The sequence below is a fragment of the Equus caballus genome, chromosome 11 (genome assembly GCF_041296265.1).
Source record: "Equus caballus isolate H_3958 breed thoroughbred chromosome 11, TB-T2T, whole genome shotgun sequence".
Taxonomy (NCBI): Eukaryota; Metazoa; Chordata; class Mammalia; order Perissodactyla; family Equidae; genus Equus; species Equus caballus.
Window position 1 is genome coordinate 47,050,909 of NC_091694.1, and position 72,089 is coordinate 47,122,997.

The window sequence follows — 72,089 nt, forward strand, 5'->3', positions numbered from 1 at the left end:
AAACAGAGTAAAGTTTATTTCTCTCTGATGTAACAGTTCTAGTGAGTGTCTTTGGTGCTGGTGGCCTCCTGGTTGTAGAGAACTAAGGACACAGGCTCATTCCACTGTGTGACTCCATCACCCCATTTAACCTCCTGGCCATTTGCATCCTCCTTGCCCAGGGGGAAAGTGAATTTGGAAGAAGCCCAGAATTGCAACACATGGATGGATTGGCTAGAACTCAGTCTCATGACCAAACCTCAGTACAAGGGAGCCTGGGAAATGTAGTCTAGTTGCGTGTCCAGGAAGAAGAGATCAAAGTGGATTTGAGTGAGATGCTATTAGTCTCTGCCACAATTAGGATGCTTCAGAGTCAAGGTGGATGAAAGGAGGGAACCAATAGCAAAACAGTTAAGAGAACCTTACAATATTTCAGGCAGAAAGTGATGGTAGTCAAAGATAAAGCACTGAGACAATAAGTACAAAACTTATGTATGAATTATTCAAAATTAAGAATTAATAAGATCACATGTGGAGGTGAGGGATAACATGAGTGATAGTACTTGGTAGCATCCCACATGTGAGGAACCCATGAAATAAACATGGGTATGCTCAAACTGTTGAGTTCAAACTTACTAGTGCAAAAAATGAACAATATTCCCAATAATTTCTGTAAGCGAGGTAAAAATAAACAAGATATGGTTCTCTTCTTCAAAAAAGATAACAGTCTACTTAGGTGGGATAAGCAGAGTATGAGGCCAGACATGTTGCCAAGATGACTGAATGTGGAAATATGAGAAACCAGATCAAGCCTACAGATAGAGACCTGAGAGTCCACTAAGAAGCAGTTGAAGTCATGATACAGTTGGATGAGTCACCAAAGGAAAGAATAAAGAAAGGGAAGACAAGGTTGAAGAGTGGATTTGGGTGAGATGTTAGAGAAAAACATTATGATTACGTATATTTAATAGTTTTGAATAGAGACAAAACTTATCCAGAAGGTGGTGAATGTCTACTTTAAACACTGATCTCGTATTGCTACAAACTAACCCCAATGGTCTTTGTGATTTACAGTCTTCTAATACCAGCATAGATGCTTGTTATCTCCTGGCTCTGGGCTTATTCTGAGTTTGGTCAGTGGGACCATTTCTAATTATCCAAGGTTCTCCTTGTACTGACCATCCTTTGCACTAGAGTGTATTTTCAAAGACCCCAAAATACTGTCCTTTCCTTTTCACGTGTAATAAAATTAGTGTGTGATTCAGGCTTCTCCATTAAGTTCTGAGGTCCTTGAGAGCAGAGACTATGTCCTATATGAATAAACTATATTGTTCACATATTTATGATTTTTCTATGATGCCTAACAAAGTTTTTACCACGCAGAAAATGAACTTTATTCATTAAATGATTAAACTACAGGAGTTTGGGTGATGGTTCTGGGGTTGGGGAGGTGGGGCATCTGTGATTCAAGATTGTCACTTGTAAAACATGAGTGTCCAGGGTTAATTGTCAATTAGTCCCACTGAACAACAGTGATTTTCCCCCCAACGTATTAATTATCTCTAGATTTAGTAAATCCAGGTATAGACACAGCTGCCTCACTAGTCAAAGTGGTGGTTTAGGATGATCATTACACATAACATTTCACTAATAATTCTACTTTATTCTCCCCTTTTCTGCTGAAGGGTCCATGAGAGAAGACAACCAGTCCTCTGACATGGATTTCATCCTCCTAGGAGTTACTGGTCAACAGGAACAGGAAGATTTCTTCTTCATCCTTTTCCTGTTCATTTATCCCATCACACTGATTGGTAACCTGCTCATCATCTTGGCCATTCACTCTGACATTCGCCTTCACAACCCCATGTATTTTCTCCTTGCCAACCTCTCTTTGGTAGACATCTTCTTCTCCTCTGTAACACTCCCTAAGATGCTTACCAGCCATCTCTTGGACACCAAAGCCATCTCCTTTGAAGGATGCCTAACACAGATGTATTTTATGATTGGCATGGCTAACATAGATAGCTATATCTTGGCAGCAATGGCATATGATCGTGCTGTGGCCATCAGCCGCCCGCTTCATTACACAACAATTATGAGCCCACTGTTCTGTGTCCTACTAGTTGTTGGGTCCTGGGTGGTTGGAAATGCCAATGCACTCCCACACACTCTACTCACAGCTCAGCTGTCCTTCTGTGGAAACCAGAGAGTGGCCAACTTCTATTGTGACATGGCCTCTTTGTTCAAGCTATCCTGTTCCGACATCAGCTTCAATGTGAAGATGATGTACCTAGGGTTTGGGGTTTTCTCCTTGCCATTACTATGCATCATCATCTCCTATGTTCGAGTCTTTTCCACTGTCTTACGGGTTCCATCCACCAAAGGTGTGTTCAAAGCCTTCTCTACCTGTGGTTCCCACCTCACAGTTGTTTCTTTGTATTATGGGACAGTCATGGGTATGTATTTCCGCCCTCTGACTAGTTACAGCCTAAAGGATGCTGTGATAACTGTGATGTACATCGCAGTGACCCCAATGTTAAATCCTTTCGTCTATAGTCTGAGAAACCGGGACATGAAGGCTGCCCTGGGGAAGCTCTTCAGCAAGAGAATCTCCTCATAACCTCATACTTTGGAGATTTTGCTCACAAATTAGGATGCATTTGAAAATCCAACCCAATATCCTTCCCCTCCAAGAAACCACCTTTGATCTCCCAGGGCAAAGCCACTCAGGTCTGCAGGCTTCCATTCACTCTTATCAGGTCCAAAAGCTTAACCGGTGTCAGCAATATATGGCTCACCATTTCAGGCATCTGGTATAATTGAGCTAAGAGGCAATATCATCTTTTGCTCTGAGCCTCTTTCAAAGTGTTAATGTAAGAGTGGATTTCTCTTGGTTTTTTATTCATTTTCTTACCTTTAGCCAATATTCCTCCTGTTATACTCTAACTTTTCCACCTTTGGAAGGGACATTAGGTTAATCCACTGTGCTGGTCCAGATTGCAGGCAGCAGTACTGGTCTAGCAAGTCCCCACACCTCAGTCCACTTCTATTCAAATAAGGTAAGGTTACATAGGTACAGAATTACTGAGGTATCCTGACCACTATGCAACCAACTATGCCAGATGGAGTCAAAGTACAATCCACCCTATCAGGCCTTAGGAATTCTGACTTAAGATTCAAAAACGTAGTTATAGTTTCTTGCATAGGAATTATCCTTGCATCCAGGCCTTGTACTTGGGGCACTGGTCCTGTGACCATGGCCTCAAGTAGGTGGAAAAAAAAATCAAGGTAATGTGAGAAAGAAAGAAAAGTATAGTCATTATACCAGTGTACTCCTTCCTTGGCAAGAATTGCATAGTCATACCAGCAACATTCCCCACATCCTATTCCCCAGATCCACTGGAAAAGCAGAAAACCATCCAGTGGGGATACTCCTTTGGCCTCATTCATGTTCATATTGGGTGTGAGCACACACTCATGAGGGCCTGTAAGCCAACCCTACATGGCTTTATCTCCCGCCATTTTGTTTTATTTTTAAAGATTGGCACCTGAGCTAACAACTGTTGCCAATCTTCTTTTTTTGTTTTGTTTCTACTTTTTCTCCCGAAATCCCCCAAGAAGATAGTTGTATATTTTAGTTGTGGGTCCTTCTAGTTGAGGTATGTGGGATGCTGCCTCAACATGGCCTAGTGAGCAGTGACATGTTCACACCCAGGATCCGAACTGGTGAAACCCTGGGCCGAGAAGCGGAGAACGCAAATTTAACCACTCGGCCACGGGGCCAGCCCCTATCTCCCACCATTTTAGATAACCAATATTTTAGTTGCCCATTCCAATTCTCTCTCAAACTACTACTCTGAGGAAGCTATCCCTCTGCCCATTGTGGGACGTTATAGGTTGAAAAGTGTGTTCCTTGGTCTGAAGAAACAATTGTCAGCCATCCAAAATGGTACCATAGCTTCTCTTCCAGTTCTTTTATAGCACTCAGCATTTGCATCTACCATCAGGTAAGCAATGCCTAGTCTAGAGTCAGTGTCTATTCCTGTTAAGACCCATTTGTAGCTCCCCAGCACTACCAGCATCAGTCTCACTTGTCAGTCAGGATTAGGGCCTTCCCCACAGAGAATCTGCCACATAGCCATCTTCCATCTCTGTCTCTTATGCTGGCAGAGAGAATAGTTCATACTGGGATTTTGTGCTTCACTGGGTGCAAGAGGAGTACTTCCAGATTCAGCCCATTTCTGCATTGCTGCAGTACCCCATGTCCACTCATTTCATGGATCCAGGTGGCCCTCTAAAGTGAGGACATGGACATGGGGATATCTGCTTATAATTCCAACCACTTTTGAAACCTGGAAAGGAGTTCTTCTGACGGGCATCAATGTGTCCTACTTTAAAGCACCCCTCAAATTCCCGTAGTGATTTCCATAGGGCCATGCCCCATATGGGCATCCCTTTAGTAAGCTAGGTTTCTGTCATCCTACTACCTGATCATATGGTTAGGCCATTGGTCACTGCCCATGAGTCAGTAAAATCCAAATATAGGGGCTTTTATGACTGTTCAATCAGTGTCAGGATCTGAACCCAGAGCTACCCCAAATATTTAACCTCTAGCCACGGTGGCTATAGAACTCTTAAAATGGACTAGACTAACTCAAATGTATTGTAAGTGCAAATTACAATCTGGGTTTTAAATATTATAAAATATTTCAATATTGTTTTAAAATACTTATTGCATGTTGAAATAATAGTAATTTGGAATATTGGGTTAAATAGGTATACTATTAAAATGATTTTCACTTGTTTCTTTTTCCTTTTCTCCCCATCTTTATTGTTTTATCGTTTGTCTTTTCAAAAAACTGACTCTTACTTTCATTGGCCTTTTCTTTTGTTGTTGTTGTGTTTTTTTTGCTTCTATTTTTGTCTATTTCTGCTCTGCTCTTTGTTATTTCCTTCCTTTTGCTAACTTTGAGCTTAATTTGTTTTCCTTTTTTAGTTTCATGAGGTGTCAAGTTATGTTACTACTTGATATCTTTATTTTTTTCTTAATGTAGGTGTTTATTGCTATAAACTTCTCACATTGAATGGCTTTGGCAGCATCCCATAGATTCTGATATGTTGTGCTTCCATTTTTGTTTGTTTCAAATACTTTTTTGATTTCCCTTTGGATTCCTTATTTGATTCTTCAGTTGTTCAGAAGTGTGTTATTTACCTTCCACATATTTGTGAATTTTCCAGCTTTTCTTTTGTTATTCATTTCTAGTTTCATATCATTGTGTTCAGAAAACACACTTTGTATGATTTCAATCATTTTAAATTTACTAAGACTTGTCTTGTGACCAATCATACGATCTGTCCTGGAGAATTTTCCATGTGCAATTGAGAATAACGTGTATTCTGCTGCTGCTGGATGGAAAGGTCTGTATATTTCTATTATGTCTACTTGGTCTAAAGTATGGTTCAAGTCCAAAGTATCTTTGGAGATTGTCTGTCTGGATGATCTGTCCATTGTTGAAAGAGGTGCATTAGAATTCCTTAATATTATTGTATTGTTGTCTATTTCTCCATTAAAACCCCACAATTCCAATCTCTGCCTTCTTCATCACGTGGAATTTCCCTGTGTGTCTGTGTCTCCATACAACTGTGTTCTTACAGGGACACTGGTCATATTGGATTAGAAGCCTACTCTACTGCAGTATGACCTCATCCTAACTTAACTAATTACATCTACAATGACCCTATTTCCTCATGAGGTCACTTTTTGAAGTATTGGGGGTTAGGATGTCAGTATATCTTTTTTGGAGGACACAATTCAGCCCATTACAGCAGGCACACAAAGAAATAAAGCATCATGATTAAAAACTAGTAGAGGGATCCTTTTTCTCCACAACCTCTCCAACATTTGTTACTTTTTGTTTTGGTTATTTTTGCCATTCTAATGGGTGTAAGGTGATATCTTAGTGTAGTTTTGATTTCCCTGATGATCAGTGATGACAAATATCTTTTCATGTGCCTATTGGCCATCCATATATCTTCTTGGGAGAAATGTCTGTTCATGTCTCCTGCCCATTTTTTGATCAGGTTGTTTGATTTTTTGTTGTTCAGTGTGTGAATTGATGATTGAGTGAAGAAGATATGGTATATATATATATACAATGGAATACTACTCAGCCATAAAAAAAATAAAATCATCCCATTCACAACAACATGGATGGACCTTGAGGGAATTATGTTAAGTGAAATAAGCCAGATAGAGAACGACAATCTCTGTATGACTCCACTTATATGAGGAATTTAAACATGTGGACGAAGAGAACAGATTAGTGGCTACCAGGGGAAAGGGGGGATGGTGAGTGGGCACAAAGGGTGAAGGAGTGCACCTACAACACGACTGACAAACACTAATGTACAACTGAAATTTCACAAGATTGTAAACTATCATAAACTCAATAAAAATTAACTTTAAAAAAAAACTAGTAGAAAAGAGAGACAATAAAACAGACCCATAAAGACTTTAGAACTTTAGAACAAAAACTATGAAAAGACACTTGGAATAAGATTCTAAAAAAGTCTATTGAATTTCCATAAATAAAATGTACAATAACTTTAAAAAGTCAACTAGTTTTGGCAGCAGAATGGGCAGAGCAGAGGAGAAAATTACATGATAAGAATGTAGACTAGAAGAACTTATCCAGAATGTAGCACAGAGATTTTTTAAAAGATGGAAAATGAAGATTGTTGGAAATATTGATAAAGGTAGATTAAGATCATATTTAATTGGAGCTCTAGAAGTTGTTCAGAGATCATGGGGAAACAATAACAAAGAGTATTGCCCATGAGTTTATTAAACAGGATATATTTGAAAGCCTAGCAAAATTGAACTTTCAATTGTTGGAAGACATCAAAAACAAAGATGAAAGAAAATTGGCAAATTGGGAAACTGTGTGGAATTATTTGCAAAATATATGGCCAAAGGATCACATCCACAAGACATAAAGAGTTTTTATAACTCAATAAAAAATTAATAATCAAGTGGAAAAAGAAGCAAAGGACTTCAAAAAACAATTTCAGGAGGCCATGACATTAGCAAGATGTCAAGGATAAGAGGTCTCAAAGCTCATCTCCCCCAAAAAACAATAAAAACGATAAGTAAATAACTACAAACTGATGGAAGTAGCTCCAGGAAAGCTCAGGACTACAACAAAGAAGCAGCAGAAATCCTGTGGAGCTTGAAAACCGAGAATGGCCACATGGAAAATGTAGGGAACATTTTACCTTCATCGCCCCATGCCTCATCCAGAGCAGCTCAGTGCCAAAAGGGATCTCCTTGAGGATTTTACCCATGGGAAAAGGAGAGCGGGAGAACCCCAGCAAGCCTCATCACCCCTGTGAACATTTGCAGACTTTGCTACCAAGGGCCCCCACAGTCTTCACCAATGCTGCACTCATCTGATGCAGCAGCCAGGATTCCCTACCAATGCATCTCCTCCCCCTGGCTGGAGCTGTTGCTGCAGTGAGACCTGCCTCCCGGGGCCCCAGTCACTACTGTGCCTGCTGTCTGAGAAAGCCACAGCACCTTCTCATCTACAGGAAGGGAGCTGCTGCTGCTCTAAACCCTGCCCCCTGAGCCAAAGTCACAGCTTTGACCCACAATCACCAAGCCAAGCTGCACTGCTCTGTGACTGCATCCTGAGTCCTAAGTAGAAGCTTTGACCAGCCATCACCAGGGAGCACTGCCACTGCCCTATGTGCATTAACCCCTGGGTCCTGAGTCAGGGCTTTGACATTCCATCACAGAGGCCATGCTGCTGCTGTTGTTCTGTGCCCCGGCTCCTCGATCCTCAGTCTTTCCATGGACCCACCATCACTAGGCTGCACTGCTACAGCTCTCTGTCCCACCACCTTGGTCCTGAGTTAGGCTTTGAGCCACCATCACCAGGGCCACACTGATGCTGTTCCGATCCATGCCCCCTGGGGCACGAGTTGGGACTTTGACCTGCCATCTCCAGGGCTTGCTTTTGCTGCATCCTGCCAGCTGGGCCCAAATTGCTGCTGCATTTCCCCTTCTCCTCAGAGGCTGAGTCACTTCAGTGAGCCCAGAAAACCAGACCCCAGATCCACAGGAGATCTGCACATGCTTGCACCTCAGACAACAGCGCCATCACCACAGCAGGTGCACCTGATCCCAGAACCCCAGCTCTGCTGTCACTCTGACTGCAGCACACCAGACCTGGTGCCAAGAGGGATCCCCTTGGCTAGAGCTTTCCCCCAAGGGAAAAATAGGAGAGAAGGAGAATGCCAGCAGCCTTCACATCAAGGACCCTAATAACTCTAGCTGTCACTGCCACCTGCAGGGCCTCCACAGTTTTGGCCACCAAAACCCCCTGAAATCTATGCCAATGTCAATCTCAGCCAAGGGAGATACTTCAAACTAAAAGGTGCCTGCTGAGCAAAGGAAACAATCAATAAACTAAAAAGCAACCTATGGAATAGGAGAAAATATTTGCAAAGCATATATCTAATAAGGGGTTAAATTCCAAAATATATAAAGAACTTGTACAACACAATACAAAACAGCAAATAATCCACTTTAAAAAATGGGCAAAGGATCTGAACAGACATTTTTCTAAAGAAGACATTCAAATGACCAACAGGTACATGAAAAGGTGCTCAACGTCACTAATCATCAGGGAAATGCAAATGAAAACCATGAGCTATCACCTCACACCTGTTAGGATGGCTATTGTCAAAAAGGCAAGAAATAGGAAGTGTTGGTGAAGAGGCAGAGAAAAGAAAACTTTTGTGCAGTCTTAGTAGGAAAGTAAATTGGTGCAGCCACTATGGAGAACAGTGTGGAGGTTCCATAAGAAGTAAAAAATAGAACTACCATATGATCCAGCAATTCCACTTTTGAGACTATATCTGAAGGAAATGAAATCACTATCTTGAAGAGACATCTGCACTCCCATGTTCACTCCAGACTTATTCACCATAGCCAAGATAGGGAAACAACTTTAGTGTCTTTCAGTGAATCATTGGATAAAGAAAATGTATATATATATATATATACACAAAGGAATATTATTCATCCATATAGAAGGAATACCTACTGCTTGTGACAACATGAATGGAATTTGATGGCATTATGCTCAGTGAAATAAGCCAGACAAAGACAAATTCTGTATGGTAACACTTGTATGTGGAATCCAAAAACAAAAGGCCTATTTCATAGCGACAGAATAGAATGGCAGTTGCCAGGAACTGGGGGGAGGGATTAATAGAGAAATGTAGGTCAAAGGGTATAAACTTTCAGTTATAAGGTGATTAGAATCTGAGAATCTAATGTGCATCCTGATGACTAAAGTTAGTAATATGGTATTGTACACTTGAAATTTGCTAAGAATATATCCTAAGGGTTCTCACTGCACACCAAAAAAAGTTAACTTTGTGAGGTGGTGGATGTGCTAATTATCTTGATCTTGACAATCATTCCACAATGTATATCAAGTCATCGCATTGCACACTTAAATATATGCAAGTATATTTGCCAATTATTCCACAATAAACTTGGAGAAAAAAACACAATTCCCAATGAGGAAATACTCACAGATTGTGTTAGTAGGCTCAGGCCTCCATAATAAAATGCTACAGACTGAGTGATTTAAGCAACAGAAATTTATTTTCTTACAGTTATGGATGCTGGAAGGCTGAAATCAGGATGCCAGCATGGTCAGGGTCTGGTGAGAGCTCTCTTTCTGGCTTGTAGAAGGTGACCTTCCCTCTGTGTCCTCGCATGGCAGGGAGAGAGAAATGTTACCAAGCAAGGGCTTGCTGCCCAATGCACATAGAAGCTAATACCATGGCACCAGATTTTGAGAGAAGAAAGAGCTTGACTGCAGGGTTGACCAGCAGGGAAACAGTAAGCAGGGCTTAAACCTGTCTCCCTGAGCTGAAGCGGGACAGAATTTTAAGGAGTTGGGAGTGGGAGTGGTCACAAAAAATGCTAGCTTGGCAGAATCTGATTGGATGCTGGGAGTGTAAATATCTCAAGTCCAGTGTGCTACAAATCAAGGGACTTCTTCTCATTGGGTTTTCCATGCTGCTTTCACATCACATTGAGTTCCTCAGTTAGGGAAACTTTGGTTCTGACACAGTTCAAGGTCATCTGAGGACAAGTTTCCATCTTCTGCGCATGCTCTGTGATTCCATCTTCTGCGCATGCTCTCTGCACTGGGCTCCTACAGGAACATGCATGGCTCCAGGAGAGACACAGAGGAGCAAACCAATGGCAGTTCTGTGCATGTGACATTGCCCTGTCATGCTCTCTGGCTCTTCTCTGGAAAAAAAAATAGCTTACAAAATGTTTTAGAGGGGCAGATGGGTCAATGGGTACCAAGACTGTTTTAGTCCCCACTTTTCTTTGTCCATTCCTCATTCTTGAGGGATTAGGGGTGACACTGCTCTATTTACTTCCTGCTGGTTAGGCGTACAGATCTGGATTTGAGGAGTGAAATTGTTTCACACTGAATTGCAAATATTCAGGGGTCCCGGGAACTGGGCCTTTATGTTGAATGGTCATTGTATGCTTTAGGGGTATGTGTTTAAGGATATGAGACACCTACCAAATGCAGAGCTTGACAGGAAGGAATACAAATCCTAGCAAGCACAAAACAATGATACCTAGTTTAAACAATTCCTCAAATACAGACCTTATTCCTCATGAGATCTGAAAGAAGATATTCCTAAGAGATTGAATCCACATTCTTGTAAGGACATTTGTTGGAGCCAAGTTGCCTTTTGTCTAATTTTTTCCATATGAAATTCAACCTCTGAAGAGGTTCAGTAAAGTATATTCTTTGGGGGGAGGGGGATCCTTGTGAGGCCATTGCATGTCACAGGCAGATGTCCCCACACCTCTGTAAAATCCCTACTCACCTGGGAATGTCCCAAAGGATCAAAGGGAACAGTGTCTCTTTTCTTTGGAGTCAGAAGACCCTCATAAAGTTAATTTGATAAGGGAGTTTGTTACAGTCAAGAAACTCAGTCCCCAAAGAGTCAATTCAGTTTAAATTAACACCACCACACAAAACCTTAACACACAGTACAAGTCTACATATGACATGAACCAGATTCATAAAGTTATAATTCAAACTGAGGTTCCAGGAGTAGCTGGATTATCAGGACTACCTCATGAGTGAACCTTTTATCCTGTTTCTAATTATCCTGGGTTCAGGCTCAACATTTGGGACTCAGTCCACCAGCATTCCCCAGAGTGCAGGTGAAGCTTGTATTTCCAGAGGATCAAACCAGAGAGACAATAGCTTTCTTAAGGTTACTCACCCAGAGACATCTTGGTCCAGAAGCAATTTCTTTTCACAGAAGTGAAGAAAGCACTGGGGAGCCTGGAGCACTGCAGTGGGAAACAGGAATCCAACCAGCCAGGCCTCTAGACAAAGTAGTCTAGGTAGCTGCTTAGGGTCAGCGATAAGGGCCACCACTCCACTGGGCACTGTGGAGCCTCCGGTAGGTAGTTACACAACTGTGGTCTCTTTTTGTTTAGCAGAAATTGTTACTGAGCAATGGCCCGCTGCCTGACATGCATACAAGCCAATATTATGGCCTTAGCTTTTGAGAAAAGAAAGAGCTTTATTGCATGGCCAACCAGCAAGGAGACAGGAGGCAAAGCTCAAATCTGTCTCCCCAGGCTGAAGCAGGACAGATTTTTAAGGGGTTGGGAGTGGGAGCAGTTATGCAAAACACTAGCTTGGAGGAAGTTGATTGGATGGTGGGAATGTAAGGGTCTCCCAAGTCCAGTGTGCTAAAAATCAAGGGACTCCTTGCTTCTTATGCACTTCCCTGCACTGCTTTCTCACCAGAGTTCCATAGTTAGGGAACGTTTGGTTCCTAGGCAGCTCAAGGTCATCTGAGGACAAGGTTTCCATCTTCTGAACATACTCCAGCTACAAGACATGCAGTTTTTGCTCATTGTCTGTGCAAAACAATTTTGATATTTTGTTATGGATGCAATAGAGCTAGTACAAATTGGTCTATGATGGTTACAGACTTTTTTGATGATCATTTCACAACATACATAAATATCAAATCATTACATTGTACACTTGAAACTAATATAGTGTTATATGTTGATTATACATCCCAAAAAAAGAATATAGTAAAAGTGATGGGCATAGCTTCTGAGATTAGGTATTAAAAGACTATGATCTCTATCTCTCTCTCTCTCTCCCTCTATCTCTCTCTCTATTCCTACTTTTTTGTGTCCAGAGCTTTTATTTCCCAAGTATGCAATACATTATTATTAACTATAGTGACCCTGCTGCATTAGATCCCCAGAACTCATTCCTCTTATGACTGAAAGTTTGTACCCTTTGACCAACATTCCCCATTTCCCTCACCCCTCAGCCCCTGGAAACCATCATTCTACTCTCTGGTTCTGTAAGTTTGACTTTTTAGATTTCATCTATAAGTGAGATCATATATATATATATATATATATGTGTGTGTGTGTGTGTGTGTGTGTATAATACAAATAACTCAGCCTGGAGCTGAGAGAGTCTGGAGCTGAGTTATAGGATCTCTGGATCTGCTGTCAGACTGAGGTCAGAGGGCCTGCCTCAGGGTTCAGACAAGTGTGTCTCCTGTTTGGCCGCTCTGAGGGCAGGACTGGTGTCTAAGAGGGGCTGGAGCCTGGCTATGGACTGCTTCAGGGTCCAAAGCAGGACCAAAGTCAGCACACCCATCACCTAAGGCATAGATGGGTGTGAAAATAGTCATTCAAATCATTTTGTGTATGGCTTAATTCTGTCATGGAAACTCAGCTGGGAAATGCTAGTATAAAGAATCTCATTAAAGTAACAGGTCACACACCCACATAGAACCATCACTGTGGCCAGGCCAGTTAGATATGCTGACAACTCCACTCTGGAGCCATGGAGGCAGAACCGCCATGATGCCAAATGGAAATTGGCAGCTGTTAGAAAGGGGGAAAGAGAGTCAGAAAGACTATAAATGTTCACCACAAGCAATTGTCAAATAAAATAAAATGTAGACTCCTGGTTTCCACTCTGACATGTAAAGAGCTTGGAAGTCATTCCTCTTGTCCTCACAATAAGAAAAAAGATGAACAATATAAAACACAGCTCTTCTTAGATCCAGCTCTTAAGTAATTGAGGCCATGTGAATATGAAATTAACCTTTGCTGTTGTAAAACACTGAGACTTTAGGGGCTGTTTATTAGCGCAACATGGCCTGGCCTGTCTTTCCTGATACAGATGGAAAAGTCTTTTCTACTCAAAGTAAGACACAAAGTCAAAAAGCATTATAAGAAGGGGCAAACAGATCTGACCACCTAAAAATGGCACATGTCTATTTGGCAAAACATGCATCAAATTAAAAGGCAAATGGCAAGTTAGAGAAAGTATTTGCAACCTACATGAAAGAAAGCTGATATCCACAACAATTGAGTTCCTAACAAACAAACAGTCTAATGGAAAAGAGAGCGAAAATTGTCAAAATGCAATTCCAAAAGGAAAAATACAATTGACCAATAAATATGTGAAAGGATATCTAATTGCAGTGTTAAGTAAAATAAAAATTGAAATAAAAATATTGCCCTTTCTCAATCTTCAGATCGTAAAAATTAAAGACCTTTATTTATAATAACACTTGATAGCAGGGATGTAGGTTAATAGCCACTACCACAACCTACTGGATATACAAGTTTGCGCCAAAGCTGCGGAAAGTAAGAGGACAATATATATGCGTGTGTGAACATCTATATCAAAATTTATATTTTTATTTCCTTTAATTTGATAAAGTTATTCTTAGGAATAGACCCTAGGCAAATAATTACAGAAATCTGGAAAGATTCTTTTGTAAAGATATTCATCTGAGCATTGTTTGTTATTGCAAAACAATTGAAAAGAAGCCAAATTATTTAAATAGAAGGTTGATTAAATAAATTATTGTTTATGTGTACAATGATATACTGTACAAACATTAAAACAAAGTATGATTTTAGCCTTTGATATAAAAGATTATATTGCATAATGCATAGAAAAATAAAAAATAAAACAGAACAGTAATAGTTCTAGTGATGTAAAATATGCATATCATATATGTGTCAAATCTCTGGAAAAATAAGTATAAAATCCTTAAGAGAGGGTAACTCTCAATAATGGTATTTTTGGTGCTGTGAAGGGACATTTGTATTTTTATTTTCTGCTTGACAAAATAACGTTGTTTGAATATTTCTGCTATCAGATATAACACTTCTAAATAATTTTAAAATAAAGGTATTTAAATTTGAGGACAGAAATCCCAAAGGGAATACAGCTTGCCTACTTGTTAAAGAAGCCCTTCAGTCTGGGAGGATAAACAGGACACAGGAACGATTTCCAAGGAAAAAATCCTTAAGGGTTTGGTATGAATGCTTAGGAGGAGGAAAGGCCAAGGTCTGGGGATCTCCTGGGGTAGCAGATAAGATTAATTGGGACAGTGTTAAACACTCATGGGGTAAATGGAGTGGTTGAAATGGTGGTGGTGATGCTCTCAAAATGTTTTTTGCTCAGCCCCAGGAAAAAGTTCATCCAGACTATTGTAATCAAAGGTCATTAAAAGTGAACAACTGTGGAGAGATGATCTTGTCCCAGTTCCTTATGGTATAGTTCAAAATAAGCCCAAACATAGAAAGGAAATTTCTAAGGTCACAGAGCAGTAGTTGCAATCTACGTTCCTGATTTTCATTCACAAGAATTTTGCCCTTTAAGGGAAGCTTATTCTCTTTAACCTGGAAGTGTCTGGAAACCCAAGAGTATCAGGAAAGAGACATACTTCTTTGTTCTTTAGACTGTATTGGCAAGCACTGCCCCCAAAGGCAGGGAGGCTGATGACTTTGATGGACCAGTGGCATTATGGATGATCATTAGCAGATGCATCTTCTGTCCCTCTCCCCCATCTGTCAGTTCTACTCTCTGTCCTTCTAGGATCCTGTCCTAGCCAGAGGAAGGAAAAGAGGAGTATACAGACTACTTTACCTTATTATGCCTTCAGCAAAGCTTAAACTTTTTTTCCTTCTAATAAGGCTGGGGCCCAACTGTAACATCAAAGGTGTTAGTTATTATATGGCCACAGACTAATAGGAAGTGATTCTATAGTACGAATTTTATTCTCATCTCCCATTCATATTTATTCTTGATGGAGAATGAAAAGAAGAAATATTCATTCTTCTTTTCCTCCTCACTCCTCATCCTTCTTTTTCACCTCTCACTCACTCCTCACTCACTCCTCTTTTTCTCATCGACCGCATCAGCATTCCTGAGCCATCTAGCTTGATACTCCTAATTCTCTCATCCTTTCTCCTCTCCCATTCTCTTGTGTCCTTTCCATAATTTCTGCCTTTCCTTCTCACCTCTCTTGCTCACCTCCGATCCCATCCATCCCTAAGTCCTCGTATTATTTCTTCATTCCTCCACTCCCAATCCTGACCCATCTCCCTCTCTCATATCTTTTCCTTCCGTCTTCATCTCAGCCCTTCCCTCAAGTTCCTTGGCTTCAAGAAGACATCACAGAGAAGCCAGGCTCCAGGTGTAGCCATGGGACAGTTTCAGGAATGATAGGAGAGGGACAGTAGAATTGCCTGGACAAGGTTAGTAGCCTTCCAAGGGAGGCTGGAAAAAAGATACAAATTGGCAATGGATGTGCTGAAGCCTGGATAAACATCAAGACGTGGAAATTCTCTGGGACAGAGTTGTTCTGATGTACTAATAAAATGAATTTATAAAGAGGCATCACTCCCAAAGACTTCATTTATGGATATTTTCTGAACTAGGAGGTTTGGGAGAGAAAAGTAAGACTTTGGAGGAGAAGGTTATATTGGACATTCTACATTGAAAATGCTAAGGACCCGGTTGGAGTATAAATATTTATTCTTTCAAAGGCTTGATCATAAATATGAGCAAGGTAACTTATTCAACAGGAAAGAAAGACATGCAGGGGATGGAGGTGGAACTTTCCTTTTGTGACCTGAGGATATGTCATGTATGCACTAAAGTAGTTTTTATTTAGTGGGCTCTTTCCCTCTCTAGACCCTACCTGTCCCCTAAACATCCTATGGGATCCTTGTGTGGTAGTGAAGAAAAGGAACTGATTTTCTTGGAGGTGAAAGGCAAACAGTAAAATAGAATAATCCTTGGGATTGAGTCAGTGGTTTGAAACAGCTTTCTGCGTTCTGATCTAGAGAGAATGTCAAGTCCACACCAGAAGAAAATTTCACAGTGATATTCTCAGTAACGTAGGCTGTGATTACCCAACTAGCACTTCCCTGTAGGACATTGCTTCCCAGAACTCCTGGGCTTCCAAGGCTTCAAATCTACCTGGAAAGTGAGCATGATCAAAACAATGTGGCAACTTCACATGCAGACCCTGACTTTGTATCTCCCTGTCTTACTTGTTTGTCTTTGTAGCTCTTATCACTATGTGATATTCCATACAGGATGCTATTTATTTCATTTTTTTTTGTCCCTCCATTAGAGTGTGAGTTGACATGTGCAGAGACTTTTGTCTCTTTTTTCACCTGTGCCCTAGAAGCATGTCTGGATCATGAGGCAATTTAATAAATATTTATTGTATGAATAATTGAATGAATTATGGAGGGTTTCCTTATGGGACAAGCACATCACACAACTCTTCAGGCAACAGGAGAATAGTTACTGCCTTCACGGGAAATTTTCCTCAAATCAGAAAAGGAGGCACCCTATCACTTCTCAGGTCAGTGACTGCTTACCCACAAGTACCCTCCACAGGGCACCCTGGACATCAGGGTTTCTAAGACTGTAGATAAGTGGGTTCAGCATGGGGTTGATAACTGTGTTGAAAACACCAACCCCTTTATCCTTGTCTGAAGCCTCCTCTGAACCCAGACGCATGTAGTTAAAGATACCAGTCCCAAAGAAGAGGCAAACTACAGTGAGGTGGGAGCCACATGTGGAGAAGGCCTTCTTCTTGCCCTCCACTGAATGGATCTGTAGAACTGCCGCTGCCACGTGGATGTAGGAGGTGATGATGAGAACCACAGGTGCACCTGCCATTATGAAACCCACAGCAAAGAGCAGCAGCTCATTGAGTTGGGTGCTGGAGCAGGAGAGCTGGAAGAGCTGTGGGAGGTCACAATAGAAGTGATTGACCTCATTGGGACCACAGAAGTTGAGGGTAGTTAGGGCAATAGTGTGGGTCAGTGCATTGGTGAAGGCAAAAGCCCAGGACACAGCCACCAATATCAACTGGACCGCCTGGCTCATGTGGGTGCTATAGGTGAGCGGTTGGCAGATGGCCAGGAATCGGTCGTAGGCCATGGCTGTCAATAGGAAGCAATCCATCCCAGCAAGGAGGTGAAAGAAGAAGAGCTGTGTGAGGCAGGCTTCATAGGAAATTCTACGTTTCTGGGACAGGAGACGACTTAACATTGCAGGAACAGTGACAGTGATACATCCAACATCCAGAGCTGACAGGTTCCCCAGGAAGAAGTACATAGGGGTATGAAGTTTGGGCTCCACCAAGATGGCTGCCAGGATACTGAGGTTTCCCCCAACTGTGACCAGGTAGGCAATGAGGAAGAGTACAAAGACCACGGACTGCAACTTTTCTGTTTCCACTAGGCCCAATAGAATGAACTCAGTAACAGCTGTCCTGTTTCTCCTAGCTTCCAGATCCATGAGTCCCTGTAAGGAAATGTCACAAGAGTGGAGGTATCAGTCCATTCAATTTATTTAGTCAATATAATTGTTGTAACCTACCTATGTTCAAAGCCCCAGGGAAGTTCCCAGCTGTCCAGGTGATGATTTCCCCACTCCCCAAGCCACACGTCACTCACTGACCTCCTCAATCACCTCAGTGTCACTACTCTGCTTTCAGATGAGGTGTCCACTGCTACCACCACCTCATTACTCTCATCCTCTCTTAGTTTAAAGGGTCAGAATGCTTGGGAAATAAGATAAAGGCAGACTTTCTCTTGAATGTGGTGAGATTCAGATGGAATTTCTCCATTTTACTCTGAGGGATAAGCTCAAACCAATAAGCAGATTTAAAAATAGAAAAATTAATGATATTTCCAGTGAAACTAAAAAGGTTTTGAAAACATAACCTAGATTTCAAGGCCTCTAGAAATATTGAAGATTAAGCAAAGTTATAGCAAGAATCAGAGAAAAGATAATCATGATTGTGGGTATCAGACAGTCCAGCCAAGTAAATTTCTCCAAGGTGAGGGACATACTCTGAAGTATAAATTCAAAATCCCTTGGTCAATAAGTAGCTAGTGTTCCTGTTAATTAAGCCCTTACCCTAGACTTTGAGTAACAGATTAATTGAAAATTGTTTATTTTCTTTATAGTATCTACTACCTGCCTCTGAAATCAACATTGTAAGTATACCTTTAGGCTGGTTGCTGCAAGATGCAGTTAGTTTCCTCCATTGCGCAGTCACTTTCTACTTGTCCTTGACTCATGAGCAGTAGATTGACCAATAGCTCTAAGAAGAAGTCCTCAAAAGAAGCAGGTACATATGTGGAGGACAAGATTGAGATAAGTCTTTCAGATCTTGTAATAGGTTCCTGAGCAAAAAGTATCAATGTCTCTCTGTTGCCCATGGAATAAGCTGAGCTAGAGCTTCACTAAGAGTACTGTTATTCCCTTGTGTAGAACACACTAGAATCAGAGCAATTGGAGTTCGGTAACTCTAAGAAAAGGGGATGAGCATTGAGGACTTGAGCTCACATGGATGAAAAGTTGGATGTGGTAACTGTAAGATATCCTTAAAATGCTAAGATCACATGATTGGTGAATGGGGGCTAGTAGGGTCATGCTTAGGCCTGATCATCACTGATGAAATTGATAATAGATAAATTCTTTGCAAATTGACAAATCAATGGGTCAATAATGCTCTTTACATATATTATATTAAAGAACAATTAACTACTCTCCATTTTCCCTTTTGACACAAGCATTAGATTGTGATCCTGGGACTTTCTACCTCTTTGCTCATGCTGTTTTCTCTAACTGCAATGGCTTTGCTCCAATGCCACATGTCCAAGTATTTCAAGACTTGACTCAAATCCTGGCTGATGAAGGAATCCTTCCTAGAAACTTGCCCATCTCAAAAAGATCTCTGTCTCTCTCTCCTAAATTCCCACCATGCATAATTTCATGGAACTTATTACTGTTCACCTTCTAGCTAAGTCATTTCTCTATACAGCATATCTCCCCTACTTCTCTGTAAGTGACTTGAGGACAGGATACATGTTTGATTCAGTTTTCCACAGCAACACTTACCATAATACGTCACACATAGAAGGTACTCAATATTTCTTAAATAAACAAATGAATGGGAAAATGTTCACAGGAGTTGAGAAAAAGGGAGCTTCAGGATGAGCTAGAGTTGTCATGGAAGACTCTCTGGACATACTGGAGTTGGGCCAGACCTTTATGGAGTAGTATGACTTAGGGGAGGAGGCAGGCCAAGTGCGGAGTGCAAGTTTGCGGCAGGGGCTACTTCTTTCCTTGGTTTTGATGGGACTAGCAGGTAATGTATCAACCCACACACTGACCTATTTATTTTCATGTAAACCAGTCAAAAGAACAAGGCCCTTAGGAGGAGTACACCTTCCAGACAAGTGAGTTAGAGCCAGGGACAGAACAACAACACAACGACTACTGTCAACCCTCACATGGCCAGAGTTGCAGGTTGCTGAAAATCACTAGGATTCTGGGATGACCTCCAATCATCCAGAGACATCCAGTGTCTGATGGACATCACATCCATCATGAGGAGTCCTCCTGCAATACAGTCCTACTGAGTGTAGAGTTCTCCTGCTGAGCTATGACAGCCCCCTACTCTGGAACTCCATCCCATCCCTGCATGCTTCCAGTGATGAAAAGGGTCAACAAGACCTCTGACTGGAGTGAAAGTTCTACGATGCCTGATGAAGTGAGTCCTAGGCAGTGAACTGGACTCAGCGATTCCCTTCATACCCTCTTCTAAGAGTAACAGAGAGTGCACTTCCTCCAGGAAAGAGGGGCATGGGTAAAAGGGCCCAGAAAAAGAGCCAAGACTTCTGGGTTATCACCCAAGATCTTCCCCTAAAACATCTTCCCTCTTCAGGGGCATCAGCTGCACCATGTGTAAAGTCAGGTTTGAGCTGATGGCAACAGAGCCCTGTCTCTGTCTTGTAAGAGCAGAGGAAGGACCCCTGAGCATACTCACCTTGGCATGGACATAGAAGCCAGTGAGGTTTCTTCAGGAAAGGAGATGAGGAGTTATGCAGACCCAGTTATCCACCCATAAAGCAAGTAACGGGCTGTTAGAGGAAAAACAAGCTGATATCTTCTCTATCATAGAGCTATCTTCATTACAGTGTTATACCCTGGGAAGCCAGAAATTGGTCTACCCACATAACAGGCGTCAGCTAGAGAGAGAGACAAGTTTTTTGGAAACAACTTGAGCTCTCCATTAATATGGCAACAATGTCTTACATTTTCTGGTATTTAGACTTTCTAAAGAAAGGCTTTACCTCTAGCCCTGGTTTTATAGCAAGTAGTGATATAAATTCCACTGAATGGTGGGGTCCCTGAGGTCTACGGCCTTGTCCATATCCTCAAAGTCACCAAGGAAGCCAGGGATGTAATTGAGACTAGATATAGGTTTCCTAAAGGAGCAGTTTTCTTTCCCAGATGTTAGCCCTAAGCATGGGCTTTGAGCAGAAACAAGCTAATTTCCAGACTTGCCTTGGACCTGGGGATGAGGAGGAGGCACCAGAAGAGAGGCAAGAGGGAGAAGCTTTCCTCAAACCCAGTTTCCTAATGAGTCCTCAGGAATGTGGTGCTTTCCCCCCAGGGCCTTGTTAGTGGGGCCACTGGGACTGTGTCTTGGGGTTTCTATAATGATTCTTGTAGTGGTGGTAGAAGACTTTATTGAGCCAGAAGGACTCCTGGGAAGCTGCCTAGCAATATGATTGTCAAGGCCAGACCCTTAGAAGATGAAAGCCCTGGTGAAGGTCACAGGTTAATAAAAAGAAGATGTGGGAAGGTTGAGTAGTGCACTCCTCTGACTCTTACACCCACCAATGATTGCACATCCAACACCCCGTCCCCAGGAAAGACTATTCTCTCTCTTCCCACCAATAAGCCTAGTAGGAAAAGCACTGTAGACAGACCTGATCTTCTGTCTTCTATTAGTCGTTTGACTTTGGGCAAACTGCTGCACCCTTTTGGGCCTCAGTGTCCCATCTGTGAAATGAACATATCCTCTGCCACAGAGCATTGCTGTGGGGATTATTGATGAAGTAAGATTCACTAAGCTGCTAGTAGAGTTTCAACAATGTACAACATATCAGTTGATAACATTTAGGCGTGCTTGTTACATACATGGTAATGTACTAAGACCTTTACAAGCCTGGAATCCCCATCAGTCCTTGCAAGAATCCTATGAAGTAGATGGTAGCAGACATGGCCGATGTTCTGACTCACATCTTGCTCAACCTTTCTACTGATTTCAGTCATGACTGGATTAGACAATTCCCTGCAGGATTTTGTTCATTGAAAGCTGACGGTGTAGCCACTTCCTTGGGATCCTCTGAGGTCGTGACCAACGTGGGGCTCATTAGGTCTGAGCACATGTGGAGCTCAGAGTGCTGAGGGTAACTTGACAGCAGGAGATAGAAACCAATGGATAAATGCCCCACCATCTCTTCAGACAATTCTGGGAGTCATTCTATATGCCCTCGCATAATCAAGTCTCTGCTTTCCATAGTGGGGAATTTGGTAATGACCCCTCCCCAGGGATACTTCTTCCTTCTTTGTCTCACTCTCTTCATAACTTTGGTCTTGCTCCCTGGGACCACCTCATGAATAAATTACCTCTTACTCCCTGAGATGACTTCCAAATTAAACCTCCTACACACAACCTGTCTCAGGCTCTCCTTTGACAGGAACCCAACTAAGACAGCTGGTGCTGGGAATGGCCCTAGGAAACATATCTTCCAGATGAAATTCTGGTACTGGACCACTCACAACTGATGGGGTAAGTAGGGTTGGTGATAACCCCCAGAATAATTACTAAGACTCACTTGTGGTAGATTGGGAGGAGGTGTGGGTAGAAGGAGAAATACTGGGTTATACGTGAGCTCTAGCACATTAAAATTGTGAGAATCATGGTAATTATAAGAATTGTGGAGTTTCAAGACTAAAGGATGGCTTTTGTTAACTTTCTTGGAAGCCTTGAAGAAACAAAATGCTGAACCCAGGTTAGCCAACTATAAATTCAGGGTATGTTGTGAAAGCCAGAAAATTTCCAAGGCAACATTTTATGAGACATTAATCTTCTGCAGCTACAAGGCAGACGATGCTGAAAATCAGGCCTAGGACCTAATTGTGAGGGTGGCTGAACTACAAGGGAGGCTGCATGTGTAGCTTAGTTGGTTCCCCTATGCTAAATCCAGGGCACTGGACAGAAGGAGTAAGACCTTGAGTCCTGGGATGGGGATGTTTGAGAGGCTGACCATGAGAATTTTGAACCCCAGTCTCTCCCGAAACCATTTAGCTGGAAAAGCAACACTACCCCCTTGCTTGAGGAGATCCATCTCCTTTTAGCTGAAGACCATGCAAAGACCTCATAGGAAGCAGATGCCTCATAAGATGGTTCTTGTTTTCCTCAAGAATTTCCCCCTCTTCTCCTGAGTGCCTCCAGAATAACTAGAGTTAGGTCTCAGCAGATTCTGAGAAAGGAAATCCCATCTATGATCCAAGAGGAAATACTTTTCTCACTGAGAAGAATTCCTATTCCTGGCTATGGTGCACTGAATGACGACCCCCAAAGATACCAGGATCCTAATCCCTGAAATCAACTTTATGTGGTAAAAAAAGACTTTGTATATGTGATTGTCAGGCGTCTTCACTGAGACTATCCTGGATTATCCAACGGGGCCCTAAACGTAATCACAAGAGTTTTCATAAGAGATTGAGGGATTTTTCGTTACAGAAGAGAAGAGAGCAATGTGACTACGGAAGCAAAGATTTGAGAGATGTGGCCACAAGCCAGGGAATGCCAGCAGCCACTAGAAGCTGGAGGAGACAAGGAATGGATCCTCCCTGGAGCCTCCACAAAGAGCTTTCCCTGCTGACATCTTGAAGTTAGCCCTGGAGGACTCATTTTGGACTTTTGGCCTCTAAAACCATGAGAGAATAAATTTCTGTTATTTCAGTCACTAAGTTTGTGGTAAATTGTTACAGCAGCAATAGGAAACTAATACACTGGCCAATATATCTTGGCAGGAACTGGAAGCTCCTTCAGTTCATGGAGGAGAAATGTGGGCGTGGATCATGAGGACCAAAGGAGTCGAGTAGAATGGAAGTCTGAATAGGGAGAGTTAATTGACATGGGAGCTCTTTTCACAAGTCAGGATTTAACATCCTGGCAAAGATGCCTAGAGCTGGTCCCAAGAAACTGCTGAGATGTCTTAATGAAGCTGGATATCGGTTATAGGTCTTTTCAAGATCCACAGTCAGACAAGTTTGGCAGGCCTACCTCTGGAAGCATGTCTTCCTCCAGGTCCCTAGGTGGACAGAATTGTTCCTAGCCCATGGCTTCATCACATAGGAGCCAGGTTTCAGGGCCACTTCAAGATTGGCAGTTAGACAGAGGTAAGTGGGTCTACCTCTGGAGGCACAGAAGAATGCGTCTTCTGGCAGTCTTTGGACAAGCAGGTGTGTCCCTGGCCCATGACTTCAAGGTGCTGGAGCCAAGTTATAGGGCTGTTTCAGTGTCTGCAGTTGGACTGAGATTGGAGGGCCTGTTTCAGGGTCAAGGATGGGCATGCCTCCTGCATTGTCCCTAGGCAGGCAGGACTTGAGCTAAGAGGGGTTGGAGCTGGTCACAGGCCATATCAGCACCCACAGTCAGGGTCAAGGTTAACAGATCTGTTAACCGGGGCATGGGCAGGTATGACTCCTGCTGGGAGATGCCATCTCCCTCGGCAGATATTGCTGGCGACAGAACCAAGGCAAAACATGGCTGCAGCTAAGTCCATGGTGGAACATGGCTGTTTCCAGGTCTGTAGCCATGACTAGTGTCAGCAAGTCTACCACTTGGGCACAGGCCTGCCTTCTCCAAACAGCCCTCCTTGGTCTCGGGCTCCACTAGGGTCTCACAATCTCCTACCTAGATGACAAAGTTCCCACAAAGGCACTTTCTGTCCAAATTATTGTTGCTGAGGGAAAATATGAGTGGAGGAGCTCCTCTTCTGCCATCTTGCTGACCACTATAACATTATGTATACAATGTCACATACACTATATATGTAATCAAGCTTACATTTTATGGTGTTGGGGCAATTTTTATCAACTAGGGAAAAAGTTACATACACAAAAATAAATTCTTTATATATTAACTATTTGACTTAAAAAGAAATGTAAAAGTACTAGAAAAATATCACTGACAAATATTTATAGAGCATTTAGACAGAAACATCATTTTTTAAAAGCACGACATAAAACAGAGTAGGCAAACCTTATAAAAATGTCAAACTTAATTTGGGCAAGAGAGACCCTAAACAAGGTTAAAGATGAATGGGAAAATAAAAAATATATTTGCAGCATACATGGCAAATAGATACTATCCAAAGACATGCAGTTTCCAGCAGCCATTAAGATAAAGATAGACTACCCCTTAAGAGGCAAAACATGAACAGGCGATTTTGAAAGAATAAATACAAATAGTAAATAAATATATAAAAGTATATATCCAACCACAGTTATACAAAGTACTTCAAATTTAAAAATAATGCAATATTTAATCTAATTATCAAAGATAAAAAGTTCTATTTATAACACCCAGTGAAGTCAACAAGTGAGGTAACAAACATCCACATAACCTGCTAATCAAGCTGTAAAATAGTTCACATTTTTTGGCAAATAGAAGGGCAGAATATTTACCTGCTTTTAACTCTGCATTTCCTTACTATGGGTGCATAGACACACACACACACACACAAATTACCATTATGAATTTAACCGGTGAAAATAATTTCAGAAATATGGAAAGATATATGAATAAGAATATTAATCCCAGTATTATTAGCAATTGCAATAAAAAAGGCAATAACTTGATACAGGTAAATACAGGTTTGGTTAAATAAATTGTAGTTTATACATAAAATGGAATATTATTCAGCGTTTAAAATGGATAAGATAGGTTTGTTGGTTGACATGCAAAGAATTATACCATGTAATGTGGAGAGGGAAAAAGCAGATTACAAAATGATATGTTGCTTTGAACATACATGTGTTTGTGTCCATTTGTCTGAAAAGCTAAATACCAGCAATTACTGATAGTTACTTTTTAAAAATAGGATTATCGTGGGAATGGTATAAAAGGGCAAAGATGACATTCTGTATTGTTTGAAATTTTAGAACATGATATACTACATACATGACAACATTTTTAAGTAGCAAAGAAATTTTCAGTCTGGTCTGAAAAAGAAGAGACAAATTCCAAAGAAAGAGGAATCGAGTCGTTAAAGAAACCCTATGATTCTGAGGTTTGTCTGGTGACTACAAAGGGATCAGAAAGAGCCATCTTCTCCCTGTGTTTTGACAGTAAAGGCAGACAGGATCCAACAGGTAGGCAGTAAGCTAGAATGTTGGGTGGTTAGTCACAAATTTGATGACATCTTAGAGATGTAGGTGGATAAAATACCCAGTGCTCCTTTTCTCCTCTTTCCCCATCTGGTAAACCATTTCCCTGACATTCTAGGAGCACTTTCTGTTTACAGAAACAGACAATGAGTCAGCTGTACATTCTTTAGCACTTTTAGCAAAACTTAAAATAATATTTTAGAGATGATGGGCTACCACCGTGGCATCAGGGCTGCCAGAACTGGTTATGGCTGCACCATGTAAAATAGGAAACCCACATCTCTCATCTCTGGTCCACTAATTTTACTACCCCACTTCCGCCCTCTGATGTTTTTAACAGTCTCAAGGTGTAGTATCCACTTCCTCCATTCTTTCTCATCGCCTACTCTATCTCTTTACTCATGGCCATCTCCAGTACTTCTATCCTTCCTTCTCAGCCTGTTTTGATTGCAATTCTATCCTGTTTCTCCCTATTCCTCATCTTCATTTTTTCCACAAACTGTCCACCTCCAGTCTTGTTTTGCTTCCCTCTTTCAAGTCCTTTCTCTTCATCTCTATCTTACCCTATCCTGTGAATCCTTCACCCCGACAAAATATCATGGAGAAGCCAAGCCACACATGCAGGACAAAGGGAAATTTAAGGGAAATTATTTGGGGACACCAGTGGAACAGTAGGAAGCCAGGAATGGGCAATTCATCCTAAAATGGAACCTAGAAGGAAAATCAGCTAAATCATGACTGGACTAAAGGCTGGTAAGCAGAAAACAAGATGAGATAATGTTCTAGGTTAAAGACACACTCTCCTACCAATAAAGGAAATTTAGCATGAGGCATTACCATATGACTTGTATTGGCAGATATGGATTGTCTCAGCTAGCAGGTTTGGGGACTGAGATTGAGAATTAAGAGGAGAATTTCATACTTAGTATTTGGGGTTTTGTTTTAATGTTTGAATAACACACAAATTATAAATGCTTATCTTTTCAAAAGATTTGAAACATATGAGGAAGGATAGGTGAGGAAAATTCATTTTTGTCACATAAGATATACCATATGTGTTAACACGTATGGTTTTAAAATTAAAAACAGGTCTATGAGCACACAGGGATCATGCTCTCGAGTGACTAGAGAATATATGACCATACAGCTTCCCCTCTGTCCCCTCCAGATCCAATGGGATCTTTGTGTGATAGGAAAGAAATGAGCTGCTTTTCTTAGTTTGTAGAAGGCTAATGGCAAAAATAAAATAATCCTGTTCTTTAGGCCTATGTTTATAAACAGACCAACCATACCTGAAGTTGAGGGAATCATATCACAACCTGGGATGAGCAGGATAGTGTTTGCTGGGATATTTTTGGGAACCCAGGCTATAACCAACCAAAGAGTTACTTCCTGTGGGACATGAACCTTTAAGCATTCAAGGCTTCTTTCACTTCTTCCCAGAAAAGGGAGCACACAGTGACTGAAGTTATAACTTGTCAAGGTGGTTGGCCTAGCAGAATCTACACATCCATTGCCTATAATTGGGCAGGGCTTCTTTGGTAAACAATAACTACTACTCCCTACAAAAACTCATACTCAGGGAGATAGAAGCAGTTCCAGACCATCTGTCCTAGCTCTGGCCCCAGAGGATTTCTCCGTTAGTCCAAAAAAAGAAAAGGAGAAAGTGACACTGGAGACCTTGTCAAGCCAGTGACCACCTGCCCCTGAGCACCTGCCATAGGGCACCCTGCACATCAGGGTTCCTAAGGCTGTAGATGATTGGATTCAGCATGGGGTTGATGACAGTGTTAAAAATTCCAAAAGCTTTATCTTTGTCTGAAAGCTTGGCTGAACCTAGTTGCATGTAGTTAAAGATACCTGAACCATAGAATATGGCCACCACACTGAGATGGGAGCCACATGTGGAGAAGGCTTTCTTCCTGCCCTCTACTGAGCGGATTCGTAGAACTGCAGCTGCCACATGAGCATACGAGGTGACAACAAGAGCCAAGGGGGTACCTGCCATTATGAAACCCACAGCAAAGAGCAGCGGCTCGTTGAGTTGAGTGCTGGAGCAAGAGAGCTGGAAGAGCTGTGGAAGGTCACAGTAGAAGTGATTGATCACACTGGGACCACAGAAGTTGAGTGTGGATACGGCTACAGTGTGAGTCAGTGCATTGGTGAAGGCACAAGCCCAGGATACAGCCACCAACATCCTCTGGACCGTCTGGCTCATGCGGGTGCTGTAGGTGAGGGGCCGGCAGATGGCCAGGAATCGATCATAGGCCATGGCTGTCAACAGGAAGCAGTCCACCCCAACCAGGAGATGGAAGAAGAAGAGCTGTGTGAGGCAGGCTTCATAGGGAATTGTACGCTTGTGGGACAAGAGACGACCCAACATCGCAGGAACAGTGACAGTAATACATCCAACATCCAGAGCTGACAGGTTCCCCAGGAAGAAGTACATGGGGGTGTGGAGTTTGGACTCCACCAAGATGGCTGCCAGGATGCTGAGGTTGCTCCCGATTGTGACCAGGTAGGCAAAGAGGAAGAGTATAAAGACCACAGACTGCAGTTTTTCATTTTCCAACAGCCCCAGTAGAATGAACTCAGTCACAGCTATCCTGTTGGTCCCAGCTCCTTGATCCATAAGTCCCTGTAAGGAAATATCCCAAGGAGGAGGTATCAGTTCACTCAGTTTATCTATTCAACAGAAATGTTGTAAACCACTTATGTTCAAAGCCCCAGGGAAGTTCCCAGCTTTCCTGGTAATGATTTTCCCACTCCCCAGACCACACACCACTCACTGTGGTGACCTCATCCACCACCTCAGTGCCTTTACCCTTTTCTCCATTGAGATGCCCAATGCCACCACCATCTTGTCCCTCCTATCCTCTCCTGGATAAAGGGGTCAGAATGCTTGAGAAAATAAACTAATGTGAAAGCAGACTTCCTATTTGAATGTAGTGAGATTAGATGGAATTTCCCCATTTTACTCTGAGGGATCAGCCCAAACAAATAAGCAGATTTCAAAATAGAAAAATATTTCCAGAGAAACTAGAAAGCATTTGAAAACAACTTAGGTTTCAAGGCTTCTAAAAATCTTGAAGGTCAAGCAAAGGTATGGCAAGAATCAGAGAGAAGATACCCATCATTGTGGATATCGGATAGTCCAGCCAAGTACATTTCTCCAAGGTGAGGGCCATACTCAGAAGTATCAATTCAAAATCTCTTGGTCAGTACATAGCTAGTGTTCTTCTTGGTAACTAATCCTTACATAGGCTTTGAATAACAGCTTAATTTAAAATTATTCACTCTTCTTATAGTATCCGCTATCCACTTGTGAAATCAACATTGTAAACATACCTGTGGGTTGGGTGCTGCTAAGTACAATTAGTTTTCTGCATTGTACAACCACTGTCCTTCCACTTATCCTTGACTTGGGAGGGGTATACTGACCCACAGCTCCAAGGAAAGGTCTGCAGATGAAGCAGGCACATACATAGAGCCCGGCTGGGCTAGATATTTCAGATCTTGTAATAAGTTCCTGATCAAAAAGTATCCATTTCTCTCTATGGCCTGTGGAATTAGCTGCGCTAGAGCTTCACTAAGTGTACTGTTATTCCCCTGCATAGACTACACTGGAATCAGAGGATGGGAAGCAGTCTGAGTCTGGTCACTCTAAGAGAAGGGGAAGAATGATGAGGGCCTGAGCTCACATGGATGAAGTTAGATGCGACGATCTCTAAGATAGCCTTAAAAATTTAAGATCGTGGGATTGGTGAGATGAGGGGGATCATCCTCAGGTTTGATCATCATTGATGAAATTGATAATTGATAAATTCTTTGCAAATTGGCAAATCAATGGATGGATAATGCTCTTCACATATGTGATATTAAAGAACAATAACTACTCTCCATTTTCCCTTTTGGGTCCATTTTAACCCAAGCATTAGATTGTGACCCTGGGATCATCTACCTCTTTGCTCATACTGTTTTCTCTATCTGTAATGGCTTCCCTCCAATTCCACATGTCCAAATATTTCAAGATTTGACTCAAATCCTGGCCGCTGCAGGAATCCTTCATGGAAACTTGCCCATCTCAAAAAGATCTCTGTCTCGCTCCCAAGCTTCCACTACACATAAGGTCATGGAACAAATTACTGTTCACCTTCTAGCTAAGTCATTTCTCTATACAGCACATCTCCCCTACTTCTCTGTAAGTGACTCGAGGACAGCATACATGTTTGATTCAGTTTTCCACAGCAATACTTACAATAATACTTCACACGTAGTAGGTACATAGTATTTCTTAAATAAACAAATGGATGGGCAAATGTTCATAGGATTTGAGAGAAAGAGAGCTTCGGGATGAGCTAGAGTTGTCATGGAAGACTCTCTGGACATATTGGAGTTTGGGCCAGACCTTTATAGAGTAGTGTGACTTAAGGGAGGAGTAAGGCCAAGTGCAGGGTGCAAAGTTGCTGAAGGGACTAGTTCTTTCCTTGGTTTTAATAGAACAAGCAGGTAATCTAGCAACCCACACACTGACCTGTTTATTTTCATGTAAACCACTCAAAAGAAGAAGGCCCTTATGAGGGATACTGGGACAGACAAGTGAGTTAGAGCCAGGGACAGAAGAACAACAAGACAGCTGCTGCCAACCCACAGATGGCCAGAGATGCAGCTTGCTGAAAATCAGCAGGATTCTGGGGTTACCTCCAATCATCCAGAGACATCCAGAGTGTCTGATGGACATCACACCCATCGTGAGGAGCCCTCCTGTATTACTACTCTCAGGGCTTTGTAATGAGTCCCAGGTCCTCCTTACTGAGCTATGACAGCTCTGTACTCTGGAACTTCACCCAATCCCTCCATGCTTCCAAGAAGAAAACGCTCAACAAGGCCTCTGACTGGAGAGAAGGTACTAGGCTTCCTGATGAAGTGGGTCCTTGGCAGTGAACTGAACTTGAACTGGCAGAGCCAGGACCTCTGGGTTATCACCCAAGATCTTTCCATGTAATGTCTTCCCTTTACAGAGCCATCAGCTGCACCATGTGTAAAGTCAGGTTTGAACTGATGGCAACAGAGCCCTATCTCTGTTTTGTAAGAACAGAGGAAGAACTCCTGAGTGTACTCACCTTGGCATGGGCATAGGAGCCAGTGAGGTTTCTTCAGGAAAGGAGATGAGGAGTTATGCAGACTCAGTTTTACACTGAGAAAACAAGTAAGGGGCTATATATAAGAAAATGAGGAAAAACAAGCTGATATCTTCTCTGTCATAGGCCTATCTTCACTATAGTGTTGTCTCCAGTGGGCCTCAGAAATTAGTCCTCCCACGAAATAGGAGATAGATGGGGAGAGAGACAAGTTGATTTGTAAACAACTCAATCCCTTCATAAATACGGCAGCAATGTCTTACATCTTCTGGTATTTAGACTTTCTAAAGAAAGGCTTTACCTCTAGCCCTGGTTTTATAGCAAGTAGTGATATAAATTCCACTGAATGATGGGATCACTGAGGTCTACGGCCTTGTCCATATCCTCAAAGTCACCAAGGAAGCCAGGGATGTAATTGAGACTAGATATAGCTGTCTTAAGGAAGAGTTTTCCTTTCCCAGATGTCAGCCCTAAGCATGTCCTTTGAGCAGAAACAAGCTAATTTCCAGACTTGCCTTGGACCTGAGGATGAAGAGGAGGCACCAGAAGAGAGGCAAAAGGGAGAAGCTTTCTTCAAACCCAGTTTCTTAATGAGACCTCAGGAATGCAGTGCTTTGCCCCTCAGGGCCTTGTTAGTGGGGCCACTGGGACTGTGTCTTGGGGTTCCTATAATGATTCTGGAAGTGGTGGTAGAAGAGCTATATTGAGCTAGAAGGACTCCTGGGAAGCTGCCTACCAATACGATTGTCAAGGCCAGACCCTTAGAAGATGAAAGCCCTGGTGAAGGTCACAGGTTCATAATGGAAGATGTAGGAAGGTTGAGGAGGGGGTTCCTCCAACTCCTATACCCACCAATGATTACACAGCCAACACCCCCTCCACAGCAGAGATGCTCTCTCTTCTCCTACCAGAGAAGCCTGGTGCAGTAGGAAAAGCACTGTAGACAGACCTGATCTTCTGTCTTCTATTAGTGCTTTGACTTTGGACAAGCTGTTGCATCCTTTTGGGTCTCAGTTTTCTCATCTGTAAAGTGAGCATATCCTCTGCCACAGAGCATTGCTGTAAAGATTATGAATGAAGTGAGATTCATTTAACTGCTAGTAGAGGCTCAACAATATGTAACATACCAACTGATAACACTTATGAGTGCTTGTTACCTACATGGCAATGTGCTAAGAGCTTTAGAAGCCTGGAATCCCTATCAGTCCTTGCAACAATCCTATGAAGCAGATTGTAGCAGACGTGGCAGGTGTTCTGACTCATGTCTTGCTCAGCCTTTCTTCTGATTTTACTCGTGGCTGGATTGGACAGTTCTCTTCAGGCTTCTGCCCATTACAAGCTGACAATGTAGCCACTTCCTTGGGATCCTCTGATGTTGTGACCAACAGGGGATCACTAGGTCTGAGCACACGTGGAGCCCATAGCTCAGAGGACAACTTGATAACAGGAGATAGGAGCCAATGGATAAATGCCCCACCACCTCTTCTTCAGACAATTCTGAGAGGCATTCTATATGCCCTTGTATAATCAACCTCTCCTGTCCTTAGTGGGGACTTTGATAATGCCCCCTCCTCAGGGATACTTCTTCCTTCTTTGTCTCACTGTCTTCATTACCTCAGTCTTGCTCCCTGGGACAGCCTCCCAAGTAAAGAACCTCTTGCTCCCTAAGATGACTTCCCAATTGAACCACACACACACAGCTTGTCTCAGGATCTGCCTTGCCTCACAGCCTTGACCCACCCTCACCAAGCCAAGCTGCACTGCTCTGTGACTGCATCCTGGGTCCTAAGTAGAAGTTTTGACTGGCCATCACCAGGGAGTGCTGCCAGTGCCCTGTGCCCCAGCCCCTGTGTCTTGAGTCAGGGCTTTGACATCCATCACAGGGGCCATGCTGCTGCTGCTCTGCTCCCTGCCTCCTGGGGCCAGAGTGAGGACTTTGACCTGCTGTCTCCAGGGAAAGCTGCTGCTGCACCCTGCCGCCTGGGCCCAAGCCACTACTGCATTTCCCCTCCCCCTCAGAGTTCGAGTCATTGCAGTGAGCCCCAGAAACCCAGACCTTAGTGCCCCATGAGATCTGCACATGCCTGCACCTCAGACACCATCATCACTGCCACAGCAAGTGCACCTGATCCCAGGACCCCAACTCTACTGCCCTCTGAGTACAGTGCACCAGATCTGGTACCAAGAGGGATCCCCTTGGCTAGATTTTCCCATCTTCCCCCCACAGGCAAAATAGAAGCACAGGAGAATGCCAGCAGCCTTCACATCGAGGACCTCAATAGCTCTAGCTGTCACTGCCACCTGCAGGGCCTCCACAGTTTTGGCCACCAAAGCCCCCTTAAGTCTTTGCCAATGGCGACCTCAGCCAACGAGCTCCACCAAACTAAAAAGTGTCTGCTGAGCAAAGGGGACCATCAATATTTGAAAAAGCAACCTATAGAATAGGAGAAAATATTTGCAAAGCATATATCTGATATGGGGTTACTATCCAAAATATAGAAAGAACTCATACAACACAATACAAGAAAACAGATAATCCACTTTAAAAAATGGGCAAAGCAGAGCAATCAGGCAAGAAAAAGGAATAAAAGGAATCCAAATAGGGAAGGAAGAAGTGAAACTCTCGCTGTTTGCAGACGACATGATCTTATATATAGAAAACCCCAAAGAATCCATTGCAAAACTGTTAGAAGTAATCAACAACTACAGCAAAGTTGCAGGGTATAAAATCAATTTGCATAAATCAGTAGCATTTCTATACTCCAGTAATGAACCAACAGAAAAAGAACTCAAGAATACAATACCATTCACAATCGCAACAAAAAGAATAAAATACCTTGGGGTAAATTTAACTAAGGAAGTGAAGGACTTATATAATGAAAATCACAAGGCCTTTCTGAGAGAATTGGATGACGACATAAGGAGATGGAAAGACATTCCATGTACATGGATTGGAAGAATAAACATAGTTAAAATGTCTATTCTACCTAAAGCAATCTACAGATTCAACGCCATCCCAATCAGAATCCCAATGACATTCTTTACAGAATTAGAACAAAGAATCCTAAAATTCATATGGGGCAACAAAAGACCCCGAATTGCTAAAGCAATCCTGAGAAAAAAGAACAAAACGGGAGGCATCACAATCCCTGACTTCAAAACATACTACAAAGCTACAGTAATCAAAACAGCATGGTACTGGTACAAAAACAGGTGCACAGATCAATGGAACAAAATTGAAAGCCCAGAAATAAAACCACACATCTATGGACAGCTTATCTTTGACAAAGGAGCTGAGGGCGTACAATGGAGAAAAGAAAGTCTTTTCAACAAATGGTGCTGGGAAAACTGGAAAGCCACATGTAAAAGAATGAAAATTGACCACTCTTTTTCACCATTCAGCAAAATAAACTCAAAATGGATTAAAGACCTAAAGGTGAGACCTGAAACCATAAGGCTTCTGGAAGAAAACGTAGGCAGTACACTCTTTGACATCAGTATTAAAAGGATCTTTTCGGACACCATGCCTTCTCAGAGAAGGGAAACAATAGAAAGAATAAACAAATGGGACTTCATCAGATTAAAGAGCTTCTTCAAGGCAAATGAAAACAGGATTGAAACGAAAAAACAACCCACTAACTGGGAAAAAATATTTGCAAGTCATATATCTGACAAAGGCTTAATATCCTTAATATATAAAGAACTCTCACAACTCAATCACAAAACATCAAACAACCCAATCAAAAAATGGACTGGAGACATGAACAGACATTTCTCCAAAGAAGATATACTGATGGCCAATAGGCACCTGAAAAGATGCTCATCATCACTGATCATCAGGGAAATGCAAATCAAAACTACACTAAGATATCACCTTACACCCGTTAGAATGACAAAAATATCTAAAACTAATAGCAACAAATGTTGGAGAGGTTGCAGAGAAAAAGGAACCCTCATACACTGCTGGTGGGAATGCAAACTGGTGCAGCCACTATGGAAAACAGTATGCAGATTCCTCAAAAAATTAAAAATAGAACTACCATACGATCCAGCCATCCCACTACTGGGTATTTATCCAAAGAGCCTGAAGTCAGCAATCCCAAAAGTCCTGTGCACCCCAATGTTTATTGCAGCACTGTTTACAATAGCCAAGACATGGAAGCAACCTAAGTGCCCATCAACAGACGAATGGATAAAGAAGATGTGGTACATATATACAATGGAATACTACTCAGCTGCAAAACAGAACAAAATCATTCCATTTGCAATAACATGGATGGACCTTGAGAGAATTATGTTAAGTGAAATAAGCCAGCAAGAGAAAGATAATCTGTGTATGACTCCACTCATATGAGGAATTTAAAACTATGGACCGAGAACAGTTTAGTGGATACCAGGGGAAAGGTGGGGTGGGGGTGGGCACAAAGGGTGAAGTGGTGCACCTACAACATGACTGACAAACATTAATGTACAATTGAAATTTCACAAGATTGTAACCTATCAATAACTCAACAAAAAAAAAAGTGCAGCCCACACTCAATAGGAAGGAATTACACTCCACCTCTAGAAGAAAGGAATATCAAATAATTTACATACATGTTAAAACCAAAATTTAAGTTAAATACGATTTCAGGAAAAAAAAAAATGGGCAAAGGATGTGAATGACGTTTTTCTAAAGAAGACGTTCAAATGGCCAACAGGTAAATGAAAAGATGATCAACATCACGAATCATCAAGGTAATGCAAATCAAAACTACAATAAGATATCACCTCCACCTGTTAGGATGGATATTCTCAAAAAGACAAGAAATAACAAGTGTTTGTGAAATGTAGAGAAAAAGAAACTTTTCTACACTGTTGGTGGGAATGTAAATTGGTGTGGCCACCATGGAGAACAGTATGGAGGCTCCTCAAAAAATTAAAAATAGAAATACCATATTATCTAGCAATTCCACTTCAGGGCATATATCTGAAGGGAATTAAATCACTATCTTGAAGAGATATCTTCACTCCCATGTTCATTGCAGTATTATTCTCAATAGCTAACATATGGAAACAACCTAAATGTCCTTCAACGAATTATTGGATAAAGAAAATGTGGCATATATATATATATATGAAAAAGCAACCTATAGAATAGGAGAAAATATTCAAAGAAATATTATTCATCCATAAAAATAAGGAACTCCTATCACTTGCAACAACATGAATGGAATTGGATGGCATTATGCTAAGTGAAATAAGCCAGACAAAGAAGGACAAATTCTGTATCATAACACATATGTGGAATCTAAAAAACAAAAAAAGCCAATTTCACAGAAACAGAAAGTAGGATAGTAATTGCCAGGGACTGGTGGGAGGGGGAAATGGGGAGATGTAGGTCAAAGGGTACAAAATTTCAGTTATAAGGTGAATAAGTTCTGAGGACCAAATGTACAGTCTGATGTGTAAAGTTAGTAATATGGTATTGTATACTTGAAATTTGTGGAGAGTAGATCTTAAGGGTTCTCACAACAAAGAAAAAAAGAGTTAACTATGAGGGGCGATGGATGTGTTAAACATCGTGATCTTGATAATCATTCCACAATGTATACCAAGTCATCACGTTGTACACTTAAACGTATTCAATTATATGTGCCAATTATTCCTCAATAAAGCTGTGGGAAAAAAATTCCCAGTGAGGAAATACTAATGGATTGTATTAGTCAGCTCAGGCCTCCATAACAAAATACCACAGACTGGGTGGTTTACACAACAGAAATTGATTTTCTTACAGTTCTGGAGGCCAGAAGTCTAAGATCCGGATATCAGCACAGTCAGGGTCTGGTAAGGGTTCTCTGTGTGGATTGCAGATGGCCACCTTCCCACTGTGTCCTCACATGGTGGGGAGGGAGAAAGAGTCCTCTCTCCGTCTCTTCTACTATAAGGCCTGAGTCCTATTGAATTAGGACTAACTCAACCTTAATTACTTTCTAAAATACCTCATTAGTACTCCTTAATTAATCTCATTTAACCTTAATTACTTCCTAAAGACCACATCTCCAGATACAGTAACATTGGGGGTTAACGCTTCGACATTTGAGCTTTGGTGAGACACAATTCAGTCCACATCATGGGTAATAAACATTTGAAAATATATTCAACCTTCTGTGAACATCAAAGAAATGCATATTGAAATAACAATTAATAATTTTCAGTCACTATATTGTCAAAAGTTAGAAGAATTTATTTATAATAGCCACTGTTGACAAAAGTGTGGAGAACAAGCAGTTTCACTCACTGTTGGAATAAAAAAATAGTGCAAATTTTTGCAGGATAAGAGGGAAATACATGTTTAAAATCTAAATTTTTATTTTATTCAACTCAGGAATCTTACTAATTAGAACTTATCTTGTGGAAATGCTTTCGGAATAATAGAAACACATCTGTAAAGAACATTCTTTATGATATTGATAGTAATCGCAGTGAATCTAGAAACTTGGCAAGTTTTTCGATACTTGACAGGTAAAAAAGTCTACCATGTGATGCATAAACAAAGAATAAGACATAACATACCTCTGTTGATATGAAATGTACATAAACATGTTTATGTTGATATAAAAATATATAAACATGTTTATATATGTGTTGAAAAAAAAACCTAGAAGGGTAATCACCAAATTCTTAACAGTGGCTTCTTCTGGAAAATTGAATTATGAGAGGTGGGGACAGAGAAGTTATAGCTTTTGTCTTTAATTTTCCACTGGTAAAATTTTGTTTTGATTTCATAATTTCTAACAAAAAAATTTAAATCAATGCATATTTCCATTATAGGGAAAAAAAGGAGAAATTCCAAAGGAAATATAAACTCTCCACTGTTACCCTGGAATCTTGCGGTCTAGACAGGGTACTAGAAATCAGTGTCTCAAATGATACTGTACTAGGTGTGGGTCCTCGTGTGGGATCCTGTGTAAAAGCAGGTTGGAGAGCTGTTTCAGGGGAAACCTGACAGCAGGACATGCTAATACTTGGCACCAGGCTGTGACTTTTCATATTCCATTTTTTTTTTGCTGTGTATTTTTAGAGACTCCAGCAGAAAATAAACAAGGAGTCTTTCCTGTAGGACCATGAGACTCTGAGGATACAGAGCTTTCTGGGTTTCACCTCCATCTAGAGTGGGAAGTGTCGCCATGACCAAATGTCAACTAGCCAAGTGTTCTGGTCTATAAAACCTGCACACCTATTATCAGGTAGAGCCTCCTTGAGGAACAAGAAGCCTCACTTCCTAATAAAAGTCATCTTGTCAAAGATCCAGGAGAGATAGAAGTCATTTGCTGTGGTTCGGCACTCCTGAGACACTCCTCATGCAAGGGCTCGCTTCCCCGTGAGCACCCGCCACAGGGCACCCTGCACATCAGGGTTCCGGAGGCTATAGATGAGCGGGTTCAGCATGGGGCTGATGACAGTGTTGAGGATACCAATCCCTTTGTCCTTATCTGAAGCCTCCACTGAGCCCAGTCTCATATAGCTGAACACTCCTGTCCCATAGAAAATGCCCACCACAGTGAGGTGGGAGCCACACGTGGAGAAGGCTTTCTTCCTGCCCTCAGGAGAGCGTATTTGCAGGACTGCAACTGCCACATGGATGTAGGAAGTGACAATGAGAATCACAGGCACACCTGCCATGAGGATACCTAGACCAAAGAGCAGCAGCTCATTGAGTTGGGTGCTGGAGCAGGAGAGCTGGAAGAGCTGCGGGAGGTCACAGTAGAAGTGATTGATCATATTTGGGCCACAGAAGGTGAGTGTAGATATGGCTACAGTATGGGTCAGTGCATTGGTGAAGGCACAAGCCCAGGACACAACCACCAATATCCTCTGGACCGTCTGGCTCATGCGAGTGCTATAGGTGAGGGGCTGGCAGATGGCCAGGAATCTGTCATAGGCCATGGCTGTCAACAGGAAGCAGTCCACACCAGCCAACTGATGGAAGAAGAAGAGCTGTGTGAGGCAGGCTCCATAGGAAACTGTATGCTTGTGGGACAAGAGACGACCCAACATTGAAGGAACAGTGACGGTGATGCACCCAATGTCCAGGGCTGATAGGTTCCCCAGGAAGAAGTACATGGGGGTGTGGAGTTTGGACTCCACCAAGATGGCTGCCAGGATGCTGATGTTGCCTCCAACTGTGACCAGGTAGGCAAAGAAGAATAGCACAAAGATAACTGGTCGAAGCCCTGGTGTCTCCACCAAGCCCAGCAGGATGAACTCAGTAATGGCTGTTCCATTGGCCCTAGATTCTGGTTCCATGGGTCCCTGTAGGGAGACATCCCATAGCGGAAGGGATCAGTCTTCCCAATTTAGTTATTCAATAAAAATATATTGACTCACTTTGACACATCAAGCCCCAGGGTACCTTGCTAAGTGTCCTAGTGGGTATTTTCTCACTCCTCAGGCCACACCTCACTCATTAACCCTCTCTCTGGCTTCACCTCAGTCCTTACCCAGATTCCAGGTGCGTTGCCTGATGCCGCAACTACCTTGGACTTGCCCCCTCCTCGTGAAATGTATATAAATCCTGTCTTCCTTTGTCCCCACCAATAACCTGTATGAGGCGATTTGGGGAAAAAATAATGCTAAAGGTAAAAATGAACAGATAGTAAAACAGAAAGGAAAAGAAGAATTGATCATAAGTCCTTATAAATGTATTACAAAGAAATAAATATCTGGCAAATATCTAAGCAAGAAAAATGTAAAGATACACAAAATTAGGAATTGAGAAGGCAGTTTAACCACAGACCAAAAATAATCATGGAATACCATCTGTTCCTAAGTTTGAACAACTAACTCAAGAACAATCTCCACACCAAATAAACCAGCTACAATTGAAAAACAAAAGAAAAAATTAGTCAATAATGTACTTCCATGTGTAGGCTCCAGGCTCATGCACTTCTTAGACAAATTATTTTAAAGGTATCACTGTAAACATAATTATCACGTAATATAAACTTTCCTTAGCTTAGGAAAAAATGAAAGCCATCCAATTAATTTTCTAGAGTTAGCAAATCCTGATACTAAAATGTAACAATGATAGCAAAAAAAGAAATTATTCTTAGACTAATCTCATTTGCTAAGATGTATGCAAAAATCCTCAGTACAAAAGGTGAAATCCACTATTATCTAAGAGATTTTATAGGAGAGGACGATTTACATTAGTAAATCTATCAATATACTGTAGCATATTAGTTGGCTTAAAAAGAGGAAAATTTTCTAAAAGGTGATTCATAAATGTCTACACACATTCCTGATGTAGAGAAAAGAAAGAAAAGAAAAAAATGCTAGTAGTTACATGAAATGGAAGTACACGATTTTATATGATGGCACTTAAATGCCAACAATAATCAGCTACAAATCCCAAATTCACAATTGTAAGGTGAAATCGTATAATATAAAATTAAGAGTAAAGCTGGAAGTAAATTTGTACCTGAATCATGTATGCAGGTACCCAGAAAAATGACCCCAAATAAGCATTGCTCAGTTCCACTGACTGGTAGGAATATGCGAGATTTTTTTATTCCCTTTTTTCCACTTTGCTTTCAAATAATCAACAGTGAATCATATTACTTTTAGAATAATAAATAGATGTTTTTACTGTTCTTTTTCCTCCAGATTACAAAGATGTTTAAAGGACAGCAATAGTAGCTCAATGGCTCCTCCTCTCCGTCGTGCTTCCTGCAGTTTCAAGGTCCTGCTACTCAGTAGATTAAATAAAGCTTTAGAATGCCACATGCATCCCAATTTGCCTCAGTATGAAATAATAAAATAGCATTAACTCCATTGTGCTCCCTTGAAAAAAATCTATTTTTAACAAAACAGTCAACTTGTTTACCAGTTTCTGCCCAAACTAATTTATGTGGTATCCGTCAGTGGAAGCTTACGGTCTGTTTTACTCTTTTTGTGCACACTTCAGGAGAAGATGGATGTTTTAAGAATATATTTATCTTCTACTTATTAAACTTATTTCTTTGACCATTTTTCTGTCTTTTTGATGGATCTTTTTAAATATAGTAATCTGGTAACATTACTGGTGCCTAGAAATATTTAGGTTTCTTAAAAAGTGTAATTAAAAGCTTCATAGATAATAATTAAAAGCTGTCGTTTCTGCAACTGCGTTTATCATGATACAGGAATAATGAAAATAAGTCCCAAAACATTGAGAAGTACTTTAAATCCAAGACATAATGTCAATTTCCCATTAATAATGTAGCTTCTGAGTCATGATGGGAGGCCCACATGCAGGGTAACATTCAGCTGGAATCCATTGATACAGAGTACCAGTCTGGTTCTTGTTAAATATTTTGACTATAACCCCTACCCACATTGTGGCCTTATCAGTGCACATAACTGTATTCCGTATACCCCGTATATAGTGTCATTCAGTCAAAGAAGGACCAAGTTGGTTGACATCTTGGAGAGTATCTACTCCCTCATTTTACCAATGATGAAACTGTGGTAGAGCATTTCTGAGTTGGAATGGTTGGGATTAGAGTGGACGCTGAATATACTTATAAAATGTCCATTTTTCTTCTTTTTAAAAAAAGTACGTGTTGCTGGGCCAGCCCATTGTATGCTTGCTAAACTCCAAATAACTATGAGGCCATCAGAGAAAGAATTTGTATAAGGACACCAGAAATTCGTCCATTGGTCTGACCAGCCCAAGATGGCTGCTTCCAACCAAGTCCCCAAGGGGCACTTCCTGTACTTATCAAAGGGTGAAAAAATCCATGTGTTTCTGCAGTTCTCTCTAGAGCTGCTCTGGACGCACTCTTCTGACTGAGAAACCTATTCCCTACGCTTTGTGGCTGTGCTTTGCAAACCTCATGCTCTCATGCTCGCAGACCTGTTGTAAGTAGCTCGTGAACAAGCAAGCTCTTTGGATAGGTCATGGTTACCTAACTACGTCCTGCTTCCCACCAACCACACAGTTCACTCTGGGATCTCCTCCCTCAGAGCCTATCTGCTGAGAGCCTTTCCTCTGATACATCTGCTTGAGTCAGATTTTCTAAATGTGCCACCAAATGTCACAGAACCACAGGTGTCTCATGAATGCAGGTCCCTGAGGGCACTTCTCACGTGCCAACAGTCTTCCTCTCAGCCCTCTGCTTTCCATTTTTCCCAAAGACTTCCCATCTTGCCCAAAGGAAACCACACTGCTTTCCATGCCTCTTCAATGCTGTATCTCATGGTCTTCCTATAGCTGATGGCAAGCCACAGCTCCCCCCTTCACCCCACCTTCCCTCCACCATCATAATCATCACCCTTTCTTGCTCTCAAATAAGAACTGGACTCTTTTTGTGTTAAAAATTTTTCTGATGGTTATAGATAGTGCATAAAAGCAATGACAAATACAGAAAAATAACAGGAGTTTAGGATATCTTTCAAAGTCCTTGTCATGAATGTCATCTTGCCCTGTCTGGGTGGTCCCTGGAAACCACCCCAATGGGCCTCTGGCTCTCTTCATCCGTTCCTTGCTCTCTCGGCCAGCAACTACCCCTCTAGACCCTGAAGACAACCTCTTTTCTATACAGGTTCATTTTATATATGCAGTTAAGGCGGAACAGCAGCTACAGACACACAGAGATAGCTGGTAGAAGCCTAATGCCAGAATGTGGTGGCTGTCAGTTTTAGGGATTCCACGTGGCTGAGAAATTTGATGCAGTGTCTCCTAAGTTCTCCTAAACTCTGAAATCCATGACTTCTGTTGTGTTACCCTCTGAGTCTAGTTACAGACCTAGACTCATTCGGTAAATACTATGGGAATTGACATATCGACAGGGGCAAAATATCTCCCCAAATTAAATAATGAAAGAATAATTAAACTACCTCTCAATTGTCGTCTCAAATCCACTTTAACTTGAGTTATAAAGTTTCACGCTTTGATTTCATACCTTTCTATCTTTGCTCAAACTGTTTATTTTGTCTGAAATGCCCTCTCACTAATTCCAAGTGCTCAAATCCTTTAAGACTCAACTACAACGTTTCTCTTCCGTGAAAGTTTTGTGGCTCCTTCTCCGTCTCAAACTCCCCTCCGCTAAACTCCTGCAGCACTTTAACTGTATATTTCCCAGCACTTATCTCTCTTAACTTCTCTCATGGTCCTTTCTCCATAGAGCACTTCGCTACTCTTCTACCCACTGCAAGTTGCTTCAGGGAAGATTTATGCCTGACTCATCTTTGTATTCTCAACACCTATCATCATATTTTGCATACAGTAGTGCTCAATATTTCTGAAATAAATAAATGAATGAACATGGCAACTAAGACCATAAGATCGACACGTTTTCAGTGAAAGGGGGCATCAGATTGGGCTGCAGGAGTTGGGAAAGGTTTTCTGGATAAACTGGAATTTATGCAAGACAATGAAAGATTAATCATTTGAGCAAGTTAAAGGCACAAAAGCACTGCTGTAGGAATCTCTGCTCCCTTTATGTGGATGGGGCATTGGAAACAGTTAAGACAGTACAGTCACCCCCTCAACTGGGGAGGATTACATTCCAAGACTTTCAGCGGATGCCTGAAACTGCGGATAGCACTGAACCCTCTATATACTGTTTTTCCCTATACCTACCTATGATACAGTTTAACTTATAAATTAGGCACAATAAGAGATTAACAACAATAACTAATAATAGAATAATTAAAACAATATACTGTAACAAAAGTTACCGTAGGTCTTAGCAACCTCAGTGTAAGATGTTTTTCTTTCCTTATTAAGTCAAGAACTTTCACTTTTCGCTTAAAGGAAGCACTTTACAGCTTCTCTTTGGCACATTCAAATTGCCAGTATCACTGCTCTTGTGCTTTGGGGCCATTTTTAAGTAAAATAAGGGTTACTTGAACACAAGCACTGTAATACCGAGACAGTCAATCTGACAACTGAGACTCCAAGTGACTAACAGGCAGGGAGTGTATACAGTGTGGATACACTAGACAAAGGGGTGATTCACATCCTGGATGGGACAGAAAGGGATGGCATGAGATTTTATCACACTACTCAGAACAGTGCACAATTTAAAACTTACGAATTGCTTACTTTCAAAATTTTCCATTTAATATTTTCAGACCATGGTTGACTATGGGTAAGTGAAACCATGAAAACTGAAACAGCAGATAGGGAGACTACTGTACTGAAAACAGCTCAATAGAACTTGGCAGTTAGGAGGGACAGACCCTAGGAATAAGTAAGGCTAGACAAGAGGAGCACACCCCACAGAGATGCCATGTAACCCTACTGTACAGAGGTGAAGCTTACTTATCACCATGAAGATTCTAGGATGACCACTGGTCTGTGCGTCTAAGAAGCCCATCTTAAACAAGATCACCATGGGGATCCTAACTGAAGAGGTCCTCCTAGATTAGCACTCTTGGGAGTCCAGAATGAGCCCCAGGCTGCCCTTGCTAAGTGTTCATGACTCCCTGCTCTCAAGTTCTAACTAAACCCTTCATGCCTCTGGTGATGAAGACTCAATCAGGTCTCCTGATGTAGGTGTCTGGTCCTAAGTTGGTCCCTGAGGAAGATGTCAAGCAGGAAGGTTGGATTCAGCAAGTGCGCTCATACTCATTCCAATAAAAACAGAAAGCAGACTTCATCCAAGGATGCCAGATGTTGGCAAAGTGGCCAGGCATAGGAGAGTCCCAGCTCTTTCCCTCACTTGATGTGTTACCCGGAGCAAGACTCTCTTTCTCTTCTGAATCATCTGTGAAATAGGAGGTTTGACCTGCTTGGTAACAACTCAAGTGCCTTCTCCATTATCAGGGAACAGAAGGGGACCCTGGAGAATACTCACCTTGTTACAGGTACAGAAGGCAGAGAGGTTTTGGTGAAGGGAAGTGAAGAAGGTGCGCCACTGTGTGGGCCCAGCCCCCGAGAACAAGGAAGGGGCCATATATAAGAAAAGGAGTGAAAGAGAGATGAGATCACCTCTGCTGTGGGGCTCTATCCACTGCAGTGCCATCCCCTGGGGACCTCAAAAATTAGCCCTCCCAGGAGGGGTTGGGGGCTTGGGGAGCCGCAGACTGATAAACAACCCAAGCCTTTAATGAACCCAATAATGATGCTTCACAATTTTGTGATGCTTTTGATTTTCTCCAAAAGGCCTCACATCCAATTCCTTTCTCTACATCTTATATTGGTTCCATGGGGTTACTAGGGGGTGTTATTAATCCCATTTATCACACAAGGACAGGGAGGGCCAGAGAGTTTATCCATCTTCCCAAAGTCACCTATGAAGCTAATGGAGCTGGGACTTGACCAGAGTCCAGCCTGAGTGCTTTGCTCTCCCAGATTCTTGGCCCAAACAAGACCTCTGAGCAGAGAGCAGCCTTGCCTGGGGATGAGAGGAGGCACAAGAAAGGAGGCAAAGGGGAGAAGCATTCTGCAAACTCAGTTTCCCAATGACTCCTCAGGAAGGTAATACCTTCCTCCTCAGAGTCTTTTAGGGAGGACAACTGGGATTGCATCTTGGGGTCCCATAATGATTCTGGAAGTGGTACTAGGAGAACTGAGCTGTGTTAGGAGGGACCCCAGGGTCCCCGGGGATGTCATCTCCCTGTCAGATTGTCTAGGCCATGCTCTTACATGTGGAGGGACCTAATGATGACGTTAATGCACAGAGAATGTAGAGAAGTTGTCTAGACTCACCTCCCCCTCAGTGTCCTCCTCCCTGTTCAAACAGTGACTCCCCACCATAATGGAGACCTTGCACTTCCCTAGCTGTGGGACCCCAAGCTCCTCATACTTGTCCAGGGCAGCCTGGTGCAATATGAAAAGCATGGATGTGGTGTATAGTCAGACTAACTTTTCCAATTATTAGTGGTATGTCTTAGGACCAGCTACTGAACTCCTCTGGGCTTCAGTTCCCTCATCTGTGAAATGAGAACACTCTCTCTGACCAGACACAGTCAGTCTGAGAATTAAATAAAATAACGCTCTTGTAGTACTTGGTAGGGGATGAACAAATATGAATAATAATAAAATAACAAGCAATAGTATTTACTGCATTTTAGTGCATTGTCTTACCTAATCCTCCCAATAACTCTTGGACATAGCTTCGTTATTTGCCCTCCTTTGCAGAGGAGGAAACTGAAGCTCATGTCACTCGCCTGATGCTGTACATCTAGGATGTAGCAGAGCTGGAACTCAGACCCCTTAATTTGGTTTTAACAACTTTCTATAAAATTTTCCATCCCCTCTTCTTCCAACTCCTTCAAAACGCACCCACTACCAATCATACACCAGTGTGATCTTGTGTCTGCCATCAAGACATATTCTGATATTGGTGCCAGCTTTTTCAGCTCTTTCATGATCAATTGTAGATGCCTCCACCTATAGAATATAAGCCAATTGGGAAAGAGTTAGTGACTGTATTGTCACCTTCAGATGCTTGCCATCTGTCTTACAATGTGCCTGGTATCTGTCATGCGGTGGGTGAGCCTGGGGCTCCACGTCCAACTCATGCTCATCTGGTAACCCCAGGATTCAGCTCTGGACTCTAATTCTGGCTAAAAGCTGCCACCATTCACAGTATGACTCTCTTACTGTCTCACCAAGTGGCTCCTGCCAGCCCTGAAAGGCATCATAACATATCTTAAGGGTATGCTAATTAAGGTCATGTTGTATTTGAGCAAAATTAGAGAAATGAACCAAAAGAACAAAGTAGGGAGTCTGGAAATAGTATGTGGAAATTTGATATGTGACATGGGTAAACATGTCAATAGGAAAAGAGAAATAGGATAAGGACAGGCCTTTCAATAAGCAATGCTAGGCAATGGGATGTCCACAGAAAAAAATGACACTAAATATCTTTCTCATTCCATACACAAAAATTAGATTTGGGTGGATGAGTCACTTAATATTGAAGAGCAAACATGTAAAGCCTTAAAAACAGTCTATGGAATATTTTCATGACCTTCCAGGAGGTCAGCCATCCTCAAAGAAGTCCTAAAAGCATTAATCATAAAAAAAAAACACTGAGAAACTTGCCTACTTTAAAATTTAAAGCCTTTACTCATCATTGGACAAAAATTTTTAAGTGAAAAGTCAGCTACAGTTAGAAGAGATTTGCAGCACATGTAGCTTTTCTGAAGTATCCAAAATGTATGAAAAACTTCTACAATCAACAAGAAAAATACAAGGAAGCCAAGCGAAAATAGGCAAAAGATCTGAACAGGGATTTCACAGAAGAGGAAATACAAACGGCCCATGAATTTAGGAACGGAAGTTCAGCCCTATTCTTAATCTAGCAAATGCAAATTAAAATCACACTGGAGACACAATGTGACACTCGTTATATTAGTCTAAATGAAGAAATAAGGTAATAGCAAGTTTTGATGAGAATCTAGAGCAACAAAAATTCTTACACACTGCTAGTAAAACCAAAAGATGGTACGAGCACTTTGGAAAATTGGAAAACAATTTGATTTTATCCTTTAAATCTGAAGACGCACAAGTTCCATTCCTAATTAGAGAAATTTTTGCACTTGTGAACCAGGGGATGTGTACAAGAGTGTTCACAGAAGCAAAATACTTTCAAACAGAAAGAAATGATAGATTGTAGTGTAGTCATACCATGCAATGCTAAACAGCCATAAAAAATAAATGAGCAAGAGTTGTAGGCACAAATTTAATACTGAACAAAATAAACCAGTCAAAGAGCAATAACTGTTGAATGACTCCTTTTATATAAAGACCAAATATAATAATAAAATCTAGATGAGGGGAAGATGGGTGTTCACTGTATAATTATTTGAATGTTACTGTAAGCTTGAAAATTTTTGCAATAAAATGTTAGGGGAAAACAGTCTGTCACTAAATAGAGGATCTGGCTAAATATCTTGCTATCAAATATACTAGTCTTCATAACCTTTGAACCCACTTATAGGAATCTGTTCTAAATATAGAAGAACCACATGCATAAGGGGAAATTTTAAGTAGCTTACATACCTACCAAGGGAATAATCAAGAAAACTTTATATTCGCTACCTCTTTATTGAAACTCTCTCTTCCTTGACCCATTGTGAGTCTGGAGTTGGGGCTGAGGGGAATGGCACCAGAAGATGAGATTCCCTCTGATATTCTATCCAGTGTCTTTGGACTTGGGTGTGTCAGCTCTCTCTGCCCTCTTCTGGGAGGCTCTACCATCCCTCATGCAAATTGACCTCAGTGGGACCCTCCTGTCATTGCCATATTTGTCAGTTCTAAGGTGAAGTAACTTTCATTCTCAAGCTGAGAATACCACTGCATATGCAATATTGTTATATTAGTGTGTTATTTATGAAATACATTAAAAATGGTACTGATGGGCAAAGTATTATAAATCAAATAAAAAATAATCAAGAGAGACATCGTAGACATTTTCAGCTCTTTCAGAATGTCTAGGCATTGTAGCAAGGGCATCCTGTTGAGTAAAATCTGTATGACTATGGCACTTAAGTAAATGTCATCATCATCACCATCATCAGTCCCAATGTAAATTAAATGGTATAAAGACTCAAGCAGGGGCCAGCCCCGTGGCCAAGTGGTTAAGTTCGCGTGCTCCTCTGTGGCGGCCCAGTGTTTCATCAGTTCGAATCTTGGGCGCGGACATGGCACCAATCATCAAACCATGCTGAGGTGGCATCCCACATGCCACAACCAGAAGGACCCACAACTAAAAATATACAACTATGTACTGGGGGGCTTTGGGGAGAAAAAGGAAAAAAATAAAATCTTAATTAAAAAAACGAAACCTCAAGCAAATTTTCTTCCTTCCCAATACCTAATCTTTATTACATGAGAGCTTTGAATAGTCACACATTTACATAATGAATCTTTTTTTCTTTTCCTTCACAGTTAACTGAGTTAAAATACTTCTGTTAACAAACAAGGCAATAGGCCTTGGAGCCAGTTAAAACTCCCCTCAAAACAAGAATAGAGGCAAGAAATATGATGAACATAGTTGGAGGATATGAGGAATACATGTTTCCCCTATCCTTTATATAACATGTAAGTAATTAAGTATTTTGTTCTTTTGTCATGAGGTAACAAGAAATCTAGTTTGGTTTCTTTTTCACTGAAGAAAATTAGCTCTGAGCTAACATCTGTGACAACCTTCCTCCACTTTTGGTATGTGGGTCACTGTCACAGAATGACTGATGAGTGGTGTAGGTCCGCGGTGGGATCTGAACCCACAGACTCAGGCCATCAAAGCAGAGTGCATCAAACCCAACTGCTATGCCATGGGGCCAGCCCCAGGAATCTAGTTTTGAGAATGGAGAATATCAATGGATGAGACAAGATCTTTGCACAAATTGGGGTAGAAACTACTCGGGACATAGAACAAAAATCAGAGATGGAGAGACTTGATTGCATTATTGTTTATAAAAGTGAAAAATTGGAAACTAAATACCCAATGGTTAATTAAGTTTTGGAACACGCAAAAATCATTATAAAATTTTGAAGAGTAATACATTACACGAAGCTCAAAATATAAAGATAGTTTTAAAAAAGCTGAAAATAAAATTTTATTCAATATCATGCCTTTTTGTAAACAAACAAAAAAAGTATTGTCCCTGTGTGTGTGCACATGCATATGCACAGTGATTAGGAGATTATTTATTAAGGCCTGTCTTCTTTATGAGGTGTTAAGCTTCATGTGGGCAGGTACCATGTCTGTCTTGGTCACATTGCCTGGCAAATAACACCTTCCTCAATTAATAGTTGCTAAATAAATGAATAGCATTTCCCCATCTCCTTTAAATAAGCTGAGAAGGAGCATCCGGTTTGGACGATGAGGAACTCTGGATACTCATTTCGTCCCCTCCTTTCAGTAGATTAGCCAGAAGTTGGCTTATCAGCTCAATGGAAGAATGGACTGATCACCAAGGCTGAGCTCTGCTGGAGGCTCCCCCGTTTAACAAGCTTACTTCTTCATCCAGGAGGCACTGGCTGTTAGGCAGTTGCCCAGATGTTTCCACTCCCACTTCCTGTAAATATGTAGAGAGTTTGTGGGGAATTGAATCCCTCTCTACCCAAAACCTTGCCATACTGTATTCAGTCTAGTGATGTTCATGCTTAGCCCCACTCCATGTGGGAAAGGGAGAGTTCAGGGGATCATTGTGCTCTGCTTCTTCTCTGCTTGTGAGCTCTTCCACAATAAGACATGTGGTTCTATGTGTGTGCCTTTTGTACACTAGTGGGAAGCATGATACATTCAGTTTTGTGCATGTTGAGCTTGCGGTTACTGTGGGACGTTCACGTAGAAATATCCAACATAGTTAGGTATTAGGATCAACAGCTTAGTGCCTTAGATGGAGAGAAAAATTGAGGCTCAGCAGCATGCATTGCCTTTAGGTTGCTGTGGGAGTATAGAGGAAGGGCACCTATCCCAGCCCCCAGGGCTCATGGACAGTTTCCTGGAAGAGAGGAGACCTGTGTTGGGTCTTCAAGGATAGAGTTTCCTGGGTTAACAGGGTGTGAGAAAAGGAGACTTTCCAGGTAGAGAAGGCAGGCTTTGTCATGTCAGGAGGGAAATGTGCAATAATGGGCTCCATTTGGGCTCTGTAATCTAGAGGTTCCCTTTCATGGACAGCTGTCAACAGAAATCTCAACTCATCCTAATTCTCTGATAACTTCTCCTTGGCCTATGACGGCCTTGAGCCACTGTAAGGCTCCTCAATGGATCCTGCAAGGAGCTTCTCCCAAACTTGCTAACAAAAGTCAGTGGGAAAGCTTTATTAATTAACAAGGAATTGTTTTTGATGCCTAAAGCCACCTTCAGGAGTTAGCAAAAGTAGGGTGATCCTGGTCTAGAAGATACTCCAAATCTTGACTCTTCTTTATGGTGTTGGGGGCATAAGGCTGGAAAACATTAAAGGTCAGGATATTATAGGGTCTGGATCACGCTGCAGGAGCAGAGAAAAGGCAATCGTTTGAGACTGGAAGAGAAACCAGGTTTGAGGATGGTTAAAGTGAGCTGAGATGGGAGATGTGAGGTGACCTCGTGAGATGATGGGGGGACACTGCTCCAGGGGTGAGACAGGAGCAAATCCTGCCCCAGGCTCCTCCCTCCTCTCAGCCCCATGCCGTAGGCAAGGCTAGGAAGTCAGAAGTCACTGCCCTCCCCTCCCAAGATGATGGGCTGGACTAACCCAAAGCCCCAACTCCATCCCCAATACTGTGTGACCTTCACTGCATGTTAAGACTTTCTGAGATTCCTTTCAACTCTGTAAAACGCTGATAAGAGCGCAAGTTCATAGTAAGTGCTCAGAAACATTTTTGTTAAATAAATGAAGGAATTTTGCTGTATCCATAAAGGTCATACTTGGAAACATTTTAAGAAAATTTAAAACATTTTAAAGGTTCCAGAGATTATTTTGTCTGTGGCAAAGGCAAGTGTTTATCTGGCTCAGGCTCCCTCTGGAAGGTGCTAATTTCTGAGGCCTCCAGGGGTTACAACGGGGCGGGGGAAAATCCCATCATGAAAATTATGTCAGCCAAGTTGTTCGTCTCTTTGTCCCTTTGTTCTTTATAAGCTCTTCCCTTGTGTGGGCCTCTAAGCTGGAGTGACTACCCCTCCTCTTTGCCCAAAAAGTGTCCTTCCCTTTGAGTGGGTGAGTGTCATCCCAAGACCGCTCTCTGCACTCTCACAACTTGGTTTCAAGTGAGGTTGAACATCCAAGTGGAGTTTATCTTCTGGGGTCTGGAATAGCTACTCTGTTCCCCCCAAAAATATTGTGTGGGCCTTAGGTGCTTGAACACGAGAGGTAAGAGATAGAAAGGAGTCAGCAATGACTGAAGTTTCAAGCCTTTCCAACTGGAAAGATGGTAAGGCTGTTACCAAAATACTTAAGTCAAGAGCAGATTGAGAAAGAAGAAGGCTAGTGCAGATCTGGAGAGACTGAGTTTGAGGTGATGGTCAGAACAACATGCCCGTGGAGAAAAAGCCAGACCGTTAGATGGTGGTTGACTCATTGTGGACTTGGAGGGCATTATTCTCAACGTTTATCATCAGAAAATGTCTTCCTCTGCTCACGCCTTTTGCCCCTTGGGGAACTCCAACTTCAGCCTTTTCCTGTTCAGGGTACACTCCATGTAAATAACTTAAATACCCAGCCCTTAGTCAGGATGAGGCAGATAACTGTGTATTTTGTTAGTGTGACCACTTCGGAGCTGGGGAAAGGAAAGCATTCTCTACTGATCATGTGTGAGCAGGTCATGGCACTGTAACAGACTCTGCCCTTATCTGGTCACCAGGTCCATGATAACATGTGTGTTGGATTATGTGCAATTAGAGCCAGGAGACAGAAGAGCAAGAAGCTAAGTGATGGTGGAATTGGAGGCAGAGGGAATTCAGGGTCTGGGTATCTGTTTGTCCAGCTGTGTGAGAGAGCTCAGCTGAGTACCCAGTGAGGCAGCTCAACTGGGTATCCACTAAACCCACTGGGAGCTTAAGCCTGGAAACTCATCCTGCTCGAAAGCTCTTTTTACATTTTTCTTATTCATTAAAAGATCAGTACTTTGGAGCCCAAATTTCCCAGATTCTGTTTGGAGAAACGCAATATCATCTTACTATTTAGAAAATCTAGAAGTCTAGTAGTCCCCAGCTATGGAGCTGGAGATGTCCTCAATGATATCTCCTCATTTAGTTTCACTGTTTTCATTTCATTCCATTTCATTCCACTCTTTTTCTGAAAAGTCCAGACCTCATAGCTTCACAGGTTAATCTGTTAATACTCTGGGCAATAGGAGGCATCTCATTACTGCCTTCGCATATGATGACACATGTACGTGGAAACAGCAGGGACACAGGTTGTGGGGGAGCATGCTTTCCTGTCCCCTGCCCTGAAGCCTCCATTTCATCCTGTAGGATCCTCTGTACCCAAATTACGGCCATGCCACCATCTGCAGGCTTGGAGTTTTCTTCTTGGAATTTTGGCCTCAGGAAAATAATCTTTCCCTTTAACTTTCAAGTGTTACATTGGTTGCCCTTTTTATGTCAATTCATCTATCTCTGTTTGATCCTATCCAATGCCACGATTATTGCCCATTAAGAGTTAAAGTTATCAAGTCTTTTCCTACTATGTTTCAGTTTTTAGCTTCTAGTTAAATTTTACGTATCCTTCCATCCCAGCCCTCTCCTGGACATTGCTACACTTTGTGGTTGCTATCAAGGTCTCATTCTCCTTTTACCACCATTGGAACCTTCTAGCTTTGCTCACTTCTACTGTTCGTGGAAGAGAGCCATGGATGGAGCCTCAGGAAATGACTCCGAGGTCACCGAGTTTGTCCTGCTGGGCCTAACGGAGACTCCAGCCCTACAGCCCATCCTCTTCGTCATCTTCCTTCTTGCTTATGCAGTTACTGTTGGTGGCAATTCCAGCATCCTGGCTGCCATCCTTGCTGAACCCAAACTCCACACCCCCATGTACTTCTTCCTAGGGAACTTGTCCCTGCTGGATGTTGGGTGCATCAGCGTCACTGTCCCCGCCATGCTGAGGCACTTCATGTCCCATAACAGAGGCATTCCCTATCAGGCCTGCCTCTCCCAGCTCTTCTTCTTCCACCTCCTGGCTGGGGTGGACTGCTTCCTCCTGACTGTCATGGCCTATGACCGCTATCTGGCCATCTGCCAGCCCCTCACCTATAGCACCCGCATGAGCTGGGGAATCCAGCAAGCCCTGGTGGCTATGTCTTGTGTCTTTTCCTTCACCAATGCACTGACCCAAACTGTTGCCTTATCTACTCTTAAATTTTGTGGCCACAATGTGATCAATCACTTCTACTGTGACCTCCCACAGCTCTTCCAGCTCTCCTGCTCCAGCATCCAACTCAATGAGCAGTTGCTCTTTGCAGCAGCAGCCTTCATGGGTGTTGCCCCCTTAATCCTCATCACTGTGTCCTATGCACACGTGGTAGCCGCAGTCCTGCGAATCCGCTCTGCTGAGGGCAGGAAGAAAGCCTTCTCCACGTGTGGCTCCCACCTCACTGTGGTGGGCATCTTCTATGGGACAGGAGTATTCAGCTACATGAGACTGGGCTCAGTGGAGGCTTCAGACAAGGACAAGGGGATTGGCATCCTCAACACTGTCATCAGCCCCATGCTGAACCCACTCATCTACAGCCTCCGGAACCCTGATGTGCAGGGCGCACTGCGGCTGGTGCTCACCAGGAGACAGCCCCCCAAGTGAAATCCCTGCCTCTGGTCTTAATGAATGTCATGGACCACTTATTGCTTCCAAGAGGTATTGTGACTAGTGCAAATGGTATGACGAAATTGGATCAGTGACTGGCTTAGAAAGGAAAGTACAATAAAAATGATAATAGCTATTACTTATATGGTGATTACCACATGCCAGGCTACTGTTCGAAGTGACTGACATGTATTAACTCATTTAATCCTCATAACAACCCTGTGAGGTAGATACAGATTTACAAATTATGGGTTAGGAAACTGAACCTCAGAGAGGTTAAGTAACTTGCCCAAAGTTACACAGCTAACGAATGTCAGAGATGGGATTTGAACCTAGGCAGGCTACATCTTTAACTATTGCCTCTCAAGAGTAATAAATCATTTCAAGTAGGAAGGGCATCTGTAAGGTGGGGTGGACGGATGAGCAACAAAGAAGGGGAAAAAAAAGGAAGTTCAATGTTATGGGGAACAGCTATTTGAATGAAATCGTATATGAATTAAGCTGTTTTGTTCCTTTAACAAATTTACAGTTTATTTCAGAGCAATTGGTAGAAGTTGAGAGGAAATTGCTGGAGGCTTATTTCAACAAATAAACCAACAAAAAGAGAACATATTTTAAAACCCAAATCTGAAGAAATAGGCACTGTTTGAAAAAAATGAGGTGGAGTATCTTCATATTGGACCAACAATTACAAAAAATATGTGTAATAAAGTTAATTAGAGTAAGAGATTTGGCTCATTTGGAAAATGAATGACTGAATGGAGATCAGAGATCTTGACTGACTCTCTGCTGTGAACCTGAACCAGCACTCTCCCTCTGCATTGCTGTAAGGAGGACGACACTTCATCGATTCAATTCATAGCTTTAAAAAGCTTTTTACATAATGCAATAAAAATGTATGCTTATTATAAATTTAGAAAGTGCAAAAAAATTAAAATTACCCCTAAGTTCACCATTCAGAAATAACCATTATTGGCATTTAGCATATAACTGCTAAATTTTTTATATCTAATATATATTTGTAAAAATATAATTATTCTATACCTAAGCTCTGTAACCTGCTTTTTTCACTTAATGATGTAGGTGAGCATCTTTCCACAACACTAAATATGGATCTTCCTCATCTTTTTCTATGACTGCATAGTATTCCTTTGAGTGAATGGAAGAAAATGAATTTAACAACCCTCTATTAGTAAATCTGGGTGTGTTCGAATAATCTCATTGTGCGGAGCGCTGCCATGAGCATCCTTGTAGATTCATCTGTGCACACTCTTGTAATTATTTGCCAATGATAAATCCCCATGACTGGAGTTCCTAGATCAAAGGATATGACCTTTTTCGAAACACTTGAAAACATATTGCCAATTTGCTATTCAGAAAAAGTTAAACAAATTGACATTTCCATAATCACTATTTCTCTCCCCAAAGCCCCAGCACATAGTTGTATATCCTAGTTGCAAGTCATTCTGGTTCTTCTATGTGGGATGCCACCACAGCATGGCTTGATGGAGCACTGTGTAGTTCTGCACCCAGGATCCGAACCGGTGAATCCCAGGCCGCAGAAGCAGAGCATGCAAACTTAACCACTCATCCATGGGGCCAGCTCTCATAGTCACTTTTATCTTTGCCAATATGATAGGCCAAATGCTATAACTCAGTGCTCCTTTAATTCTAAATTAGTTAATCCTAGTAAAGTTAAATATATATGTATAAACACACACACACTAAGACAAACATCTTAGAAATATATACATAAATTTGGAAATGCTCTTAACTTATTAATGACATTAATTCTTCATCTCATGAATATTGCAAATGTGATGCTCTCTTTTGCCATACAGAAGTTTTAAATATATACCTGGTCAAATTACTCAATCTTTTCTTCTGTAAGGTATTGGTATCTGGTTTTAGTGTTATGCCAGAAAGAATCTTTTTTATTTTTGAATGGATAGATTTATTGATTCTTTCCCCACTGATGTGAAATGATGCCTTTGCCATCTGCTAAGTATCCTTCTAGTTTGGGATCTGTTGTTGGACTCTCTTTTGCAGCACTGCACTTTTTAATCACTATGGTATTATGACACAAATTAATATGCAGTTGTTATGGTTCTTTTTGTTACTCTTCTTTCCCTAGCATTGCTGTGTCCCAGCCTTACCCATTCCTGCAGCTGCTTACTCTCCTACAATCCTCCTTCCAGATTAATTTTAAAAATCTGTTTGTAAAATTCTACCAATGTAGTATCAATGTACAAATTTCGGAAGACTTGACACCTTTGAATTATTGATTTTCCATTCTGGAACAAGGTATATCTCTTCAATTACTCAATTCTTCTTTTATAGTATAAGAGTTTTTTTTAAAAACAAACATTAAGACCATGTGAGACAGAAAGTTGAACTTCCCTTGCCAGGAGGCAGATTTAACCAGAGTGATTCATGAGGCCAAGAAGGCAAGTTCTCCAGGTAGGAGCAGGGAGAATTTGCTCGTTCTGCAGCAACCAGCTGCAGAGAATCTCTGAAACTTCCACATACCACTTGGAAAAGATCCTATGTGTATTTACTGTTCTGATAATTAGGAACATCTGCACTTAGAAAAGCAATGGAATGGAACTATTTTGGAGTGTTTTACAGAGTTCAGCTAAAAGACCCCTAGCTGTATCCAGAGCACAGAAGTGTAGTTTACAATATTTGAAAATAAAAATCATCAGATTTCCCATGGTTTCCAGCTCCTGTTGTAAAATGAAATCTGTCAACAGTGGACTCACATTCTTATTCATCAGTGATCACCTAGGGCTAAGTTTCTACGACCCTCTTTGCAGAAGGCGAGTACTCTCCAGTTAACCAAAGTCTTCCACCTGACCACTTCATCTGCCTGCCCCTTTTAGGCATTTGAGTTTGTCATCCCTGATCTAGACATTTGAAGATCTAGTCTTTGGGACATTTGACACTATTGGAAAAATATTTTATCTTAACCTATGTTTGTTTCCTAGAATTTTCTGGTTCTATCTGAACCCTAAACTTACAATATAGAAAACTTATACTCGCATGTAAAAGGTACTCAACTACTACTAATGGGATGAATCACTGCCTCATTATAAAGAAGATGGTCTCAATAGTTATGCATTATCTAGGGAGAGACAAGAGGTACAGACGTCACTAAATTGGAACTGTCACAAAACTGGACTTGACATATTTCTCTAAAAGCATAATTCTATTAAATCATTAACTGATTCAAAAAGCATTCATTGAGCACTTAAAATGTAACAGGAATAATACTAAGTATTAGGATGAAGAGAAGAATAAAACACAATCTCTGGCTTCAAGGTGATTCCTTGATATTAAAGGGAGCAAAAAAGGCCACATTACAGATACAAATACAGGTGCTGTGTGACAGATGGTTTCCATGCACAGTGAGGATAAAGAGAAGTCTTTCTGGCAAAGAAATGATGATACTGAGAAAAGACATCTGGAAGAGATGGAGATTGAGCCATTAAAAGATGAGTGGACATGTGCCAAGTTCACTAGGAAGGAAGTCATCCCAGGCAGAGTGTGACCTCTTCCAAGGCCCTGTGAGAGGGGTGATGGGAGTAGGAGAGTGTTGCAGTGGGACTGTAGAGTGAAAGAGAAGTCGGGAAATGAAGACCACAGATGAAAACAGCTCCTTGGAGACGTTCAGCTGTAACTGGAAGAAGGGAAGCGCCAAGGCAGCCAATGGAGAAACAGAAGATTAAGGGAGATTTGGATTTTGTTTTAGTTTTGTTTGAAGACGAGAAGAGCTGCATGTTTGTATGCTGGCACACAAACACCAACAAAAATGGAGAAGTTTAAGATGTCCACGAAAAAGGAGATATTTGGTAGAGTGAGATACAAAAGAAAGTGAGAAAAATGAAACAATTATAAGAGAAAAGATTGATTTTCTATATACTGACATATTTATTGATTAAGAGAAAGTATTCAATGAAGTATTTATTGAAGGAATATAGTAGAATATAATAACTAAGTGCTACAGTCTAGGTAATTTTCACCCCTCAGTCATTTTTTTTCCGCTAGCCAATTATTTTGTTAACAATTGATTTGTTCCATTGTTAATAATGTCTATTTGCTGTACTGGCTTAACACCTGCCTTCAAGGAATTTATAATACACAGAAAATTATAATAAAACATATTAATTACAATTATAGAGTTACATACAGCTTATAAAACCCAGAGAATTAACAACCACTTACCTATAGAATCTGCAAGCATTGAAAATCAGGCCTGATTACCTTGCAATACTCATATAAGGTTTAACTTAATAAATTTATATAAAAGTTCCTTTTGTTTATTTAATTGCCCAACAAATGTTTATTGGAGTCCTACTAAATGTCCAACTTTATACTGGACAATAAGTTACAAAGAGAAAAAGTCAGTCTCTACCCTCAAAGAATCCAGTCTGTTATGGCAAAGTGCTGTAGCAATGTTAGCTATCAATATAGAATCATTATTTTCAGGTATCTGATTTGAGATCTCTGTCGGCATTATTGTCAGATGCATAAATTTCTCTCTTGAAGGCTAGCATGAAAACTGTAAAAAAGGTGTAGATTTAGGCATATACAAATACCACTAAATGTAGTAATAATAATTCCTTACATGCAAGTAGTACTTCCCAGTTCACAAAAACACTTTCAATGTCTAGCATCTTATTTGATGTTAAGACATCCCTGTTCAACCTACAGTGTAGAGATCATTATTATTCCTCATTTTACAAAGGAAAAACCTGAGTGCAATAGGACACAGTTGCTTGCTCAAGGTCACAGTGTCAGAACAAATCCTAGAATTTAACACATTTGAAATCTGGAAGCTGTTTCCAAGGATGAGTAGAATATTTTAAATAATTTTGAATGAAGTTGCATACAGGCATTACAATTGTTTGCAATAAATTCTACTAGAAAAATATTATCATATTTTTCTTTAATAAAGATGCATCTATTTCAAACCTAGAACCAAACAATATACTCAATGGCAAAACTCTAGAAGTGTGTCCTCTAAACTCAAGGCCAAAGCAAACATGCTCATTACTGTTGTAATAATCTACACAACTAAATTGTGATTTCAGTAGTTTGAGAAATTTTGCTAATTTAATAAGGCATACTGAATTATCTCACTCACATGAATGATTTTATCTGCCCTGATGACTCCTCATTTCCAAACTTCGGATGCACTTATTCATCAGTCTAATGGATGTTTTTACGTGCATTGCAAACCAAACGTATCATGATCAAACTCGTCTTCTCACCAGCCTTTCTCATCTTCTGATATCTGGTCATTTATATACCATCATCTGATCACCTAAGATTTAAAACTAGAGGTCATCAGTTCTTTCCTTGACCCTGTTAGCATCCTTGACCATCCCATTCAGCAGGCATCTGTGAGCCAATAAAAATGAGCTGGAAAGCGTTCACAAATGATTGGAGTTCTGACACCTACTCTTCCTCATTGCCTCTCTGTTCTCTCTCTGATCACATCCCACATAGTTTTAAACTTTCTTACTCTGAAATTGGCCTTTCTCCTGCCTCTGGTGCCTGAGATTGGTGCTTAGCTTTGGGTCTCTAATGTTAGAACCTCAGTTTTTCTCTGTGCCTTTCCACACCCCAACCCATCCCTGCTCTAGGTCAGGTTTTGAGATGCCCAACCTTGTCCTTTTGCCTCATCTTGCTATCCAGACCCCTCTTTCAAGAGGACCACACAGAATTCTTGGTTGTTGTGTAGGGTATGTCTCAGAATCCTTACACTAGGATATGAGAACTACAGGATGACACTGGTTCTATAAGGGTCAGGGATCTCAAGTCACTGACCATGAACTGACTGGAATAGCCCAGTGCTTTGGAATGAGTACTGAAAAGGCCTCAGGAATAAAGAAAGTATGGACCAGGCCTAGATTTAGCATGCCCTGTTATGAATTTGGCACAAAGCAGCCCCTTGTTGGTAAGAAATACATTTAGCCACCATCTTCCCTGATTAGTATATAGGAAACATCATCAGATGACCAGTGTACTACCCAGTGGTTCTTGATATCCTTCAACTGGAAACTTATTAGTATATCATCTCTTAGTGCAGCCAAACCCTATATCTCACTTATTGGTGCCATAATTTCTATTAATAAATCCCTGAAGCTTCCATTCTGTGTGCCTTATTTTTACATATTTATCCTGTTTAAAAATCATGGACAGGTAGGGGCTGGCCCCATGGCTGAGTGGTTGGGTTCGCGCGCTCCACTGCAGGCGGCCCAGTGTTTCGTTGGTTCGAATCCTGGGCACGGACATGGCACTCTCATCAAGCCACACTGGGGCAGCGTCCCACATATCACAACTAGAAGGACCTACAACGAAGAATATACAACTATGTACCAGGGGGCTTTGGGGAGAAAAAGGAAAAACAATAAAATCTTTAAAAAAAAAAATCATGGACAGGAAAATTGCCCACAGGGAGTGTCCAAACAGAAGGCAGCAGAGTTTCTTATGTTGTAAGAGTACCACGTAGGGCCTCTGATCTGATATGATAACTTTATCACCTGAAACAGAATTAGTGCAAAGAAAAACACACTTGGACACACTGTAATCAAACTACTAAACACCAAAGATAAAGATAAAGTCTTGAAGGCAGTCAGAGAAAATGAAACATTACATATAGAAGAACAAAGATAAGAATGACAATAGACTTCTTATTCGAGAACATGCAAGCAAGAAGAAAATGGAGTCGTATCTTTAAAATATTGAGAGGAAAAAGCTGTCAAACCACAATACTATATCCAGCCAAAATATCTTTCGAAAATGAAAGTGAAATAAGGATTTTATCAGAGAAGAAAAAGCTAAAATACTTTATCACTAGCAGATTTACAGTATAAAAAAATGTTAAAGGAAGTTCTTGAGGCAGGAGGATGATACCAGATGGTATTCAGGAACATAAATTGGCTCATCATTCCAAAATCAACCAATTTAATTCACCATGTCAGCAGACTAAGCATGAAAAATCGTATGATCATCTCAGTAGATTCAGAAAAAGCATTTGTCAAAATTCAACAAGCATTCATGATGAAAACTCACATGAAACTAGGAATAGAAGGTAACTTTACCAACTTGATAAAGGATATCTACCAAGAACTTAGAGATAACGCCACAGTTAATGAAGAAGACTGAATGTGTTGCCTCTAAGATCAGAAACAAGACAAGGATGTTGGCATTCACAATTTTTATTTAACATTGTGCTTGAAGTGCTAGCCAGTGCAATATGACAAGAAAAATAAAAGTCATACAGCTTGGAAAGAGGATGTAAAAGTGTCCTTATTCATGATGACATGATCTTCTTTGTTGAGAATCCCAAACAATCTACAAAAAGCTATTAGAACTAATAGGTGAGTTTAGTAAGGTCAGAGTATAAAAGATCGATACAGAGTATACAATAGAGACTATACAAAAATCAATTATATTTCACTATAACGGAAAAAAAATTCATATTAAAACAATACTATTTACAACACATTAAAAAACATGAAATAAGGATAAATGAAAAAAATATGTGTGAGACCTATACACTGAAAACTACAAAATGCTGCAGAGAAAAATATTTAAAGACTTTAACGAATGAAGAAATAATTATGTTCCTGAATAAAAAGACTCAATATTGTTATGATGTCAGTTCTTCCCCAATTCATCTATAGCCTTCGCATATGTTTTATAGAAATTGGCAAGCTGATTCTAAATTTTATATGAAAAAATAAAGGACCTATAATAGCCAGAATAATTTTGAAAAAAGAAAAACTAATTTAGGGGACTAAATTTCAAGACTTATTATTAAGCCACAACAATCAAGATAGTGTGTATTGGTATAAGAACAAACATATAGATCAATGGAACAGAATAGAGTCCAGAAGTAGACCCACACATATATGGGTTGATTTTATATATACACCAGTTGATTTTTGTCAAAGGTGCCAAGTTAATTCAAAGGAAATATGTAGTCTTTTCAACAAATGGTGCTGAAACAACTGTACAGACATATGGGAAAAAAAATATCCTCAACTCTTATCTTGCACCATATGAAAAACTAATTCAAAATGGATCATAGATCTAAATGTAAGAGCTAAAACTATGAAACTTCTAGAAAAAAATAGGAGAAACATCTTTGTGATTTTGAATTAGACAAAGTGTTGGAGGAGGTAATCAAGAGGACATGACTTCTGGTTGACCCACGAGCTGGACTCAGGCAATCAGAGGTTCCTCACCCCTTCCCCTGTCCTTGGATTGTACACCCTGCCTATACGTTCTCACAGTGGGAGCTGTTCCAAGGATGCAGCCTTGAGAGAGTAAGGTGTTGTTGAGACCATCTGGATGGCATAAGTGACTGAACCCAGTTAAGACTTCTATATAAACTTTTAAGATTCTAGCGAGTAGATGTGGAGATATATTCATCTTGCAGCCGTCCAAGACAAGCCTCATAAGTTCCCTTGCTTATTACAACTGCCACTTGCCAATCTGGAGTGGTCTTCCTCTTTCTTTGATCTCTCCTTACCCTCCATGTATGGGGTCAATTTTCAAATCTCCAATGACTGCTTAGATAAGATACAAAAAACATGAATCATAAAGGGAAAAATTGATAAATTAGATATCATCAAAATGTAAAATGTCAGGTATTCAAAGGACACTGTTAAAAATTGAAAATACAAGACACAGAATGGAGAAAAATTTGTGAAGCATTTATCTAATTATAGGCTAGGATCCAGAATACATAAATAACTCTTACAATTCACTAAGAAGTAGAAAAACAACCCAATTTTTGGAGTGATGAGGAGCAAAATATTTAAACAAACACTTCATCACAGACATACAGATGGTGAACAAGCACATGAAAAGATGCTCAATATCACAAAGGAAATACAAAGCTAAGCCACAATGAGATACTACTACATAACTAATAGAATGGTTAATATTAAAAAGACTGGTGGTATTAAGTGTTGATGAGCAACTGGCAATCTCATACATTGCTGGTAAGAATGCAAAATGGTACAGCCACTTTGGAAAACAGTTTGACAGTTCCTTATAAAATTAAACATCCATTTATATTAAGTTTAGCAGTTACATTACCAGGTATCTTCCAAGGAGAAATGAAGACATATATCCACACAAAGAACTGTTTGCATGTATATATCATAGCTTTATTTGTAATGGCTAAAATCTGGAAACAACCCAAATGTTCATGAACTATTGAATAGCTAAACAAATTGCTATACATCCATACAATGGGAAACCACTCAGTGGAAAAAGGACTGAACTACTAGTATAGCCAACATGCCTGAGCCTCAAAAGGATTATGCTAGTTGAATGAATCCAATTATAAAAAGTCTACATACCATATGATTCCATTTATATGAGACTATATTTCATACAAAATGCAAAACCATAGGGACAGAAATCAGATCAGCGGTTGCTGTGGGCTATAGTGTGGAGAGGAGATTGCCTACAAAGGAGAAGAAGGGAACTTTTTGGAGTGGTTGAAATGTTCCAAATATTGATGGAGGTATTAGATACATAACTGCATACTTTTATCAAAACTCATCAAACTTTACAATTAAAACTGTACCTTATTTAACCAAGCTTTTTAAAGTTATACCTTAAAAATCCCAGTGTGAAAAATAAATGAGAGGAAAAGTACCAGAATCAGCTTATCTGGAGCCCAGGCTGAGCTCCATCATGGATCCACTTTCTGGCCTTGGCATCATCCAAGCCCTCTGGATCTCATTTTTCCCATCTTTAATATAGTGACTCTATCTTTCCTCCTTCCTCTGAGACATTAGGAGCCTGGAATGATGTCACAAATCTAATATTTCTTTAATAGAATCCAAAATATTAGGCAGATGAGAGAAATCCTTAAGGGCTGAGGTTGTTTATCTGCCTTGGACTTCTTGTACAATCCCTGGGAGAGTTAATTTTTAGGGCTTCTAGGTGCTTGTTAATTCCCAAAGGGAAAGAGCACCAAGACAGGCTTTCTCAGCACCTGTCTCACTCCCTATTTATAAGCCTTTTGGAGACGGGCCACCTTGGGTCAGCTTAGCACTCACTCCCCTCCCTAAAAGAAATCCCACCCAAGAGCTCTATCCAGAGTGTTCAGAGAAAGGTAAGTCCCTCATGAGCCTTCCCACTGCTCCAGAACTCCGAATTCCTTTCCTTCATGTGTAAGGGTGGGTGAAGGAGACTCATGATCTTCATATGGCTCTTTCCTTGTTGATAGAAGAGTAAAGGGCTGAATGATACTTGGATTGAGGGTGTGGTAGTGAAATATAATGGTGAGGTTTTCCATTCCGAATGACTAGAAGAATGAAGGACAGAGCTGACAAATAGAGGGAAGTCAGAAGGGAGCTGATAGGGATAAAGAGCGGGGAAATGAAGAGAGCCTGGAGAGAGCCAAGGGGGCTATTTAAATTGATTGGGGCAGCAGAATCAATATTTACAGAATCTTATAACTCTAAGTAAACCTAGAGATAATGCAGTACAGCCTTTCATATTACAGAAGGGAAATGGATGGATGGATGGATGGATGGGTGGATAGATAGATAGATAGATAGATGTAAACAACAAGATAATGGCAAAGGGCTTGGGAGACAGCAGGGGTTGTCAGAAAAAGAACAAGTTCTCCATTCAGAAAAAACTCTGACATACGTGGACTCAAACAAATTAACTTTTTTAAGCCTCGCTTTTCTCATTAGTAAAATGATTGCTAGTCTTCAAGAATTTTTGTAGTTTAAATGGAGTAACACATAACGGAGTTAAATGGAGTGATATACCTGACAAAAAGTTTATATTCAAGTAAAGATTAGCTTCCTATTCTCTTTTTCTTTTCCTTCCTCTCTCCCTCCCTTCTTTTCATCTTTTTTGGATTGGATGAGGTAATACATAAAAGTAACTTGGATGGAAAGTGCTTGATAAATGTTTCCTGTCACCAGCTGTCACCCTGAATCCACCACCTCCAGGGAACACTCTCATATTATGCCTATGCTGACTTCAAATGGGACATTTTGCTGAGCCTCCCAAGCATTTAGGGAGGGATTGCCTGGAACAAACTCATAAGAGAAGAAATTTATCTTCTCCAACCATGGAACAGGAAGACACGAGCTATGAGGAAGGGATCATCATGTTAAGGTGTGGGCTTGGGGAGTCAGATAGTCCCAGGTTTGAGAGACCAGCTCCGCCAAGAGTCTACAATCCTGGGCTACTTATTTATTTCCAAACCTGAGTCCTGAGTACCTAGACATCATAGTAGTTACCTCGCAGAGTTTTGTGAGAATTAAATGAGAAAATAAATATAAAGTACTTAGTACAATACTCACAGTTTACACTTTTGAAATGTTGTTAGTCTGTTCTTGAATTGCCTGTGTGTCTTCAGCTTTCAGCCTCTGTACTTCTGTATTTTGGTCTGCTTCTCGCTCCTCTCTTGGCTCACTGTCTCGTGTCTCTTCTTGATTTCATGAGATCCTGTCCTCCCAAGCTTCTTCATGTTGCTGTGCTTCTATATCATGCATTCTGGAAACTCATCCATTCATTTATGTGTTGAACTAGTCAGAGCTGCTAGTCAGTCACTATACACTGATGCCACCTTAATAGCTGTTAAAATACAGAAACACTCCATACCGTACTGGTAAATAACCACTGCCCTGGGTCCCCAGGGTAGTTCCCTCTGCTTTACCTCCTTCGCTGGAATCTCTGGGATCTCAACCTGAACCAGCAATTAAAGGGTTAATGTCTGGCATTGTCAGAGCCTCCAGGAGCCTGCTCAAGCTCTAGGCTCGTATCCTTTCCTATGGGTAGGTCCCGATGCCATATTACCCTAGCATTGGGATTAAGTGCCTACTATGTGTCTCTCTCCCTTTTGGCAGGTCCAAGTCTTCTCCCTCTATAGCTCTCAGCAGTGGCCTATGGAGCCAGGTTCCTGGGGGAACAGGACAACTGTCACTGAGTTCGTCCTTCTTGGCCTAACAGAGAACATAAGACTGCAACCCATCCTTTTTGCTGTCTTCCTTTGTGCCTATGTGGTCACAGTCGGAGGCAACTTCAGCATCCTGGCTGCCATCTTGGTGGAGCCCAAACTCCACACTCCTATGTACTACTTCCTGGGGAACCTGTCTCTGCTGGACATTGGATGCATCACTGTCACTGTTCCTCCCATGCTGGCATGTCTCCTGGCCCACCATTGCAGAGTTCCCTATGCTGCCTGCATTTCACAGCTCTTCTTTTTCCACCTCCTGGCGGGTGTAGACTGTCACCTCTTGACAGCCATGGCCTATGACCGCTACCTGGCCATCTGCCAGCCCCTCACCTACAGCACCCGCATGAGCCATGTAGTTCAGGGTGCCCTGGTCGGCATTTGCTGCACTGTCTCCTTCATCAATGCTCTGACTCACACAGTGGCTGTGTCCGTGCTTGATTTCTGTGGCCCTAATGTGGTCAACCACTTCTACTGCGACCTCCCACCTCTTTTCCAGCTCTCCTGCTCCAGCATTCACCTCAATGGGCAGCTGCTCTTTGTAGGGGCCACCTTCATGGGGGTGATTCCCATGATCCTTATCTCAACCTCCTATGCCCATGTCGCAGCTGCAGTACTACGCATCCGCTCAGCCGAGGGGAGGAAGAAGGCATTCTCCACGTGTGGCTCCCACCTCACCGTGGTCTGTATCTTTTACGGAACTGGCTTCTTCAGTTACATGCGTTTGGGCTCAGTGTCAGCCTCAGACAAGGACAAGGGGATTGGGATCCTCAATACTATCCTCAGCCCCATGCTGAACCCAGTCATCTACAGCCTCCGGAACCCTGATGTGCAGGGTGCCCTGAAGAGGGTGCTAACAGGAAAGAGGCCCCCAGAGTGAGAAGGCAGGGGCAACAAGATGCCCCTCCCTCTTTGAGTATCCCTTGGCTTTCTTATGCTGAGGACCTGGATGTGGGCAGGCGGATATTCAGGGGTATGTTCAGTGATGGGAGGAAAGCAGATACTGTGGGCCAGGGTATAATGTGGTTTGCCGTGACTTGGCTGAAGCTTAGGGAGAAGAGTATCTACGTTGCTGATGCATTAAAGACAGATGGGAGGAAATTATAACATGGGTCAAGAAATGGGACACAAATCAGCTATTTTGTATTTTTTTAAATTTGATGACTGTTCAATTGAAGTATATTTAAAATGTTAATGAAAATAAAGTGCTTTCCTCCCCCTGCTCTTCCCCCCCGCCTTTAAGATAAAATAGATTTGTACCAGAGTATGGGGTCTGATTACTGGGTAAGAGATTCTTCTTCAGGAAATAAACCTAGGATTGTGAAGTTAAACTGACATACCCTAGGAGCAGGGTGTTGGGACCCGTCAGAGCACCCTGCCAGCATCTTCTTCAGAGCAGCATTATCAAATCCCTGTTACTGAAACCAGTGTCCCCATCCTGACTAATGGTCAGTGGGAACAACATATTTTCGTGTCACTGCATGAGCTAACTCTCATAACCCCTCCACCAAAAAACGTGAGAACGTATCGTCATATGTTTCATGAGAAGAAGCATTCAGAATAGTAAGTTTTATTTTTAATGGCAAAATACACTGAATTGCCATTCCATTTAATATATATGTACAGATAATTAGTAAAGGTGGGGAGATTGTTAAGGAAGGGAAAATAGAGGGAGATATTGTTTGCAATTTACCAATGAGTGAGTCCTAGAAACCAAGATTTTACCAAAAGGGTGAAACTAAGGCAATCCAGAGAGGAATGGTCAATAGAATGATAGGCAATTTCATGTGCTATTGCGGCCATTTCTAGAATATTTTCTGTGAACCATGTCAGATACTTCCTGGCCAAGAAGCTGGAAGTCTGAGAAGAGTGACCTTACCTGACATGCTTATTAATTGATTAAGGGGGGCAGCATGGAGCCTTTAAGGTGTCTGAGAATGTTTCCCAGTCAAACGCAGGTATCTACAGTCATTCTCCAAATCCAGCCACCCACCAGGACCACTGAGTGTTCTCTAAGACTTTCACACCCGCACTCTTGTCTTCTTGAAAACAGCAGCCTCCCATACAGGCCCACTGGGGCTCCTGCAACAGCCTCTGAGCCTTGTGCCCCCCTCCACTCAGTGCTGCCACACTGCCCAATGAACCCCCTGAAGCAATGTCTGTCCCACATCATTCCATCCTCCAAAGGCCACTAATTATTTTCTGATTGCCACCAGATCACATCCAGACCTTCATCGGGTGTGCACAGACTCCATCATTTCTTCCTGACCTCTCCAGTCAATCTTTATCTCTCAACCACAGCCTCTCCCTCAGGGTGGGCTTTTCCTTGCCAGGTAACTCACGCACCCATTTGCTTCATTCACTGTTCTCAACCTCCTCTGAAAGACTGTGGCCCGCACAGCAAGCCACCATCCTAATCTTTTCTGTATTCTCTGCAGCTTCTTTTGCTCTCCCCAACTAGATTATAAGCTCCCTAAAGATAGGGATCATGTTTTATACTATACTGTGTCCTCCAAATGCACGGCATAGTGCTGAGTACATAAAGCCGTCTTGTGGATTAGTTAATCAACTGATAGTGGAAAGCATGACCTATGAAAAGAAATTTGTGTTCTACAGGAGGGTCAGTGAAACTGCTAGGTATTTTCAAAATACCAAAAATGGCCCAGTGTTGGGAAAGTATAACGATACAAAGGGAAAAGGAAAGAAAGAGAAACCTTCATCCGATGAACTAAAGGTAATCATTGAGTTTGATGTAACAGGGAGATTTCCTGACTTTGCATGTGAACTGTGACATCCTGTCTCCTCAAAACTAAGAGAAACTGTAGAATATTTAGTTACCAAAAGCTGCGCGTAGAGCAGCAGGGTGCAAAATCTTGTAACATCCACAGACTGTGATCCATTCAGTTTGGAGCACATTACTGAGGTGGGATAATAATAATAAACGAGTGATCAAAAGTTATGACAAAGTGTTTGTCTTTCTTTAATTCATGATCTGAAGGGAATAGTTCTTAACTCTGCTATACAAAGATGAGTAATTGATGTTTCATGTTTGAAACATTTTAATAAAAAGCGTATTTTTGTTTAAAAAGATGAGTGGATGTATTGACATGAAAAGATGTTTAGTACATATTGCTAAATTTAGAAAGTGATGACAATGTGACATACATATGTGTATGGGCAAAAAAGTCCTAGAGAACAGCCCCTAGCTGTAGATGAGGATTCTCTCTGTCAGGGGATAGGACTGGGGAAAACTTGAAGTTTTCCGCTAAATTCTGTAATTTAAAAACAAAAAAAAATAAATTCTAAAAAGTGCTAATAGTGAAAATGTGGGGGTGGGAGTAAAGTGAACTGACTGTGGTGTTTTCTCTCCAGCCGTCAAAGTGTCCTCATCATCCTCATCTTTGAGAAAAATAGTAAGTTGGCCTGGCCATCCACTATAAGGTCACCAGGTTCACTTGATCAAGATTCAGAGGCCTAGCAGAGACATGAAGCAGTCATTGGTCATCTTGTCTATCCCTCGTCTTCTGAATTAAGAGCCAAACCAAATCACCTCTATCCCAGTAGAATACTCCCAGTGGACACTTTCCTCCTCCTCCCATCTCCTGGTTCTGGAAATTCAAATTTCACCCTCCATTCCACACCAACCTTTATCCTGCACCACCACCAACACCCCCTCCTCGCAACACCCCTGTACTGCTGCCTAGTTTTTCATCTTTTACTGTAATTCCAGTCAAAAGTAATGACTAATCCTAGGGGGGACGCATGTAGACTTTTCATAATTCCCTGTGCCACAAACATAGGTTCATGGCCTCCAAGCACTAAAGGAAACTTCTAGTGATATTTTGGCCCAGTGACCTTGACTTTCAGATAGCTCATATCCAGAGAAACGTGTTCCAGATTTTATCAGTCCTCAACACACCTGTGAACTTTGGAGGACATCCTGGATCCATCTGTCAAGCTCAGCAGATGTCATTTTATACACCATAGGCATCTGTATATGTCTACTTGGAGATGCTCTCATTCGCATCCCAACAATGCCTCCTTTCCCACATCCATCTGAGCATCTAGAAGCTCCCCATGTGCCCAGCACAGAGACAGACACTCTCAGGACTCAGAGGAATTATAACACTAGTAGGATTTCTCTTATTATCCTATCAGCACACAACAGTTTTTACAAGCCACTTTGAATCTCATTATGTTCTCATTTGAATATTGCATATGCACAATTGAGTGTTACTCACAACCAAGGCCAGGATTAGGAAGTAAGATGGCAAGCTTTTATTATCTTCACTTTGCAGGTTAAAAAAAGCAGAGGTACAGACAGGCTAAGTGATTTTCCAAAGGCCATAGAGTTAGTAGGTAACTACTCCGAGTGCTGACTCGAGTGCCCACTATCATTGCCCTCCTCCCTGCCCGCCTGTAGTACATCACCAAAGGATTCTCAACTAAACAGAGCAACACTGGCTCCGGGTACAACGAGTCTCAGAAATGGGAAAGGTATTACCATGGAGTGAAGAGAGCCTTAGAAATGATATCTGGAGACCTGGGTTCTAATCCAACTTCTCCTACTTAAGGCTACATGAATTTCTAAGCATCAATTCTTTTATCTGTAAAATTAGTCCCCTCCATGTTTCTTGGGCTTTTTTCATCCACCTACTACATGATGAATACTCAGACCCACAGAGGATGCCAAAGACTAGGGGGAAATAAGGGACCATGGGCAATTAAATGGACAGGTGGTAAGGTTGAGAGCAGGTGTATAAACCCAGGAGTAATTCATGCACAGTGGATCTCTGATTGGTAAAAGTTGGTTCATGGGCTTCAGCAACTGGAGAGATGCCCAGGTTGGAGGTCATAGCATTGGGCCAGGCAGAGACATGAAGCCCTAAAGAGGTAGAAATAATTGAAACTGACACAAGTGAGCTTGGGAAGGAATCTTGGAAGATCAGCCACAAAATACCTAACCTTGTTTTGAGAGTTTGTGTTGGTAGGATCTGAAGGGATAATGATATCAGAGCCCTGAAAGACTTCAGACCTTTATTTGGTATTTACAGCTGGTTATCCAAGCTAGTATATAAGGAAAAGCAAATAGGTAGCAAGCATCTTCTACACACCGGGCAGCAAGCTGAGAAGCCCATGCTTCTTGCTGCATTAAATCAGCTGTGGTCCATCAGGCAGCATTGGACTGAGAAGTTGGGAGACCTGGCTTCTGGGCTAACCCTCCTACTTGTTAGCTGTGTGACATTGGACAGGTCAGTTCTCTCCGTGGGCCCCAGTTTTCTCATCTACGAAGTGGGAATCATAACATGCACTTTAAATGATTATTCTGAAGATTAAATGAATTGAAATGCAGAATTATTGAGTTGACAGGTATAGTGTAGAAAAAGATGTTAAAATTCCATTGGCTTTTGAGCAGGAGTTGCCTGTTTTTAGAGTTTGTACCCTCTCTCTAATAAAGACCAGAAAAGGGATTTAGCCCCCAAAACTCTGGCCAGTGCTATGCCTTTTCCACCACACTGGTCCCTTGAATGAGCTAGTGAAGGACTCAGTCCTATAGAAGGTGCTGCCCTGCCCCCCATGGATACTGGGAGGGAGCATGATTAATCTCTTGGGGCCCAAAACACTTCAGTATCTTTTGGTCTGTTAAACAAAAAGCAACTAATTGATAAACTTTGCTACCTTCCCAGCTCAGCATGGCCTGGAGAGGCACAGCCATCCAGCAACTGTTCTAACAAGGTTCCCAGGGGATAACCAGGGTCTGGATTGGGGAATGAAGTCCTTGCAAGTTCCACAAACAAAATCCTCTAATTAGCTCCCAAATGACAGTTCAGGATAATGCAGCCTAGGGGCTGAGGGAAATTGGGATGTGGTGATTGTCTTCTGCAACTCTGCTAATAGGGCCAGAGGGATGGGACACCCTGAAAAGATTTGTTTTCTTTTTGGTCCTTTAGTCAGAAAGAAACTAGGACCTTAGAGAGAAGAATGAAGGAGGCCAATTAGTGATGGGTGGTTTCAGTAGTGTCCTTGCAAGTCTCATTAGCAAAGCTCTGAGTA

The 72,089-nt window shown here is 41.4% G+C and overlaps 6 protein-coding genes and 1 long non-coding RNA gene across 7 annotated transcripts; 4 read left to right on the forward strand and 3 right to left on the reverse strand.

Moving 5' to 3' along the window:
* Positions 1–1,669: 1,669 nt before the first annotated feature.
* OR1A1H (olfactory receptor family 1 subfamily A member 1H) lies at positions 1,670–2,599 on the forward strand. Its single transcript, NM_001391646.1, has one exon. The coding sequence runs from the start codon at positions 1,670–1,672 to the stop codon at positions 2,597–2,599; it is 930 nt and encodes a 309-aa protein (NP_001378575.1).
* A 14,161-nt stretch (positions 2,600–16,760) lies between these two features.
* Positions 16,761–17,708, reverse strand: OR3A2 (olfactory receptor family 3 subfamily A member 2). The gene has a single exon (NM_001391647.1). The coding sequence runs from the start codon at positions 17,706–17,708 to the stop codon at positions 16,761–16,763; it is 948 nt and encodes a 315-aa protein (NP_001378576.1).
* On the forward strand, positions 17,208–23,248 carry LOC138916357 (uncharacterized). The gene is made up of 4 exons (XR_011423562.1): positions 17,208–17,307; positions 18,383–18,412; positions 21,974–22,065; positions 23,023–23,248. It is a non-coding gene; the product is annotated as an uncharacterized lncRNA (long non-coding RNA).
* Positions 23,249–27,360: 4,112 nt separating this feature from the next.
* On the reverse strand, positions 27,361–28,308 carry OR3A1 (olfactory receptor family 3 subfamily A member 1). The gene has a single exon (NM_001391648.1). It carries the CDS (start codon positions 28,306–28,308, stop codon positions 27,361–27,363), a length of 948 nt encoding a protein of 315 aa, NP_001378577.1.
* Positions 28,309–38,158: 9,850 nt separating this feature from the next.
* OR3A1I (olfactory receptor family 3 subfamily A member 1I) lies at positions 38,159–39,106 on the reverse strand. The gene has a single exon (NM_001391649.1). The coding sequence runs from the start codon at positions 39,104–39,106 to the stop codon at positions 38,159–38,161; it is 948 nt and encodes a 315-aa protein (NP_001378578.1).
* A 13,971-nt stretch (positions 39,107–53,077) lies between these two features.
* Positions 53,078–54,022, forward strand: OR3A4 (olfactory receptor family 3 subfamily A member 4). Its single transcript, NM_001391650.1, has one exon. It carries the CDS (start codon positions 53,078–53,080, stop codon positions 54,020–54,022), a length of 945 nt encoding a protein of 314 aa, NP_001378579.1.
* Positions 54,023–65,967: 11,945 nt separating this feature from the next.
* On the forward strand, positions 65,968–66,915 carry OR3A16 (olfactory receptor family 3 subfamily A member 16). The gene has a single exon (XM_001502649.2). It carries the CDS (start codon positions 65,968–65,970, stop codon positions 66,913–66,915), a length of 948 nt encoding a protein of 315 aa, XP_001502699.2.
* The last annotated feature ends 5,174 nt before the right edge of the window (positions 66,916–72,089 follow it).

Excerpts from the sequence above, each read along its gene's own strand:
- OR3A2 (NM_001391647.1), bottom strand. The coding sequence starts at position 17,708 with ATGGATCTGGAAGCTAGGAGAAACAGGACAGCTGTTACTGAGTTCATT.
- OR3A4 (NM_001391650.1), top strand. The coding sequence starts at position 53,078 with ATGGATGGAGCCTCAGGAAATGACTCCGAGGTCACCGAGTTTGTCCTG.
- OR3A16 (XM_001502649.2), top strand. The coding sequence starts at position 65,968 with ATGGAGCCAGGTTCCTGGGGGAACAGGACAACTGTCACTGAGTTCGTC.
- OR3A1 (NM_001391648.1), bottom strand. The coding sequence starts at position 28,308 with ATGGATCAAGGAGCTGGGACCAACAGGATAGCTGTGACTGAGTTCATT.
- OR3A1I (NM_001391649.1), bottom strand. The coding sequence starts at position 39,106 with ATGGAACCAGAATCTAGGGCCAATGGAACAGCCATTACTGAGTTCATC.
- OR1A1H (NM_001391646.1), top strand. The coding sequence starts at position 1,670 with ATGAGAGAAGACAACCAGTCCTCTGACATGGATTTCATCCTCCTAGGA.